This window comes from Spodoptera frugiperda, chromosome 9 (genome assembly GCF_023101765.2).
Source record: "Spodoptera frugiperda isolate SF20-4 chromosome 9, AGI-APGP_CSIRO_Sfru_2.0, whole genome shotgun sequence".
NCBI classification, from domain to species: Eukaryota; Metazoa; Arthropoda; class Insecta; order Lepidoptera; family Noctuidae; genus Spodoptera; species Spodoptera frugiperda.
In genome coordinates, this window is record NC_064220.1 from 4,640,067 (window position 1) to 4,701,014 (window position 60,948).

General features: G+C 41.3%; 2 protein-coding genes across 2 annotated transcripts in view; one reads left to right on the top strand and one right to left on the bottom strand.

The window, feature by feature from the left end:
- The window catches only part of LOC118271105 (lutropin-choriogonadotropic hormone receptor), a 34,752-nt gene extending 34,519 nt beyond the window's left edge, over positions 1-233 (bottom strand). Inside the window, 1 exon segment of the mRNA XM_050695700.1 lies at positions 1-233. This exon segment is cut by the window's left edge and continues 208 nt beyond it. The gene's annotated coding sequence lies outside the window, so the exon portion shown is untranslated.
- Positions 234-27,694: 27,461 nt separating this feature from the next.
- Positions 27,695-42,944, top strand: LOC126910597 (brain tumor protein). The gene is made up of 2 exons (XM_035587287.2): positions 27,695-27,757; positions 37,114-42,944. Exon 2 carries the CDS (start codon positions 37,133-37,135, stop codon positions 39,665-39,667), a length of 2,535 nt encoding a protein of 844 aa, XP_035443180.1. The 5' UTR covers positions 27,695-27,757; positions 37,114-37,132; the 3' UTR covers positions 39,668-42,944.
- The last annotated feature ends 18,004 nt before the right edge of the window (positions 42,945-60,948 follow it).

Consider the following 60,948-nt stretch of genomic DNA (forward strand, 5'->3'; position numbering starts at 1 on the left):
TGCTGCGCCACTGCACTGCACTGCACGCACACACACTACGCACTGCGTCCGCTATGTTTGCCTAATAAGCTCGTTCGAAGCTGGCCACTGATCACGATCGGAACCGGAGTCGTACACGTCGTGTGTCGCCGCGGAGAGTCGGCGCGTGGTCTCGCTGCGAGGGCGCGCGGCGTACTGCCGGAGTGTCGGAGTGACGTAAGGAGGGACGGCGCCCCGCACTCCGCCGCCGCGCGCCGCCGCCTTGTCTGCCGTGTGCGAGCACTGGATGGAGCTTACGAAAGTTCGCCACGGAGTCGCTCGGCCGCTGGTTGATAAATAACTCTCGAATAATTCCTGCGCCTATCTGCTATCTGGCCACTTCAGGATTAATAGCAGTCGGTCCGGGCGACGCGACGTCTTTATAGTCAGTGGTCCCCACGGGCGCCATGTGGGGCACTGTGGCGGTGAGCTCTTACATCCGACACTTTAACATTTAGAATATATTAGTTTTTGTGTCACAAGAAACCTCTATTTAGGTTTTACCTAATATTCATTGTTATTAGATACTGGTAAGAGACAACTCGAAAGATACAACATTAAGTACGGCTATGTGGAGTCAATGACGAGACCGCTCGACAAATTGTGGCGTCCGCGAGCAGCTGGGACCTAGTGTAACAGGAGGCCCTGGACGTAACGTGGTGCAGTCCGTGAGTACGTGTCCTGGAGCCGCCGCTACAAAGACAACGTGGGAACTACCAGCTTACAGTGGAAGGAACAGCGCACTCATCCTCAACTTAAAGATAATAATTCAGTTACAATAATGCGGAATTCCATTCTGTGGGGTTCAGACAGAATTCACAGTTGCATATATATGATGTCACAGTTGTATAACAGAACCCCTCGATTACAATATAGAAGCCTAAGAAATACAAACATTAAGTAAACATCATCCATTACAAAAGGAAATAACCCGTTCAAGGAACACACACACATCCACCAGTCGCACACATACACCGTAGTCATAGGAGCGTCCGCTATGGTAGCTACAAGTATGCACAAATATTGCACACAGGACTACAACGTTAACATCTACATCATGCAAACTCAGCCAGCACCAGGGTCGAAGGGTTATCCACACAAGCACGTCAAGTTTTGGGTAACACTACCTACGTAAATAGGGAACGCGGTCCTCCTCTCCCTTGAGGGCGAGGGACCTTAGGCCTTACATTTAGATACTGGCAAGTAAAATCTCTCTGAATAGGGCAGTAACATCGGCGGTAAATATGATTTTCCCATTCATTTATTCAGTTTGACATATTGTCATTTACAAGTATAAAAAGAGCTTTGAAAGCTCTTACTGACTAAAAACCACCCCGTTTCTACTCCTGCTCGTCGAGCCGGAGCCACGGTAAACCCACTAGGTAGTCCGCAGCTCTGGATTATTCACAATACCCTGGGTTATACAGTAGGAGCAGACTGAAAAATTTACTGTTTTTTTTTTTAATAAAACAAATCCATTTCATCCATCCATGCATTTAATAAAAATCTATTTATGCGTCTACGTGAGTCCATTATTATTATTTATTAATATACAGGGTGACAGGTTAAGTCGACCTAAATCCTTTAAGACGTGATAGTTTACATCATTCCTGACTGATTTGACCATAGGACCCCATATCCCAAACTTAACCGTTTTCAAATTATCGGCATTTTAACTTTTTTGATAAAATTTCCCATTTTTTTGGTTATTTCTCCCTTGTTTTGTCTTTGGTGGCTAAATTTTGTTTTGTTTTTGCTTTTTTGTGTAGTAGATTAGTTGCTTTATTATTTTAAACACTAAAACTGTAAATAACTGTACCAACTGAGTCGTAGCAGACGATCGAATGTTAAAAAAAAGAAATAAATTTGTGATAAGTTATTTTTCTTTGTAAGATATTTAAAAAAAGTCTATGACAACTGTGCTGCAAATGTGCGTAAAAATATCTACAATTCTTCAGCTTTCTGATGAGGTATAACATGATAGGGAATAATTTGAATTCTTTGCCAAAACATTGATGAAGTACTACAAGGTAGTAATATGAATATCGATATTTAAGTTTAAATGCCAGATCCTGCCCCACTTAATTTCATCAATGTACAAGAAATGTAAATTAATCAAAATTATGCAATGAAAATAAGACCATTGGTTACTTAATTATTATTCTGATAAAGTTGCGGATAAAAATTAGGAAATTAAAAGAATTTAAAAAACCCAAGGCCTATTTCCTGTATTTATCGCGACCATCTGCGTTTCTTAGTACGCTTGCACAAGGAACAAAACGAGTCATTCAATAAAAAAAAGATTTATTAATGTAATGTGTACGGATTTTAATATGAATTTGGTTTTAATACATACTATTAGTTAATTAATTTTTTTTATAATATATATTATAATGAATGCATATTCTAATTATTATTTCGTGTTTGAACGTTAGTGATTAAATGTAACGAAACGTCATTGGCGTGCGTGTGTCAGTTATGTCCAAAAAGTCATAATTTGACATTTGCTCTGTCTGTTCAGTTTACATTGTTGGTTCGTTATGACTATGAATTAAAAGTAGGATTACTAAAAGTGATATTGGTGATGACATTCCTGCCTTTCATAGCTAAACACCCTATGATAGCATTGTAATAATATAAAGCACTTAATTTAATTATTTCTACCATTATAACTGCAATTATCTAAACTGGTACCTAACCTAAATGTAATATTTTGTTCTTAGATTTATATAGAAACCGCAAGGTCTAAAGACTTTTAATCATGTTTTTAGTTATCACTAATAGAACAGCAATAGAATGTTACATTTGGCATGCCTGTACACTATATTTTTTGGTGGGGCAAAGCTCTATAGAGATTCTGGCATTGTCATTTAACTTGAGTCAGATAACAAAATAAAACAATCGAAATAGGTAACAAATGAGGTTTATTATTTATGTTTACAGTACATGTTCCACAAGTTCGCCCCTGTTTCGCACACATACACGCATTCTGTGTCGTTGGCCACTTTTTACCACACCAGTCGTTAAACCTCTTCTTATTTCATTAGCGGCTTCAATTATTTTTTGTCTCAAAACATCAATATTTTGTATTGGGTTCGGTTCATTATACACCAAACTTTCCATGTGCCCCCACACATAAAAATCCATAGGGGTCAGGTCTGGACTTCTAGCTGGCCACGGTACAGGTCCGCCTCTCCCGATCCACTTATTGGGATAATTAGTGTCCAGCCACTCCCTGACACTCCTTCTGAAGTGCGCGGGGCACCCGTCGTGTTGAAACCACATGTCTCGAATTAAGTTTAACGGTATGTCGTCAAGTAAATCAGGTAAATCTTCTCTCAAAAAAGCTAGAACTTATCACAAATTTATTTCTTTTTTTTTTAACATTCGATCGTCTTCTATGACTTAGTTGGTAGGTCAGGTCAGGTTAGGTCAGGTCAGGTCAGGTTAGGTCAGGTCAGGTCAGGTTGATTGATGGTGGTTTTGAGGACACGGCGCGGCATACACTCGAAGAATGTTCTGCATGGGCAGAGCCGCGCCGTGAACTCATTGCAGTACTCGGCGGGACAGACCTCTCACTGTCGACTGTTATACAAGCTATGGTCGACAGTGAGAGTGCATGGGACGGAGTCGCTTCCTTCTGTGAACAAGTCATGTTGGCAAAGGAAGCAGCTGAAAGGGAGAGGGAATCAAGATCTTTTCCCTCCCGCCGTAGACGCACTAATCGTCAGCGCCGTGAGGCGGCTGCCGATCTACGACCTCCATAGGAAAGGCCTGCGGGCGACTGACTAGGGGAGTCAGACGTCCGCTGTATAGGCGAGAGTAGGCGTTAGCGTAGTGTTCCACGTGCACTACTCGAGGAAGGGAAGCAGCCTCCCAGGGCCGCTAACGTGGCGGGACCTGCCGCAAACGTAGCGGTAGGTCGAAGCCTGCCGGGTGCGGTGAATCCGTGAGGGCAGCCCGGATCACGGCCACAGGCAGTGGAGGAACACCGCGGTGGTTTTAGCCGGTAAGAGTCCGGCACACCCCTCCGTCGTCCCCCCGGCGCGGGAAGTCCATGAGGATTTCCATCGCGATACAAAAAAAAAAAAAAAAATGGTTAGGTCAGGTCAGGTTAGGTCAGGTCAGGTCAGGTCAGGTCAGGTCAGGTCAGGTCAGGCCAGGTCAGGTCAGGTCAGGTCAGGTCAGGTCAGGTCAGGTCAGGTCAGGTCAGGTCAGGTCAGGTCAGGTCAGGTCAGGTCAGGTCAGGTCAGGTCAGGTCAGGTCAGGTCAGGTCAGGTCAGGTCATGTCAGGTCAGGTCAGGTCAGGTCAGGTCAGGTCAGGTCAGGTCAGGTCAGGTCAGGTCAGGTCAGGTCAGGTCAGGTCAGGTCAGGTCAGGTGAGGTCAGGTGAGGTCAGGTTAGGTCAGGTGAGGTCAGGTGTCCGCGGGACGAGTGTCATATGTTACGCGGATGACACTCTCCTCACTGCCCGCGGGGGCTTCACGACGGCGGCCAACCTGGCATCAGCGGGCGGCTCCCTGGTTGCCAACAGGATCCACCGCCTGGGGCTGACGGTGGCGCTGCACAAAACCGAGGCCGTGTTCTTCCACGGCCCGAGGCAGCGCCCCCTCCCGACGCCCACATCTATGTGGACGGCACCAGGGTCGCCGTAGAGGGCCAGATAAAATATCTGGGCCTCATTCTAGATAGCAGGTGGTGTTTCCGCCCGCACTTCGCCGAGCTGTCCAAGCGCCTACTAAGAACAGCGAATGCCCTCTCGTGGCTTATGCCAAATCTGGGGGGGGCCAGCGCGCGATGCCGGCGTTTGTACGCCGGCATTCTCAGGAGCATGGCCCTTTATGGGGCTCCGATTTGGGCGGACTCCCTACACAGAAGGGAGAATGCCACCGCCCTTCGTGTGCCCCAAAGGGCTATCGCTCAGCGGGTGGCGCGGGCCTACCGCACAGTGGGCTTCGCGGCGGCATGCGCACTGGCGGGCACACCTCCGTGGGAGCTGGAGGCGTGGGTGCTCGCCAGAGTCTATGATTGGACGGCAGAGCGGAGGGCGCGCGGAGAGCGCCCGGCTCATGAGGTGAGGGAGGCCGTGCGGCAGGAGGCCAAGGAGGCCATAGTCGTTCACTGGGCGGACGACCTTGCCGCTGCTGCCTTTGGCAGACGAACTCTGGACGCCATCGGGCCAGTCCTCCAGGCTTGGCTCGAGCGGCCGTCTGGTTTCCTCTCTTTCCGCCTGGTGCAGGTGATGACAGGCCATGGCTGTTTTGGCTCATACCTGCACCGCATCGGGCGGGAGGAGAGCCCGTCGTGCCACCACTGCGGTGCGATAGCGGACACGGTGCGGCACACTGTGGAAGAGTGTCCATCGTGGTCCGAGCCGCGCCAAGATCTGGTTGCGGCGGTCGGAGCAGACCTCTCACTCCCTTCTATTGTTCGTATTATGCTGGGGAGTGAGGAGGCATGGGCGGCGGTCGCCTCTTTCTGCGAGTGCGTAATATCGCAGAAGGAGGTGGCGGAGCGTGAGCGAGAGGAAGACGCTCTCGCTCCAGCGCTCCGACGAAGAAGAGTCGGCAGGAGAAGACGATAATACAACCGTCTTCTCCCTCCCGGGGTGAGTAGCGGGTGCTAGGCGCGGGGGCGCCTACACCTGCATTGCACTACTCACCTCTCGCGGGACGGGAGCGGTTAGCACACGACCGTTCCCGATGCCCCTTTCCCATGCTAGGGAGGGGCTTGTAATGGCCTGCCACCACAGGTGGGCTCCGCCGAGGGGGTACTGGTAGTAAAGGTTCAGCCGGTCTCCCAGACCCCCTCAATGGCGATGCGGGTGTGCTCCTGGGTTTTTTAGTGGGTATGCCGGCTTCGACCGGAGAGTCCCACATATCCCTCCCGTCCCCCGACGGGAGGACGATACATAAAGTATTTTTCCCAGGGTCAAAAAAAAAAAAAAAAAAAAAAGGTTAGGTCAGGTTAGGTCAGGTTAGGTCAGGTTTTTTTTTTTTTTTTTATTATACAGCAGGAGGGAAAATCCTCATGGAGACTCACACCTCCCCACTAGTAGAGAGGTGTGAGTACTGCCGGACTCTTACCGGCTAAAAACCCTCCTGCTGTTTCCGAAACCCCTGACATGGTCAAGGCCTGTGTTTACATAAATAACATTTTTAACATTTCTTTCTTTACAAAGTGCAGAGTAAGTAACAAAGTAGTTCTTTCTTAACAATTGATATTAAATTACTAGTGTTATTTGATTATATTATAATTATTTGTTATCACAATCAGAATCTTTCTTAAGTACATTTTTTGCTATGTTTTGTTTTTTGCAATTACTTGACTGATGACATGTTTACAGAAGTCAAGTACTACATTTCTCGTCTTGGCCTTCTTCATATGCTCGTGAATGTCTTGTGGACTAAACTTTTCTCCTTCCAGGCGCTGTTCGACCTCATGTCTGGCACGCGCGTACACCGGACACGCGAATATCACGTGCGGGACAGTCTCCTCCACGGCGGAGTCGCAGAGACACGATGGAGTTCCCCGAAGCTTGAAACGATACAAGTATTCGGAGAATCCACCGTGCCCGGTGAACAGCTGGGTGGTGATGCTGCTGGTCTCAATTTTCCTTACAGTGCTATACGCCGCGGCTGCACTGGGGAAGAATATCTTGGTGATTGAGGCGGTGTCACCGGATTTATACCTCGCGTCCCACTCGCTGATCGTGTCCATACGGATTCTCCCTCTGACGAATGAGACGGGGCATCGGTCATAATCCGGCCTCCTCTTCGATCGCAGCGCTGCTTCCTTCGCCAGGTAGTCGGCCCTTTCATTTCCCTCCAAACCTGCGTGGGCTTTTATCCAGAACAAGGAAACTCTCTTATTCTGGGAGGCGCAGTGGCGGAGAGCATTTCTTGTTTCCACTGCCAGAGGATGGGGGAGGTAGGGTTGGCGACAGTTTGCAGCGCCGCCATCGAGTCACTGAATATGCCGAACGTGGTTTTTTCGCTGTTGAGCGCCTCCCCGGCTGCTCTCTGTAGTGCCAACAGTTCTGCCTGGTACACGGTGCAGTAGGACGGCAGTACAAGTTTTTTCGACTTAATTTCGGTGGCACTATCCCACAAAGATAGCGCCGCGCCGACTTTGCCCTCGATCTTGCTGCCGTCCGTGAAGATTCTCACGTCGTAATTAAAGGCGTGGTTATTATATTGTTCCTCGTCTACCAGGCTACTGAACTCTACAGTTGTCTGTTCGGCTGGGTGGGGGAAGTCCATCGCACTTGTCATTGTTTCTATGTCCCGATCCCCTAATGCTGAATGGGGCAACCCCCTCTTTGCTTCGTACAGTGAAGCAGCTTCACGCACTCGAAGATCGAGGGGGAGTATCCCCGCCAGCAAGAGGGCCGAGTGCAGGGAGACCGTGCGATGGGCTCTGCAGAGCTTCTGAGCGAAGCCTCTTTGTACCACGTTCAGCTGTTTTCTTATCCCCAGTTTGTTCACGGCTGGCGCCCATACACTCGCGGCGTACAGCACTATAGGTTCGACGGCGGCGGTGTAGATCGAACGCACGACCTCTGGGTGCAGTCCCCAACTCACACGTGCAGATCTGGCAAGGTGCTTGTAAATAGCAATTGCTTTTTTACATGCGCCGGCAACGTGAGAGTTGAAGGTGAGGCCTGCGTCTATCGTCAGTCCCAGTATCTTCACTTCCTTCGACATGCCAATGTCGATCCCGCCCATGGTCAGGCGAGGAGTGTCATACTTTAGCTTGCGTGTAATCACCATGGCACTGGTTTTGTGTGGCGCAAATTTGAGCTTATTTTTGACACCCCACGCACGCACATGCTCGAGAGCGGCATTGGCCTGTTGCTCTATCTCCAAGGCTGTGCCACCGTCGAATAGCATCACCACATCGTCCGCGAAGGCTTGGCAGTAATCGCCTCTAGCCTCCAGCTGCTTCAAGAGCGGGTCCAGCAGAAGGTTCCACAGGATGGGACCACCAATCGAGCCTTGGACGCACCCTTTCGAGGTTTTGCGTCTATTCTCCGCTCCCGCATACCTGACTATTACCTCCCTGTCACTCAGGTAGCTATCTATTACTCGCCTCAAGTTGATCGGACACTTTTCCTCTGCCAAACGGACTTTGATCGCCGGCCACCATGCGCTGTCGAAGGCTCCCTCTATATCCAACGACACAAGAACGATAATTTTCTTACTCTCCAGCTTGGCGCGGATATTCTTCACTAAGGTGAAGAGGGAGTCCTCAGTGCTTCTTTGGGGCATGAATCCGTATTGGCGAGTACTAATCCTCGGCAATAGGTGGAACTTGAGACGAGCAACCAGCATCTTTTCAAATACTTTTCCCAAGACAGGCAGGAGCCCAATCGGCCTGTAAGACTTGGGTACGGTATACTTGTCTTTGCCTGGCTTTCTCAGCACAACCACCGTTGCCTCCTTCCAGGTTTTCGGGAAGTGGTGGTAGGCCAAGCATCGATTTATGAGTGACAAGAAGTAGCCAGGGTTGCAATTTATAGCCCGAGAGCAAATGTCTGCGGTGAAGCCGTCGGCTCCCGGTGCTTTCTTCGGGTTGAACGACGATATCGACCTCTGGAGCTCGCTTAAGGTAAACGGTGGGTCATGCTGCTCACCATCACCACACGCGTTTACTAATTTTGCCAGTTGTCGAGTTCGGCAATGGTCTGAGTCGTCGTCGTCCTCGCGATCCTCCGGGTAAAAAGTTTCGGCCAGTAGTTCCACCGAACCCCCGCATCCAGGACTCGATCTTCTTTGTGCAGGAGCACATCTTCTTCTCGTTTTTCTGTCATCCTCATTACCCGGTAGATTCCCTCCCAGACCCCCTCCCTGCTCTGCTTCCCGCAAAACTCCTTCCAGCTCTCCGTCTGTGCATTTTTGACCGCCTTCATATAATTTTCTTTTTGTTCCAGGTACAGGCTGACGACCAACGCTCTCCGCACCGGCGCTGCGTTCCTGATCCTGCGTCTGCTGGTGGCTACGCGCTTCTTCATCTCGGCGAGCTCCTCAGTCCACCACGGAATGGTGAGTCTCTTTTTCGTCTTCTTTATTGGCATGGTTTCCGAACATACTGAAGTGATGGCTTTTGTGTATTTATTTATTTCCTGATCTATTTCCTTAATGCTGTTTAAATTTTTAATATTTTCTTCATTTAATTGTTTTTCTGTCATCACTTGGGTCAGCTTTTCACGAAATTGGCTCCATTTTGCTTTTCGACTGTTGTAAATCCTGGTGGTTCTTTGTATGTCGGTGCCAGTCGACTTTTTCAGACTGATCTCAAACACCACGCCGTTGTGGTCGGAACTCGTGAGGTTCTCCCGCACGTGCCATCCGTTGACTAGGTTCAGCAGGTCAGTGGAGCAGGCCGTTACGTCCACGTGGCTGCTGTACCTGACTCCTCCCCTGATGGTATCGAAGGTCGGGCAGTCGCCCCGGTTGAGGATCTGCAAATCCAACTCGTCCAAGGTACTACTCCACTGCTCACCTCTCTTGTCTTCATTGGGGCTACCCCACCAGGTACTCTTGGCATTGGCATCTCCACCCACGATGAGGTTTCTGAAACTGGCATATTGTGTTACGCATTTTATATGCGCCAGGTATGGCTCCAAAGGCAGGTCGGGCTCGAAGTAGTATGAGACCAGCGTGATCCTCCAGGCTCTCGTATGAATTCCCACCACCACAATGTTGTGTGTGGTGAGTTGCGGGTACTGCACTACGTCCAGTGTCTGGTCAAAAACGATGATCGCGGCCTTGACGGTCCCTTCTTCAGTTTGAGATGCCTGGTAGACCCTTACGCCCTGGTAACATTTTACCCTTTTAGTCCCGCCGATGTAGGGTTCCTGCAGTAATGCGACGGCAGCGTTTTCTTTGCCAGCTTCAAGGAGGAGTTCGTGGGTTGCCAGTTGGCTTCGCTGGAGATTAGCCTGTATTATTTTATACCGGTGAGTGTTCTCCGAGGAGCCCTTAGCAATAGGCCGTGGAAGCTCTAGCCAACGCGTCCCATTTCCGGCGGATAGGGCAATCAGTGCTGAAGGCGTTGTGGGCGCAGGAGCTTGCTTTCGCTCTTATGCAATTGATGCAGGAAGGCCCCTCACCAAGCTGTTTATCCGGGCATTCCGCGCTGTGGTGCAGCCCACCACAATGGCTACAGAGGTCTGCTGGTTCTTTGCAAAACCTCTTGCTATGTCCGTAGCTCAGGCAGCGGGTACACTGCACCAAAGGGGATTGGTCTTCGACCCGTACTATTTGCAGGTCGACTCGGAGCCTTCCAGCCTCCATTGCCCTTCTCCAGACAGTCGGTGTGACGCTAAGTACAATGTGTCCGGTGTGTGGATTTCGAGCCTTTCTTCGATATTTCACGGACATCCTTGCTTCCTCGTCCTTGAGGCCACGGAAGACCTCCCGATTTTGGTTTCGGAGGGCCAAGAGGATCTCTGCGTCACTATGGACCTGGAGGACATCCCTCATAAGTATGAGCGGATCCTTGTTGGACACTTCCTCGACGACAAGAAGCCCACAGTCTGCAGTTTCTCCCTCAGCTTTGACCTCTCTTCCTTGCTACTGCATCCCATAATGATCTTCCGGTCCCTAGCTTTTCTTACTCTCTCCACTTTTACCCAACCTTCTTTTGCATCGACTGCCTTTCTAACTTTCTCCATTATTTCTTCACCTGTTTCTGTCTCTTCCGTGGACGAGACAACCACGGAATGCAACGTCGCGCGTTCCAGCAGGCGACTTCCTGCGTCGCGGTCGCGCGCCACCACACCCGCGTAGCTGTCCCGCTCTCGCGTGACCCGGTCGGCTTCGAGAACATCCTTCAGTCTGGCCATTTCATCAGCATTTCTATTAAGGTGTAATTTATGTTCTTCCAGACCGAGAGCCAATTCGTGGCATTTTGCAGCCAATGCGTCGATAGCCGCGGTGTTAGTGGTCGACGCCGGTTCAGGTGCTTGATACGGTGCGGGCTGGGGCGCAGTTTCAGTCTGCTGCTTTCGTGCCTTTTCCGCATCGCAGACCAGTCCGTAGAGTTTGGTTACTGCCTGGCCAATGCCGTTTTTCAGGTCAGTCCTTATATTTCTAGAGTCAGAAAGGCAGCTTTTGGCTCTTTGTAGCCATAGCTTCGCGTCTTTGACGCGGTCACAAGACTCCACAGTTGGATTTTGTGGGCTTGAGTCTCGGGGGTAGTCGGTTTTTTACCCACTATTTTAGTTTCCGATGGCGAAACCACCGTCCGAACCGGTCTGGGCAGAATCACCCGGCGCGGGGACGGCTTTCCAGAAGCTCCGTCTTTTCCCGTTTTAGGTTGAGAGGTGGGAAGCGGGTCACTACGTCCCGCCTCCCACTCCCCAACACTGCGCCTAACGTTTGTCGGGGCGGGGTCCACCCTTCCCGGACCAGACGGGGAACCATCTGTACTCTGGGACCTCGCCGTCTTGGCGGTTGGGGTCCTGACACTCACAAACATACTGGCTCAGGGGCTTCGTCGTCGCAATAAGATAAAAATGCAATCCCTGTAGACGGGGGATTGTATTGTCAAAAAACAAAAGGTCAATAAATTACCCAAAACATAAATGTGAAAAAGTTCGATAAAAATGCTTAAAAGAAGTGAGATCTAAATAAAAATACACAGACCTCAGTTAAAAATGATATAACAAGTTGGATCTTGTCAGGTGTCTATTAAAACTTGCCAAGGGTGAGGTATAGCATTCCAATATTATCGAACTTGGCAGCCTTTCACATTTAAGATTTCATTTATTTTTGTAAGGTTTATTTTCTTTTTTTCTTATTTTACTTTACTTTGACTAAATACAAACCTTCGTAACGAATTTTAGGTCGGTACGACCATTGGAAGATATAGAATTTTTTTGTTTTAGTTCCTTAGGGGTATGAATTTACACCTTCATTATTTTTAAAACCGACTCACCTTGGCCATTTTCAGATTTTTTCCTTTACCTTGACCTAAAGACCTTTGCCAAATTTCAAGTCAATACGACCATTGGAAGTGGTCTAGGGGTGAGTCAGTCAGTGAGTGTATAGTAAAAATAGCGATTTTCTGACGTCAATATCTCAAGACCTACAATAGGTACATTAATGAAATTTTGTATTTTAGATAAGTAAGTAGATCTCGACAGATACTAGAAATTTCATATGCGTAGATAAAATAGATTTTGAGTTATAGGTGGGTCGAAGTTGGCCCGAAATGGTTCGTGTAATTAACCCAAACTTGGCGGACACACTGCCGTGTGTCTAGATTATGAAGGTAAAAATAAAATTAAAACGTTTTTGGGTCAGGTTAGGTCAGGTTAGGTCAGGTTAGGTCAGGTTAGGTCAGGTTAGGTCAGGTTAGGTCAGGTTAGGTCAGGTTAGGTCAGGTTAGGTCAGGTTAGGTCAGGTTAGGTCAGGTTAGGTCAGGTTAGGTCAGGTTAGGTCAGGTTAGGTCAGGTTAGGTCAGGTTAGGTCAGGTTAGGTCAGGTTAGGTCAGGTTAGGTCAGGTTAGGTCAGGTTAGGTCAGGTTAGGTCAGGTTAGGTCAGGTTAGGTCAGGTTAGGTCAGGTTAGGTCAGGTTAGGTCAGGTTAGGTCAGGTTAGGTCAGGTTAGGTCAGGTTAGGTCAGGTTAGGTCAGGTTAGGTCAGGTTAGGTCAGGTTAGGTTAGGTCAGGTTAGGTCAGGTTAGGTCAGGTTAGGTCAGGTTAGGTCAGGTTAGGTCAGGTTAGGTCAGGTTAGGTCAGGTTAGGTCAGGTTAGGTCAGGTTAGGTCAGGTTAGGTCAGGTTAGGTCAGGTTAGGTCAGGTTAGGTCAGGTTAGGTCAGGTTAGGTCAGGTTAGGTCAGGTTAGGTCAGGTTAGGTCAGGTTAGGTCAGGTTAGGTCAGGTAGGTCAGGTTAGGTCAGGTTAGGTCAGGTTAGGTCAGGTTAGGTCAGGTTAGGTCAGGTTAGGTCAGGTTAGGTCAGGTTAGGTCAGGTTAGGTCAGGTTAGGTCAGGTTAGGTCAGGTTAGGTCAGGTTAGGTCAGGTTAGGTCAGGTTAGGTCAGGTTAGGTCAGGTTAGGTCAGGTTAGGTCAGGTTAGGTCAGGTTAGGTCAGGTTAGGTCAGGTTAGGTCAGGTTAGGTCAGGTTAGGTCAGGTTAGGTCAGGTTAGGTCAGGTTAGGTCAGGTTAGGTCAGGTTAGGTCAGGTTAGGTCAGGTTAGGTCAGGTTAGGTCAGGTTAGGTCAGGTTAGGTCAGGTTTAGGTTTAGGTTAGGTTAGGTTAGGTCAGGTTAGGTCAGGTTAGGTCAGGTTAGGTCAGGTTAGGTCAGGTTAGGTCAGGTTAGGTCAGGTTAGGTCAGGTTAGGTCAGGTTAGGTTAGGTTAGGTTAGGTTAGGTTAGGTTAGGTTAGGTTAGGTTGGGGATCCCCCCACAGTGCTGACTTCCACGTAGTGATCCCCGGGCAACGCCGTGTCTGACCACCGTAACGGAGTGGCAGACCGGCGGCTAACGAGCGCTGTGCTTTCGTACACTTTCCTTCATTGCGGTTGAGTACGAACAAGACTTTTCTTCGATGCCATCGAAGCCTTCGCGGGACGCCTCCGGGCGCTTCCAATCAAAACGCCCTTCTCAGGGCGAACCCAACGGCCCTTCTCAGGGCCAACCCAACGGCCCTTTTCAGGGCCAACCTGACGACATATCTGTGTCGGAAACTAGCCGCGCACCATCTGCGGCTAGTTTGTTTTGTCGGGCGGACGACTCGTCGGACTGCGAGTCCGTGACCGAGGCGGTCGCCAGTACCAGTCGGTACCTAAAGCGGGCCTACCTGAGGCAAGAATCCGACGATTCTTCGGAATCTGTAATTGGTAGGACTAAAAAGGCGAAGGCGAAATCAAGTTCCCACGATGTGGGACTTGATGAGGCTCAACGCCAGCTGAGGGCGTCTCTGGCGCAAGCAAAGCGGGTGGAGGTTCAAAAGGACCTAGAAGAAAAGGTCGCCGCCAAGGAGCGCGCAACCGGTGCTGCACGGTCCAGGGCCGGCTACGGGGCCTCCAACGTCCTGTACGCAGACCACTCAGTGGCCGAGCTAGCGCAAATGGCGCTGGAGGACAAGGAGGAGATTTTGGAGGTGGCCTCCAAGTCCTCCAACCTCAAGGGAACCTTTCAAAAGGCCCTTAAATGCCGTGCAGCCAGCTTGCACGGCATTATTGCGGAACTGGTGCAGCGCACGGCCACGGACGAGTCGCGGCAGCTGCAGGCGCGGGTGGATCGCCTGCAGGCTGAGGTAAGCCAGCTGCATAAAAAGCTGGCTGAAGCCACGGCTCCTGCCCCCAAAACCTCAGCAGCAACAGGCTCCTCCTCCGACCTTGAGGACATCATCCGCAAGGTCACTCAGGAGGAGAGAGCCTTCACCAGAGCCTGCCTTGCAGGTATAGAGGATCGGCTGTTGCCGGAAAAGCGCATCCGTCCTCCACTCGCGGCGGACAGAGCGCCAGTCGCGATGCCGGCACCGGCAACGGTCCCATCCACCAGCGGGCAACCCCAGGCCCCAAAGCCCTCTAAGGGCAAAGGGAAGGGAAAAAAGTCCCAGGCGGCAGCTCCACTTGCGCCCAGCACATGTGCAGATGCACAAGTCGAGCTTGGAACCGTCCAAGCAGCTCCTCTGAGCCAGCAGGACGACGCGGGGGAACCTTCCGCCACCCCTCCCACCGAGACGTGGACGGAGGTAGTGAAAAGAGGGAAAAAGAAGAAGACGGTCCCGAAAATCACCCCGGCTGCTCCTGCAGCCAATAGGGCTCCTGCCGCTCCCTTAAACAAGGGTGTGAAACTAGCGGCTCCCAGGTCGGCGGCGGTGACGGTGACCATCACTCCAGAGGCCGCCGAAAGGGGTGAAACATACGAGTCGGTGCTGACGCGGGCTCGTGGGTTCGCTGACCCCATTCAATTGGGCATCGGCCCCATCAAGTGTCGCCGTACCCAAACCGGCGCTCGATTATTCGAGTTCCCCGGGGCCGCGGGTTCGCAAAACGCGGATCTCTTCGCGGCTAAGCTGCGAGAGGGCATCGCGGACGTGGCAAAGGTCGCCAGACCAGTCAAGTCCGCGACACTGGAGGTTGTGGATCTCGATGATTCAGTTTCCGTGAATGAAGTGGTTGCGGCCATTGCAGCAGCAGGAGGCTGCTCCGTCGAGGCGGTGCATGGTCGGACCATCTGGACTGGCCGCCGCGGCCTGGGCATGACCCGTGTGGACTGCCCAGTCACCGCAGCCAAGGCCGTCCTGAACAGAACCAAAGGACGGCTGCTGATCGGGTTCAGCTCAGCTGTGGTCCGAGCACTTGAGGAGCAACCTCTGCGCTGCTTCAAGTGCTTCGGCACTGGCCACACCCGATACATGTGTCCGTCCAGCGCGGAGAGGGCAGACACCTGCTACCGTTGCGGCAAGTCGGGGCACTTGGCGGCGTCCTGTGACGCCACCACGCCGCACTGTGCTGTGTGCGCGGCCAGTGGTCGCCCAGCGAACCATTTCATGGCTGGGAGGAAGTGTACTCCTCCCACCAAGAAGGGCAAAATGCAGGCGCCAAAGCGTCCTGCCGCTGCCAATGCTACCGCCACCGCTACCCCGGTCACGGTCGCTGACGCGGGAGATGAGATGATTGAATAATGGGGCGCAATCATCTCATCCTACAGGCCAACACCAACCACTGCAGAGCGGCCCAGGACCTGCTGGTGCAGACCATGGCAGATTGGTTGGTGGACGTAGCGGTAGTTGCCGAGCCCTACCGGATTCCCGACCGTTGGCTGGGCGACAGGGATGGCCTAGTCGCGATTGCGGCACGGTCTTCCACAGACTCCCCTCCCCTCTCGCTTCTAGAGAGAGGATCGGGATACGTGGCCGCCGTGTGGGGGGACCTGGCCCTTGTGGGGGTCTACTTCTCCCCAAACCGCCCTCTCCAGGCCTTCGAGGATTTCCTCGAGGGACTTGCGGCCGTAGTCGGCAGGATGGCGCCGCGACAGGTTTCCGTACTGGGGGACTTGAACGCCAAGTCAGAGACGTGGGGCAACTCTGCCACCGACGCTCGTGGGCGGGCGCTTGAGGCGTGGGCAGCCTCCTCTGGTCTCTCCCTCTTGAACAGGGGGAGTGTTCAAACATGCGTGCGGCGGCAGGGTGGGTCCATAGTGGACGTTACCTTTGCCTCCCCAGTGCTGGCCGCACGTGTGGAGAACTGGCGGGTGGACATGGTGGAGACTCTGTCGGACCACAGATATATTCGATTCGAAATCTCCACCCAGAGCCGACGGGGGAACTCCACATCGTCGGGCCGATCCCCGTTTCCGCGTTGGGCTCTCACTCGCTTGGACCGGGAGGCTGCAAAGAGGCCGCGTTCCTGCAGGACTGGCTTTCGCCCCCTGCCGTCCTTGACCTGGACGTTGACGCCGCGGCGTCACAACTCAGAGGGTCTCTGACCGAAGTGTGTAACTCCAGCATGCCTCGGACTCGTCGTCCGCCTCCAAACCGTGCCGTGTATTGGTGGTCGGAGGAGCTGGCGCAGCTGCGGGCAGCGTGCATGGCCGCAAAGCGCCAGTTCACGCGGAGTCGTCGCCGGCGGCACCGAGACGAAGCAAACGAGGACCGTCTGTACGAAGCGTACAAGGCGGCAAAGGCGGCCCTCAAGTCAGCTATCGGCGCCGCCAAAGACGCAGCGAGAGCCGAGCTGCTGGAGACACTAGACGGCGATCCATTCGGGAGACCATACAGGGCGGCGCGTAACAAACTGCGCCCCTCAGGTCCCCCGGTGACCGAGACCCTTGAGCCTTCATTGCTGGATGAGGTGGTGCTGTCCCTGTTCCCGCGCAGGAACGCCGATTTCACCCCTCCAGCAATGAACTCCCCTCGGGATATGGAGGCGGAGGTACAGGTCCCTCCTGTCGCGGAAGGCGAGTTTCACACGGCGTTAGTCCGCCTCCGGGGAAAGAAAACTGCCCCCGGCCCAGACGGTATCCCCGCTAGGGTAGTGGCCATTGCCGCCTCCCAAATGGAGGAGCGGTTTCGGGACCTCTTCAGCGCGTGTCTCGCAACGGGGAGGTTCCCGAAACCCTGGAAGGAAGGGCAACTGTGCCTGCTGCGCAAGGACGGACGCCCGGCGGACTCCCCTCGGCATACCGGCCCATCGTTCTGCTCGATGAGGTCGGAAAAATGTTCGAGGGGATCATCGCTGCCCGCCTCAACCGCCATCTTGCCAACGTTGGACCGGATCTCTCCGACGCTCAGTTCGGTTTTCGAGCCCAGCGGTCGACAATAGATGCCCTGACCCGTCTCAAGGGCCAGGTCAAGGAGGCCGTGGAAGAAGGGGATGGACTGTTGGCTGTGTCGTTTGATATAGCCAACGCGTTCAACTCCATCCCCCATTCAACCATCATTGAGGCGCTCCGATTCCACGGGGTGCCTCAATACCTTCGGAGCCTACTGGCCGATTACTTGGCAGACAGGGCTGTCGTCCTTGTCGACAGAGACGGAGAGGTTCGGCGCTACGTCGTGGAGTCCGGCGTTCCGCAGGGGTCAGTGTTAGGACCCCTCCTATGGAACGTTGGTTTCGACTGGCTCCTGCGGGGAACGCTCCTCCGCGGGACGAGTGTCATATGTTACGCGGATGACACTCTCCTCACTGCCCGCGGGGGCTTCACGACGGCGGCCAACCTGGCATCAGCGGGCGGCTCCCTGGTTGCCAACAGGATCCACCGCCTGGGGCTGACGGTGGCGCTGCACAAAACCGAGGCCGTGTTCTTCCACGGCCCGAGGCAGCGCCCCCTCCCGACGCCCACATCTATGTGGACGGCACCAGGATCGCCGTAGAGGGCCAGATGAAATATCTGGGCCTCATACTAGATAGCAGGTGGCGCTTCGGCCCGCACTTCGCCGAGCTGTCCAAGCGCCTACTAAGAACAGCGAATGCCCTCTCGTGGCTTATGCCAAATCTGGGGGGGCCCAGCGCGCGATGCCGGCGTTTGTACGCCGGCATTCTCAGGAGCATGGCCCTTTATGGGGCTCCGATTTGGGCGGACTCCCTACACAGAAGGGAGAATGCCACCGCCCTTCGTGTGCCCCAAAGGGCTATCGCTCAGCGGGTGGCGCGGGCCTACCGCACAGTGGGCTTCGCGGCGGCATGCGCACTGGCGGGCACACCTCCGTGGGAGCTGGAGGCGTGGGTGCTCGCCAGAGTCTATGATTGGACGGCAGAGCGGAGGGCGCGCGGAGAGCACCCGGCTCATGAGGTGAGGGAGGCCGTGCGGCAGGAGGCCAAGGAGGCCATCGTCGTCCACTGGGCGGACGACCTTGCCGCTGCTGCCTTTGGCAGACGAACGCTGGACGCCATCGGGCCAGTCCTCCAGGCTTGGCTCGAGCGGCCGTTTGGTTTCCTCTCCTTCCGCCTGGTGCAGGTGATGACAGGCCATGGCTGCTTTGGCTCATACCTGCACCGCATCGGGCGGGAGGAGAGCCCGTCGTGCCACCACTGTGGCGCAACAGCGGACACGGTGCGGCATACTCTGGAGGAGTGCCCATCGTGGTCCGAGCCGCGGCAGAATTTGGTTGCGGCGGTCGGAGCAGACCTCTCGCTCCCTTCCATTGTTCGCGCTATGCTGGGGAGTGAGGAGGCATGGGCGGCGGTCGCCTCTTTCTGCGAGTGCGTAATATCGCAGAAGGAGGTGGCGGAGCGTGAGCGAGAGGAAGACGCCCTCGCTCCAGCGCTCCGACGAAGAAGAGTCGGCAGGAGAAGACGATAATACAACCGTCTTCTCCCTCCGGGGGTGAGTAGCGGGTGCTAGGCGCGGGGGCGCCTGCACCTGCATTGCACTACTCACCTCTCGCGGGACGGGAGCGGTTGGCACACGACCGTTCCCGATGCCCCTTTCCCATGCTAGGGAGGGGCTTGTAATGGCCTGCCACCACAGGTGGGCTCCGCCGAGGGGGTTCTGGTAGTAAAGGTTCAGCCGGTCTCCCAGACCCCCTAACTGGCGATGCGGGTGTGCTCCTGGGTTTTTTAGTGGGTATGCCGGCTTCGACCGGAGAGTCCCACATATCCCTCCCGTCCCCCGACGGGAGGACGATACATAAAGTATTTTTCCCAGGGTCAAAAAAAAAAAAAAAAAAAAAAAAAAAAAAAAAAAAAGGTTAGGTTAGGTTAGGTTAGGTTAGGTTAGGTTAGGTTAGGTTAGGTTAGGTTAGGTTAGGTTAGGTTAGGTTAGGTTAGGTTAGGTTAGGTTAGGTTAGGTTAGGTTAGGTTAGGTTAGGTTAGGTTAGGTTAGGTTAGGTTAGGTTAGGTTAGGTTAGGTTAGGTTAGGTTAGGTTAGGTTAGGTTAGGTTAGGTTAGGTTAGGTTAGGTTAGGTTAGGTTAGGTTAGGTTAGGTTAGGTTAGGTTAGGTTAGGTTAGGTTAGGTTAGGTTAGGTTAGGTTAGGTTAGGTTAGGTTAGGTTAGGTTAGGTTAGGTTAGGTTAGGTTAGGTTAGGTTAGGTTAGGTTAGGTTAGGTTAGGTTAGGTTAGGTTAGGTTAGGTTAGGTTAGGTTAGGTTAGGTTAGGTTAGGTTAGGTTAGGTTAGGTTAGGTTAGGTTAGGTTAGGTTAGGTTAGGTTAGGTTAGGTTAGGTTAGGTTAGGTTAGGTTAGGTTAGGTTAGGTTAGGTTAGGTTAGGTTAGGTTAGGTTAGGTTAGGTTAGGTTAGGTTAGGTTAGGTTAGGTTAGGTTAGGTTAGGTTAGGTTAGGTTAGGTTAGGTTAGGTTAGGTTAGGTTAGGTTAGGTTAGGTTAGGTTAGGTTAGGTTAGGTTAGGTTAGGTTAGGTTAGGTTAGGTTAGGTTAGGTTAGGTTAGGTTAGGTTAGGTTAGGTTAGGTTAGGTTAGGTTAGGTTAGGTTAGGTTAGGTTAGGTTAGGTTAGGTTAGGTTAGGTTAGGTTAGGTTAGGTTAGGTTAGGTTAGGTTAGGTTAGGTTAGGTTAGGTTAGGTTAGGTTAGGTTAGGTTAGGTTAGGTTAGGTTAGGTTAGGTTAGGTTAGGTTAGGTTAGGTTAGGTTAGGTTAGGTTAGGTTAGGTTAGGTTAGGTTAGGTTAGGTTAGGTTAGGTTAGGTTAGGTTAGGTTAGGTTAGGTTAGGTTAGGTTAGGTTAGGTTAGGTTAGGTTAGGTTAGGTTAGGTTAGGTTAGGTTAGGTTAGGTTAGGTTAGGTTAGGTTAGGTTAGGTTAGGTTAGGTTAGGTTAGGTTAGGTTAGGTTAGGTTAGGTTAGGTTAGGTTAGGTTAGGTTAGGTTAGGTTAGGTTAGGTTAGGTTAGGTTAGGTTAGGTTAGGTTAGGTTAGGTTAGGTTAGGTTAGGTTAGGTTAGGTTAGGTTAGGTTAGGTTAGGTTAGGTTAGGTTAGGTTAGGTTAGGTTAGGTTAGGTTAGGTTAGGTTAGGTTAGGTTAGGTTAGGTTAGGTTAGGTTAGGTTAGGTTAGGTTAGGTTAGGTTAGGTTAGGTTAGGTTAGGTTAGGTTAGGTTAGGTTAGGTTAGGTTAGGTTAGGTTAGGTTAGGTTAGGTTAGGTTAGGTTAGGTTAGGTTAGGTTAGGTTAGGTTAGGTTAGGTTAGGTTAGGTTAGGTTAGGTTAGGTTAGGTTAGGTTAGGTTAGGTTAGGTTAGGTTAGGTTAGGTTAGGTTAGGTTAGGTTAGGTTAGGTTAGGTTAGGTTAGGTTAGGTTAGGTTAGGTTAGGTTAGGTTAGGTTAGGTTAGGTTAGGTTAGGTTAGGTTAGGTTAGGTTAGGTTAGGTTAGGTTAGGTTAGGTTAGGTTAGGTTAGGTTAGGTTAGGTTAGGTTAGGTTAGGTTAGGTTAGGTTAGGTTAGGTTAGGTTAGGTTAGGTTAGGTTAGGTTAGGTTAGGTTAGGTTAGGTTAGGTTAGGTTAGGTTAGGTTAGGTTAGGTTAGGTTAGGTTAGGTTAGGTTAGGTTAGGTTAGGTTAGGTTAGGTTAGGTTAGGTTAGGTTAGGTTAGGTTAGGTTAGGTTAGGTTAGGTTAGGTTAGGTTAGGTTAGGTTAGGTTAGGTTAGGTTAGGTTAGGTTAGGTTAGGTTAGGTTAGGTTAGGTTAGGTTAGGTTAGGTTAGGTTAGGTTAGGTTAGGTTAGGTTAGGTTAGGTTAGGTTAGGTTAGGTTAGGTTAGGTTAGGTTAGGTTAGGTTAGGTTAGGTTAGGTTAGGTTAGGTTAGGTTAGGTTAGGTTAGGTTAGGTTAGGTTAGGTTAGGTTAGGTTAGGTTAGGTTAGGTTAGGTTAGGTTAGGTTAGGTTAGGTTAGGTTAGGTTAGGTTAGGTTAGGTTAGGTTAGGTTAGGTTAGGTTAGGTTAGGTTAGGTTAGGTTAGGTTAGGTTAGGTTAGGTTAGGTTAGGTTAGGTTAGGTTAGGTTAGGTTAGGTTAGGTTAGGTTAGGTTAGGTTAGGTTAGGTTAGGTTAGGTTAGGTTAGGTTAGGTTAGGTTAGGTTAGGTTAGGTTAGGTTAGGTTAGGTTAGGTTAGGTTAGGTTAGGTTAGGTTAGGTTAGGTTAGGTTAGGTTAGGTTAGGTTAGGTTAGGTTAGGTTAGGTTAGGTTAGGTTAGGTTAGGTTAGGTTAGGTTAGGTTAGGTTAGGTTAGGTTAGGTTAGGTTAGGTTAGGTTAGGTTAGGTTAGGTTAGGTTAGGTTAGGTTAGGTTAGGTTAGGTTAGGTTAGGTTAGGTTAGGTTAGGTTAGGTTAGGTTAGGTTAGGTTAGGTTAGGTTAGGTTAGGTTAGGTTAGGTTAGGTTAGGTTAGGTTAGGTTAGGTTAGGTTAGGTTAGGTTAGGTTAGGTTAGGTTAGGTTAGGTTAGGTTAGGTTAGGTTAGGTTAGGTTAGGTTAGGTTAGGTTAGGTTAGGTTAGGTTAGGTTAGGTTAGGTTAGGTTAGGTTAGGTTAGGTTAGGTTAGGTTAGGTTAGGTTAGGTTAGGTTAGGTTAGGTTAGGTTAGGTTAGGTTAGGTTAGGTTAGGTTAGGTTAGGTTAGGTTAGGTTAGGTTAGGTTAGGTTAGGTTAGGTTAGGTTAGGTTAGGTTAGGTTAGGTTAGGTTAGGTTAGGTTAGGTTAGGTTAGGTTAGGTTAGGTTAGGTTAGGTTAGGTTAGGTTAGGTTAGGTTAGGTTAGGTTAGGTTAGGTTAGGTTAGGTTAGGTTAGGTTAGGTTAGGTTAGTACAATGACATAATCAAAAAAATAGACACAAATGTCATATATCGCCGAATTATGTTAAAACGTGAGGCGTTTTTACGAACCGACATGACATAATCGGGGACCGGTAACTAAATAAAAAAAAAACGCTTCTCCGGAAACACGCCGAAGTCATAAATCTACTAAACCGGACCTATTAGGCGATTTTAAAATTTTATACGATACGACACGGTAACGATATGCATCATTTTCTTCCGTTAACAAGTTGTTTAACTTATTAAATAATATTTACAATTTTCGAGTTACTGTTGGTCGTATATGTGTTCGTTATTCTCCTAAACTGCTTGACCGATTTTGAGTTTTAAATAAAATTTGTACAGGATACTGTTATTGCGATCTCAAAAATTACTGATTTATGATAAAAATAAAATTAAATCATATAATATAAATGTCAGAATCACTGTCATTTACATTATTTGGTTCACATTGTGATGCACAGATGCCAGTCTTCAGTTCATGCAAAATTATTATTAGATAATCTGAATATTTAATAGGAACAACATGTAAATTAATTCATTATTCCCAAAAATTTGTTGTTTGTTAATAAACTTCGTAACTTCCGTCTCAAACTGTCCAAACTTTCCACTTTAAAATTAGTCCTTAAATTATAAGCACCTTGAGTATATTTTCGAAAGAAAACTGTCTGCCTTACTTGTCTTTATCCGACTTCATTAGTAGTAATTTTTTAAGTTACGTAGAAACATAACATTAAAATAAAATTAAGATTAAAATATGTACAACTTAAAATTTAAACTATCGGTTTATTTGACTGATTTAATTTGACTTAAAGAAAATATCTGCGTCATTAGTATGGATTAGTTTTTCAATGTTTTATTTTATTCTAAGAATATTTTGATTAAATACCTACAAAGTTTGTTTGCTTGTTTTATTATTACATAATGGCTGAGAGTACATCGTTAAGTTCAAGTAATTGTTAAGAAAACAATGTTAAAGTTTAAATACTCCGAATTTGTAACGAAAATTAACTTTTAACAGATAAATTGGGCCTCGCATTCTTGAAAATCGATGTCGAACTTTTGCTTGCTATCTTTAAATATATTTGTAAATTAGATTTTTTCTTCAGTCAAGTGTAAAATAAAGTTTTTTTAGAAACTTTATAGCTTTATATTGAGTTTACGTAAATTTCGTATCTTTATTTTCATATGTTCTATTTATTAATGTACACTGCAATAAAATTCAGCCAGCAAGCGCCATTAATATGTTAACGTCAAAATATGAGTCTGTACTAAAAAGGCTCGTTATTAAAAAACCTTTGCCGCTTACAAACTTTTTAAAATCTAAAACTGCAATAAAGCAGTTCCTTTTTTAATTTTAAAAATTCAAACGCCGCATTCGAATCGCGTGTGCGGCACGATGTTGCAATACTTTTGTTTCGACTCCATCACGCTACACAGTGAAAATTGTTTGCTTCGAACCCTGATAGTGTAATTTAAGTTTTGTTTGCAACTTTTTATTATTGAACTTAGTATTAGTATGGTAAATTACTTCATTATACCGCTCCTTGTCGCATGACGTTCATTATAAGTTTTGAATAAACTGCCTTTTTCTCATTAAACAGTTATTCACCTCGTTTGTATTTTAAATAGGTACGCCTCTAACCTATGTTCTACAAAATCCGCATGATGTCATGCAAAAGGTCGTTACTACACGTTCGATATTTAAAACTTCATTGCACGTTCATTGCCTCATTAAAGGGAGAAAAAAATTAAAAGCCGCGAAAGAGAGGATATGATGTGGGAAAGGGAGGGGGATAGTCTCTCTAACAGCCAATATCCGGTCGATCAGCTGTGCAACGGAAACAGCTGGCAACTTGAGTGAGCTAAAGCGTCATTCATTCTCAACGATTTTTTTTTCGAGTGACTAATGATTTTCCCTCTGTAACGTATTTGGGCCAGTTTTTTACGTGTGTGTGTGTATGTGTGTGGAAAAAATGGCCGTCAGCTGATAGTGTTGTCGTTACACAGATGTTTTTCGATTTGTTTGTGCGACACCCCGATATTGGCCCGTTTTCACCTGTTATTTGATGGATCGACTCCGACTGACTGAGCATTGGCGTATGACTCCAACAAACTACATTATTTTATTTATATCTTGCCGAAGTATTTTATGACTTACACGTCTTGTCATAGATCTTATTTTCCTTGGGTAGCTGTACAATTAAAGCGTTTAATGTTTCATAACATTCTTTCAGCTCGTCTATCTCACTGAGTTTTGCTTAAAACGTAATTCCATAGTCTCTATTACCGTCATCCCCTTATAAATATTTCGCTTAGAATGATGCAGTCGCGGGACACTCAAACAAATGTACTTATTAATTATTGAAACAGACACTTCCATGCAATTTGAATCTAAGACTCTAAGTAATAGAAGTCAATTTGTATCGCTCCTACTGTAATTAAAAGTTTGTAAACTACAAAGTCAAAAAGTCAAAATTATTTATTTCAATTAGACCAGGAAGGCACTTTTGAACGTCAAAGCAAATAAAATAATATTAATAATGTCAGTCTGTCGGTCAGTCCTCTAGTGAAGCTATTTGCTCGTTCCAAAGTATACATTCCCGCGTTCTGTAGAGAGTGGGAGACTTCCTGCTTCCATCGTCTGATTAATATGTTAATCTGCGACGTCATACTGTCTTAATGCAGTCTCTTAGTTTTGGTACATTCAGAGCAAGCACTGTATATAAATGACTTGCTTTGTGTTGTTGATTATGTGGCTCCATTGACGACAGACTAAGACCTGATGAAGCCTCCACGGAATAGTTAATGTAATTAGAAAACAATCTGCTCAACCACCCCAAGTTTCAGGTAGACAGCTGTTTTTAGTAAACTACTCCCATTTCATCTGTTTCGGGTCCGATTTTCGGCGATAATTCAAAACATACGAATCGATTTGTCCCAATCGAAACTGCTATCAACGTCTATTCCGGACATCTGTTGTTTGAAACAAAAGTAATCATACGAACGGGGGTCGTTATACACTGCTTCTAAACCGGCGCTTTGCGAATGACACGTCCCACGTTTAGAACGCTCACCATTTGAATAACGTTCCGACGACATGACAGTTGGGAATTGCGATGGGAATATCATTTTTTTCCCAATCGATTTATGCAAAAATATCATGAATATTTTTATATGACATCTACATTTATTTAGCTGTCAGTTTTAGCACACGCACCCAATATTCAACAAAGCGACCATTCGATTAGAAGCGTGTGTCGCCAGCGTATTTAGTGCAGAATTAGTCGCAAGAAGCAATCAGGATAGGTGATGTCGTTATATTTGATTGAGCCGTACCACATTTCTGTGTGCTAATTACCGGCCGGGTCGTAATTACGACTATTGTGGAACATTAATTACGTAACTTTGGCTATTACGCAAGACGTCTATATGGAACATCGATAGTAGAGTACCGATTAGGAATAATCGAAATATTATCTGTTTGCTGTCCTTACTTCTGTTTATTTACAATTTAAGTGTTTGTTTTACGAGTTAACTTTGGATTAATCGTTTAACTCGAGGCTCGTTTGAAGGTAGAAATTACGATCAATATCTTTGTTGACAATCATATTAGGAAAGAGACAGGTCAATGTTTTCCTTGTATTTACCAAGGAGAAGACCGACAAATTGCTACACCGACGTTTCTAATTTAATCCTTAACACCAAATAAAAGGTGTCAAAGAAATTGCAACGCAAACGTTCAGTAAACAAGCGCTGCAAAACCGATTCTAGAACTTGTATCAAAGAGAAAGAGTCGGTTTTAAAATGCATCTTGCCGTGCTGTCACATAACAAAGTTCGGTCGGAGTCTCATCGAATTCCCGCGCGAACCGACACGTCCGTAAACTAGTAACTCACATTAACGAGTATAGTCAAACTTGTACGATGCCGGGAATAGGTGTTATCCTGGGAAAAATATATCTCGTTGTTTTTCGCATCACTAGTGTGTGATTATAAAACTTTTCCCATAATGGGGCGCTGTGATGTTATCCCTACTTTCGCAACGTTGTTTATAATTGAACATAGAATTATTGGTTAATAAATAACGTTGTGTTTACGAGTCCTCCTGGAGCAATGAAAGTTACGTTTCATACCAAATCTGATCTTGAGCCAAGTTTGGTATTAATACGGTGGGTAATGCCGCTGTATGATAGATAGTACATCATTGTTTTAGAACTGCAAACTTGCTGAACATGCAACGTTAAATTCCTAGCTTTGGACAAAATAAAATGAATTATTGCAGTCGAGCGCAGTGTAAACAGACAAAAAACAATTATCTCTTGACATATTGGATCTTAAAGTACCAGGCGCGCATACTTTACAAGGAGGTAATAAACATCTGGCATTTCTTTCGTCGGTATATGTACATTGCTGACATTCTATCATCACAAAAAATAAAACATCGTAGACACATTCACACGCGAGGCATATTGATTTTCTCAAAGGTCCTGCTTTCCTGGTACTTCATCCTGATGTGGAGATATAAATACACATATGTCTGTTGTATGTATGTGTGATATATGTGTGTATATGTAGATATGTTATTCGCAACACGGTAACTCGCAGTCATTACTTAACTGGAGGTTGATTGAGCCATCATTAACATTTAATTTATGATCATTGCATTATTGTGAGTGATGACGGGACTTGTCGTGGTCATGCAATTGATTACTATTGATATTAGACATTCATAAATATCTATGTGTGGTTTTAAATGATATTTTGTAGGTATGTAAAATATTGCATTGCCAAAATGTTATTCGTTATTGTTACCTAAAACAGTTTCTGGGATCAAAATTAGACTTTGAATCGTGAATAACTGACTTTACTGTACTATATATAAAACTGAACCTTAAATAAACATTCATTGCTTGAATTTATATTGCGTTAAAATCAAAATATAATCGTGTATTTCAGGGCAGATTTGAAAAAAGAGCTCTAATTAGACTATTTAGCTTAATTACGCGATAATTTATTCGGAACACAGACGGAATTTAAATTTACCACACCACCAAATAATTATTTCTGTACTTATTATTTCTCATACGTTATTTAAGTTAGTTGGTATTTTTATAATTAAAGATTTCTAAATGTCTTCGGACTATCTGAATAATGTTTTTCTGACTTAACCGCCACGTCGGATACTGGTGATAGACGCTTAGCGGAGGATTTACCTTCAACAGATTTCTTTCGGCACACAATACTTTTAACACTTCTCAAGTTTTTTCTATGTACAAAAATATAATTACAATATAAATTTTCTAACGAGCGTCTCATAAAAAAATAATGTGTAGGTATAGGTACTTTCAGTTACCTACTTAATAAGGAACTTTTTATATTGTTCCTAAACACATTGTATTTTAATAGATGGTCATAAAATGTCATAAAGCTCTTAATAATAACATTATTTTTAGTGCTTTTGTTATACATATTAAGTTATACTAAATTTGTATTTTCTTTTTTTTTCAGGTAAGTTATCGAATCAATAATCTGCTGAACTACGATCGTGATATGTTTACTGCAGACCTACTTGCTGTAAGTTATAGACATAAATAAATAAATAATTATTTTAACGATTCATAAATTTTTAACATACTTAATTTTTATAATACTAAATTAACGCGTGACGTCGTCACGTCCGCGCACGCTGCACATGAGGAAGAGTCCCCCTGTAACTCGAAACTAGTAGAGCTTTTCTCTATATAGGTATTTGCGTGTTTAAACCGTTATTTTTAGTTAGTAACTAATTTGTTCTACGGCAAGTTTGTTTACCAAACATTTATTTAAATAAACGTTACTAAATTTAAATTGCGAGATATATTGTCAATTGTTTATTTTTGTATAGTCAGCCATTAGTGTTCTGTAACTATAAAGGGTAAAATATAAACGTCTGGAGTGACGGAGGAGAGACAAATATTTGCAATTAACCAATTAGAGATTGTTTGTATATTCTGAATCTGAATAGTGATACAAAGATATTTAAACCTCAATTCATACAAAGTAAACCTTTTGTGTTTCTCTTATATTATTATCTAGCTTCTGCGTGCGATTTCGCCCGTCCCGTGTGAAATAGTGTCTTAAGCATTTTGTAATGTAGGTAAATGCCTATAATACCCTGTTAAGAATTTTATCAAAATCCGTTTAGTAGTTTCAGCGTCATTGACGGAAAAACATCTAAACAAACAAACGTACAAACATTCACATCTATAATATTTTTGTAATATCTGATGACTATAGCCTCTTGTTTGTTGTCTTTAAGTTATCAAATTCGTTTTCTAAGAAGAACACATTATTATAATACTACGTACAAACGTACTCATCTACTCTAACAATCTGTTAAATTCTCACGAGATTTATAAAGCTTTATATCTTTGCTTTATTTGTTTTCAATTAAAACTATCAATTAATGGGTAACTATGATTTTAGTTTGAATAAACAAGTGTAGCGAAATTTACTAGTGGCATTAGTTATAGACAAAACACTTTTGTGCCTACATTGAGGTTAAAATCTGTTTACGTTACGGTACTGAAATAGATCTTTATGAACTTGCATCGCGAGTTGTTATACATTTTCGTCAATATAAATTGCTTATTAAAGTATTTCGAAAAACTCACGAAGAGAACTAAGCGTACAACATCATGATGTCGAATCAAAAAAGTCCTTAAATTGAGTAAACACTCAAGTATGTCAGTTGACTTCGAAACGTCTGCGTTGCGCAGTCTGCTTATGAATTAGAGCTCCGTTGTAACTCAAAACTGGTAGAGCTTCCCTCGATTTATTCACGTGGGTAATTTTAAAGTGCCTCACGAGTGTTCTTGTAGAAAAAACGTCCTTTGTATGTACAAGCCTTTATTCTAATCCGTATATTATACCTGATCTCCCTTCAACATAAGGAATAATATAGGTAGAAATCATCCCTTGAATCCGATATTTATTAGCAAGTGAGAAAGAGACAGAGACAAGTCATTACAATGTACTTCAAATTCAATTTAGAAGGAGCGTTTAGATTCATTACCAACAATTTCGTATTTTAGATCTCCGTTGAATTTTAATGGCGCCAATTTGGGATGGCGTGTGACGCTATCAAGACGATGTAATCGTCTTAGTCGCGAAGATTGTATTCAATTCATAATTAATATTACACTAGAATTCGTCGTCATCACGTGTCACATCACGGAATAGAGATGTGAACCGTGATATCGATGAAATTCAGATATTCGGATATGTTATGACATATTTCACAGCTCTATCGGATGTGTGGAAGACAGGTTGCTAATTAATTTGTGTACTATGTTATTCACTTAGCGCGCTAGTGTCTTGTAATTATCTTATTAACTAGGTGCTTTGTTTCCATTCTTGGGAGTAATTGTGATATTTTTGTCCGATAAATTAACTGTTGTGTTAAAACAACTATGTAGTCTGGTATCTTGATAAAAACAAAACAAGAATATGATTATAGAAAATGGTACGATGCTAGTGGTTTTTCAAGTGAATTCCAGTTTTGTTTTTGTTTTGTTATGGTTGTGTTGTAAGCGTAAAAATATTCATAAGCAATTCCATTTACATGCACAACAGAAACGTCGCATCGTCGTGCAAAAAAGCATGGGAAAATGACACAAAACTCGCGAAATTTGTAAAAAAAAATATGCCATCCAACATAAAAAGCCGTCAATAAACTCCGAATAACTCGAGCTGGAATTATTCAAATTCGCGAAATCTAATCGAAAATTTATTCGTAATAGCGAACATAGGGCCTAAAGTGGGAATGTGGGGATTCGCGCCGAGTGGTTAGATTGCCGGCATTAGCATTACGCGTCCCGTTTCGTTCCGTACATACGTGTAGGTGACGGATTACTGAATAACATGACAGTTGCGTAGGTCGGGTACTAAATATACGTCTTTAGCAGCGCTTGTCAATAAATAGAAGCGAGATTGAATATGCTATATAGAAAGGAGAAACAGAATATATTAGGTGTGTTAGTGAAAAGTTATATCAAATTCACTACAAGAGCATAAACCTAACCAGCGATCCCTCAAAAGTTTAATTTTAAAGTCGGTAGTACCCTTAGTATGAGTTCGAACGCGCTCTCATTTCAATTACTTTAAACGTAAAACAAACTCGTACTAAGGGTACAGAACATTTTGTAACGATTAAATTGCTTAAATCGCTCCGTGTTACACTGTCACCCTTCCCTAATGTATGTTTGCCCGCGGTTTCACGGCATGACCATTGATTGACAAGGGATTGCCCTGTTCTCACTGATTCCTGTTACCATGACCATGGTTAGCATTGATGATTCTCTTTTGAATTTGAGATAGAAAATTTCGAAATAAGATTAAGATGAAAACATTCGAAAGTTCCTATATACATAGAAACTCAAATGAAATGTATAAATAACCTGTCATCGTAAAAAATGGCAGTAGAAGTTGTAATCTTTTTTGGCAGTAACATTTCCTTCACTGCACATTAAGGCGTCAATGTCGTGTTACTTAAATTCTATTTGAACCCGTAAACTTTACGTTACGACTGTCAAAACTGTCATACAAAGTCATCTCTCCCTTTAACACACTCGATAAAAACTCGATAGTTTTTACAACTGTTTCCCAGCACTAGTTCTTAGCATCCACACGGTTCGTCACTTTTACGAAGCAACTTGATTGCTCCCGTAAATAATAAACATCGGTGTCACTTTTATCTTTCGACGTGCTTCGAAGCTTCATACATTATTTATTTACAAAGGACAAGGGATTTGCATTTCTCTAGGGTATATTGAACAAGTTTTATGTGTCGCCATTCAATATTAAAGATTAGGCAGCGCTTCCAAAACATTTTCAGTCTACACCAAAATTATGGCCGACTTATGAATAGAAGTTTTCTTCAAATATTGTGTCGTGGAACATTTTTGAAGATATTAAAAGCTGGGATGGGTAAGAGCTATGTAAATAACCTCGCTGGCTGATGTGAAAGTTGAACTTATATTGCTTAATTTTTGCACAAGCTAGCTCGGCACAGCGGCCATCACTTGCGGTGTGCAATCTTAGTACATGTTGAGTCATTCCCTTATTTCGCATCGGAATAGCAAAGAGTTTTGTACAAACATACGAACAGCAATATCTCGCGATAAGACATTATTTCGGTTATAATTCACAAAATAATCCAATCGTAACTTTTTTGATAAAATCCACGCTTCTTATTAACATAAAAAACTTTACCCGCTACATTAACGTAGTACGTGATATCATAAAAGTAGGGCTGTCGCCTTCCATGAAATATATGCTCACTGTCCCTGCACGGTCCTCATGAATTTTAACTTTTACAAGCAGCAGGGTGTTTTGAATAATGCGCGTGTAGCAGCCCTGGGAACTGACGAACTATTTTTAACGCCCGTTTGATCGTATCGAGTGGATGATAATGGCTTGCTTTTTAAAATTCATAGTGAAAACTGATAATAGTTCCGCAGTTTTTAATAAGCGCACAATTGTGTCACGTCAAAAGTTCTAATAGAAATTCACATTGGAAATTCGTGTTCGTTTTTCAAAGTAGCAAAATCCAATTTGTGTGCGATAAATGGAGTAGTTATATTTTTATTTATATTTTAACTCCATCGCCTTTCAGCTTATAAATTTTAAAAAATAAACCGCGTTCCCGCAACAAAAGGTGAAGCAATAAAGAAAGATGGCGTTCCCGACAGCGTGGTGCGCTCCATTAATAAAATAAACCCACATAACTCGCGGCGGGTAAAGAAACTCGTATCTTTTTTTCCATACCTACTCCTGGGCAGTCCTGGGTAGGGGATAAATGTGGTCTATTCTGGGTACACCACACTAAATTTGTCTACGCAGAATGGTAATTTTGGGTTTGAAGGTAGCAGCGAAGGGTTAATTAGGTATGTTTTCGTTGTAATACCCCGTAGTCCGTACATAGGTACGTCCATTTTAAATTTTGGCTTGCTTTGAGTCGTGTTAACATGAAACATAATTAACCTGAATACTACGGGCACTTATATATACTTTTACATTAAAATTTTAGTAAACACAGGTCAGGTGACTATTCTACAATACATTTAGCTGAGAAAAACATACATTACATAAAAACTCACATTGGTACTTCGCCGTTGGTTGGTTTCAAACCCGCACCCTCATGCATGAGAAGCGAGCTCTAAACCTCCGGGCCACCACGACATTTATAACTAACTAACTTTAATCAAAACTAGTTATACAATACACAACATTAATGGCACAATGTAAGCCAATATGTGCACAATATAATTACCAAAACTAAAACTTACTTAAATTAATTCAGCTAGTCTGAATCTGATATCAAAAACTTTACTCTTGAAAGGGCCAACGAAATGATTTTCACCAATCTGTTCCAAGTAATCTCAGTAAGTAATAAAAGTTTGATTAGTTATCATAATCTCTGTTCTCTACGTGTTTTGCATATTAATTTTGGATTTCTCTAGATTATCATATTTCACGCAAATATTATAAATGTGAAAGTTTATTTGTTTGTTTAGATGTTTGTCCGTCAATCACTCTAAAACTACTGAATGGATTTTATTGAAATTTCGTATACACAATGACTTTTTATCTCATGGAAACACGGACGAAGCCGCTGGCAGAAGCTATTTATAAATAAATATTACCACAAACAATATTGTTTATCTAATTTAAAGTCAATGTCAGACGATTCCTGGAACATCGGTAGGACTTTGCGCTTCTTTAGCGCCATCTAGTGAGCAACAAACTGTAGTTATTGCTATGTATGCTACAATAGTGATAGGCGCAATACATTTACCGAACAATGTTAATAAATATAATCCTACGACCTCTCACTATCGCCTACGTATTTCTTAACAATGGCCCCAAATTAGTACATGTTACCCTAAAATAATAGTCTGCTTCACCTTGCTTCCACCGTCCAACTAGACCCGCCTTAACATTTCAATTGTCACTGTACATCACACACGAATACCTACCCTACAGACTGGGTGTTTAAGTCCATTTTTGTATCGAACAAATTGTGATTTACGATAGTTCGAGAAGCCTTTTGGGGCTCAGTAATCTGCTTCGGCCCAATCGCAATTAATGGCGGACCGAGTGGCAATGGGCTCGTGAAGATGGGTTGCAGCTGGAAGTGTCAGTGGCCTTTCTTAACCACAAGTAATTTATAGCATTAACCCTTCTTAAAATTTCGATAAAAAGAACCGCTGTTGAGCCTGTGGTTAGATAAAAACTGACCAGAATATATTGTGCAGTTTTTTTTTACATTTTTCGGGATATAAGTAAAAAGTAGTTTTGTTATGTGCCTTGTCTCATGTCATAGTTTCCGCGGTATCTTATTAATCCTATAAACAGTAGTATATAGAGACCAAGAGAATATAAGAAACTTTATCTATGCGCTATCTAAATGTATAATATATTTCCTTTCCCATATAAAGTATTAAAAACACAAACAGAATCATGCAAGCAAAGTATCTCCGCACTACTTTTCACACTGCAGAAACGAGAGCCCTTTGCTGCACCAACAATATTATTTGAAAGAAGGAAAACACACAAAGGCTTTCCCATTCAACCCTCACATTTACCTGCAACACAATATAACCTTTCCAGCTTTTCTAGACCTAAGTGAAAGAAGCCACAGAGCTCCACAGGCTACACAATTTTCAACTATTGTGCCGAGCATACAGTATTCTGATACAAATCTTAACTTCAAATTGAGTTCAACAAATTCGATATTTATGAAGGTGCGAACTTATTTCATAGATACAGGAGGCAAGGGTTGGCTGTAATAGAAACACTCTTATCTCGGCAACTTGTGTACATTGCGGCACATTGTTTGGAAGATTTGTAGATGATATTATTTCGTGGCTTTAGATAACGTTACTGAAGTTTTGTCTTGAAATTATTACACTATTGCCAAGTTTGAAAAGCCCAGAAAATTAACAAAATTTATAATAACAGCAAAACTGTAGAATGAGCTGTCGTCGGCGGTATTTCCGAACCGAAAAGAGCGTATTCCTTCTTAAAAGGCCGACAACGCACCTGTGACTCTTCTGGTGTTGCGGGTGTCCATGGGCGGCGCTGATCGCTTACTATCAGGTGAACAACCTGCTCATTTCCCCAGTTAGTCAAAAAGAGACTGCTGTACTTTATTATACTTTGCAAAAGCAAACCTCAGTACCAAACCTAATTAACTCCACCAAATCATCAACGTTTCCATTACAATGTACTAATGAATCCTAATAATCACAATCAAACATCACATGGCAATACTACCAATAATTACCGCATTACATAACTACATATATTTGTGCCCAACCTGTCATTAGTCCAATTAAATTATACACCACCTTTGTACGTTAATTACTACAACTTGTCCCAAAACCGCTGACTTGGATATCGATGCAATAATTACGAGTGATGCACACCGCAATACGCTTGCACGGCAACACGTCACAACATGCTGACTAAGCTGCACTGTAGCCAACGGCTGCGGTAGACTGCTGCGATATTGAAATTAGATGCAGTTTGCATTAAGACTAAATTATTATGTACATTTTGCTGAATAACTTTGGAATATTATGCATGAATATTACTTTTCATTTCAATACTTATACGGCAAAAAATGTACTGTACAATTTACATCTCCACAAAAATCCACAATACTACAACAGAAATGAATATCATATAACAAAAAGTTTTATTAAAAGAATATCCCGTTACGCTTTTTTAAACTATTGTGAACGTATAAATCGGATTGGAACATACGAAGGATGATTTTTCGAGGAACATTGTGTATGTGTACAGGTGATTTCAGGTGAATGCTACCGTCTCCGTTCGTCTGTTATAATCCTCTGAACAATAACTGCGACCTCCTCAGATTCACAAGGAAAAGGGGTTCTTTACCTTTGTATGAGAATAATTTCTCAACATTTTCGTATGTAGTTTTGTCGTAAGCTTTTGCTGGCCAGTGATGTTGTGATCTTATGAATTGTGTTGTGAAAGCAACTATCTTTATTTTATGAACATAGATTATGTAATATACCTGCTCTAACTAATTCTCCTTCCAAACAATAAAACCTAAATATGAATTACTACCCTAAATATTGCAGTTTATTTAGACCAAGGTCTCAATTTAATGGAAGTAATCTAAATGGCTTCTACGTAATTTCCCTTTATTGGTCAATATGGCCGAAGAAATTGGTACTATTATTCTTCTAGAAAGACTTATTGGAGTCATAAAAGTGAACCTAGTTTCGAAATTGAAACTGTTTTGGGTCCAATAAAGCATAAGAAGCCGAAATAAAACTGGATTGGAGAAATATAAGACATGAGAGAGAAAGAATCATAAACTGCTATTGAAGTACTGCAATGCAATCTAACTAATCGATGCCTCTAAATGTCTGTACACTTCCAAACTCAATTCCAACCAATCACATTACATACCAAAGTACGGAACGTACCTAATTTGTCGCCAAAACCGGCACAAATTCGCCGCTGTCTTCATTGGTCCCTGTTCGGCCATTTTGTATGCAGCATCGGCAATGCAATCGAGCCGCCCGTCACTCGGGACTAAACTGCTCCCGTAATGTATTGCGGCCGTTTCCATCTATCACGCAAATACCTGTACGTTAGATTGTCCAGATATTCAGGAGATGGACATCGTATGGACGGAAATGTTACATCATTAGGCACACGTTAAAATGACTTCGTTTCTCTATTGCTTTTAGGATCACACTACTACTATTGCTTTTAGTAAAACTATCAAATGAACGTGTAAAAAAATTTGTGGTTTTAAATAGGTGATACAAAACGACCAGTTCAATGTCGTAGTGTTCTAGAACATTACTCATAATACGTTTTTATACATACTTAGTCAAATCTACATCGAAGTTACACGTACGTCCCAAATTGCTCGTCCGAGCTGGTATCCCTATTATAGTGGACCAAGCCTGGTACGACATATCAGGAATTAGACAGGTCGGCTTCCCGTGATGTATTGTAAACGGTCTACGTGTGCTGAATCTTTGATGCACCACCACATGTGTAGGTATCACATATACTTGTGTGTGATCAACTGCTCTTACTGATATTTACTTTTTAGTTAGTAAGTAGTGTTCTTGTTCGAAGTGAAATATTGATGTGGATAAATAATAAAAAAAAAAATTAAATACTTTCAAATTTTGTAGCTGTAAATGAGATTGTACTTAATAAAGTATTTTTTATCGCCAAGGAACTTTAATTAAAGTCACTACAAAGGTCATATTTCATAAAGTTTCGCACCGCAAGCCGGATTAGCGTCATTACAATTTAAATTTGCAACTGAATTGCAACTCTAAAAATAGACATTAGAGCCGTTAAACCAACTCGCTGCCAGGGCCATTCACCTCAAACATCTCCCCTAAGGTAAAAAGAGGGAGTCGAAATATTCCACCCTCTAATTTGAGAACGGATCCCCTTACCGTCGTCACCCTACACGTTGCCATGGTAACCCCGCCCTTGGGAAGTGCATCAGATGTAAACATTCCTGGCTCCCTGCATTTTCGACACCGTTATTGATGTTTTCGCTACTCCACACGGCTCCTTCCGGTGTATCGCTCGGCGGCTCGTAAATTCCCAGAAAATATTGCTTAAAGCTTCTCTATTTATCAAGTTTATAGCATCGGCTTCCCCTGTATCTAAGGTCACGGCTCCGACGGCAAATGCATTTACGTAATACTACTATTCATAAGAGTATTTCGAAATCGAGTGTCATAAAAGGATGTTTGAAAATTATTTATTAAACTTAGTAACAGATATCGCTGTTGGTGTAGGTCATGGTTAGTTTATACGTACTCTTAACTTAATTGTTTAAACTCAATTTTAATGTATGATTTTTCTTGTTTCAGGGATGCCGGTTTCCTGAAGATGGCCTCACGCACCCCGTCCCTTGAGTCGCTGCCCGGTGCCAACTCAATAGGTTCGCTGGAGCGTGGCTCCTTATCGCCCCTGACTCTCAGTGGATCCTCGCCCCCAGCGAGTGACTCCGCCGTATGCGACCTCCGTGAATTCGACGGTCTCGACACCACTTGCGCAATCTGCCGAGAAACATTTGTCGACCCCAAAGTACTCAATTGCTTCCACACCTTCTGCCGGGCTTGCCTGGAGAGGGAACAAACGCACCCTGACAAAGTGACCTGCGTCACTTGCCGCGTAGACAGCCAACTACCAACTGCCGGCGTTCCCGGGCTTCTCACAAACCTTGTGATAGCCGCCGCCGTCGAGCAGGACGCCGACCTCCTGCCCACTGCCCGTCAAACCAGCTCCCCTTCAGCCCGCTGCACCGGCTGCAAATCCAAGGAATCTGACGCCGTAGCACGTTGCGTCGACTGCGTAAACTTCCTGTGCCCGAACTGCGTTATGGCGCACCAATTCATGCATTGCTTTGAGGGCCACCGTGTTCTATCATTCACGGACCTGAAAGATGACAAGGGCCTACTGGGATCTACAATCATCGCGAGCGGTGACAAAACCGCATTTTGCCCAAGACATAAAAATGATATCCTTAAATACTTCTGCCGCACCTGCTCAGTGCCGGTTTGTAAAGAGTGCACGATAATTGAACACCCGGCTGCTCTGCACGACTGTGAGCACTTATCCGACGCTGGCCCAAAGCAATTGGAGTTGATGCAGACTGCGGTTAATGAAGCTAAGACACGAGCCACTGAAATAAGACACGTTATTAAAACGGTTGAACACGCTGCAGGCAAATTACAAGTCCAGTACCACAAAGCTCAAAATGAAATAAACGATACGTTCCAATTCTACCGTTCTATGCTCGAGGAACGTAAGCAAGAATTGCTCAAAGAGCTCGAAAGTGTATTTTCCACAAAACAAATTGCCCTCACTGTAGTCGGCCAAAAAGCTCAAGAGACTGTTGATAAGATTTACCAAACGTGCGACTTTGTCGATCGATTGACAAAATGCGCCAATATTGCGGAAATACTAATGTTCAGGAAATTATTAGACACAAAATTGCAAACTTTATTGAGTTCGAACCCAGAACAGTCAGTACAGACAGCTTGCGAGCTTGAATTTGTCTCTAACTACCAAGCTATCCAAGTTGGCGTAAGAAACACGTTTGGATATGTGCGCTCTAGCTCAGAAGCGAATGTTGGGCCCACTAAACAGCCACCTATTGCCCGCCCTACTAACGGTAATCTCTTGAATGGTGGATCATCATCTAGTAGCAGCAGCGTAAATGGAAGTTCTGGTAGTCTGAACGGTGGAATCCACCTACCAACAGGTTTGAACGGCGTACTGGACCGTCCTTATACCAATGGGCTCTTAGGACCCACCAGCCAGTCCACGTCACCCTTTGAATCAAACATTATCTCGAAACGATTCAATAGCGTCAACAGTCTGGGTCCCTTCTCGTCTGCTATTGACATTAACTTGAACGGCATCAATCCTTATGAGAAATGGTCGAACGGAGGTTGTGATTCACTGTTTCCGCCGACGACGACTGACCCCTACTCGCTTACATCGGCCACACACAACGACCCTATTTTAGACTTGACAAGCAAACTAATCTCAACTGCCATATTCCCGCCGAAATCTCAAATTAAGCGACAAAAGATGATCTATCATTGCAAATTCGGAGAATTTGGCGTAATGGAAGGTCAATTCACGGAGCCAAGTGGAGTAGCTGTGAATGCTCAAAACGATATTATAGTCGCTGACACTAATAACCACCGCATCCAGATATTTGACAAAGAAGGCCGCTTCAAGTTCCAATTTGGTGAATGTGGCAAACGTGACGGTCAACTACTGTACCCAAATAGAGTAGCCGTAGTGCGCACATCTGGTGATATTATTGTGACAGAAAGATCACCAACACACCAGATTCAAATTTACAACCAATACGGCCAATTCGTACGTAAATTCGGCGCTAACATCCTTCAACATCCTCGTGGCGTTACTGTTGACAACAAGGGCCGCATTGTCGTAGTCGAATGCAAAGTAATGCGTGTCATAATCTTTGATCAGATCGGCAACGTGCTGCAAAAGTTCGGTTGCTCAAAACACCTGGAGTTCCCCAACGGAGTCGTAGTGAACGACAAGCAGGAGATCTTTATCAGTGACAATCGCGCGCACTGCGTCAAGGTGTTCAACTATGAAGGTATTTACTTGCGTCAGATCGGTGGTGAAGGCGTCACCAACTACCCAATTGGTGTCGGCATCAACGCAGCCGGTGAGATACTGATTGCCGATAACCATAACAACTTCAATCTGACCATATTCACGCAAGACGGACAACTCGTATCTGCACTGGAGAGCAAAGTGAAGCACGCTCAATGCTTCGACGTGGCGCTTATGGACGACGGTTCAGTGGTTCTTGCAAGCAAGGACTACAGGCTCTACATCTATCGCTACGTGCAAGTGCCGCCAATAGGCATGTGAGTAGCACGCCCCAATCACAGGAGATCCGAATGACCGATGAACTATAGACCAAAAATCGACACCCTGCGACGACGTAAATATTATTAATCGAAATATGGACTTACTGTTTTGGCGACGCGTGTCAATTTTTGTAGTTCAAGTGATGATAAGTGAACGGAACTTGGTAAAAGTGTGCAAGTGGTGCAACCCTGTGGCTGTCTCGATGTGATCATACCGGCTTACGATGGGTATCCTCTACATTATTCGGCATGAGATCTCTTTATGAATTATTTCTAAACGAAACTGTAATGAGATTAGTTATAGTATTGACATTGTTATTCGAGTACCTATTGATTGATGGTTAGAGATTAAATTCCGTTGGAACGATTCGAAATTTCGCGCGAACGGTGTTCTCGAATCCTTATCATTTTTTGATCTATTGAATAATATTTTTTCATATCCCACATCGTTAAATTAGGGATGAATATTAAGGGCATTTGTATTATTTAGCCCATTTGTTGGACCAATATTTTAACTATTATTACTTAACAAATTGTTAGGCGTTAAGCGTGTGATTTTATCTTAAATAAGAGAGCATCGAGCGGTATTGTTGTTAGTTTTAAGATTATTTCTACGGCACAATAGCACTTCCTGTTTTTAATTAGCACTTATTCTGTGTCGATGGAAACTATGGATTATTAAAAAAAAACTAAGTAAGGAGTTGTTACATTATTAATTAGGTAAGTGTTAAATTGATTGAGCTGAAATGGACAATCTTTGGTTACTACCCCACTAAACGTAGTTACAAAATTTTAGGGAAATAATGATGTTAGGGGTTTTATCAATGACAAAGTTGACTGCGGCGCGGCATTTGGACATTAAGTAAAGCAATGACTATGAACCTCTATTGAATATATTATACTATTTCTTTTATACGTAATAGTAACATCACAAAGTGGCGATAAGAATGTTTTATAGTCCTCAATTCGTTCCAAAACTTATGCATTCGAAACTAGTGATGCCCTCAGTTGAGAATTTATAAAGCATTTTTAGATAGTAAAAGATTGTAAGTTTTCTCTCGTCCTATTTCGGAGGGCAGTACTTCAGCATGTTATCGATACCGCCTAGTCGCTGAGAGCCCACGGACTTAAGTCTTCTGATGTTGTTTTACTGACATTTGTTTGATACTGTTCGTTTTTTGCATTGATTGTATGTTATAAGCATTGGACACGGTAGTAACTAGTAGAGCACTTAGGAAATGGTCGTTTCGCTAGCATCTTTTTTTTAATTTTTTGAGATTTTTAGCAGATTTAAAATGGCGCGCAAGCGTCTACTTACTGGGAGTATTATAAACAGCTCGGTATACAAAATAATTATACAATTTGTTATTCTGGTAAGATATATTTTTTTATATGGAAACAACTTTATTTTTGTAGTGTTTAGTATTACGGTGCATGTGTAACGTATACTTTTCTTTTGTATTTTATGAATATTGCGCTATTATTATTATTATTTTTTACTTCATTACCGTGTGTTTGAGTGTGTTAGCAGAATTATTTTAGTTTGATTTTTTTTTTCATTAGAACTTTTTTTGGTTTTTAGTAAATAATGGTTTTTAGTATTTTTTTTCTCGCTGAATCTATGACAATAGGGAGATCTGATCCGGCTATGGGTCGGTATCCTGAAGATCTGCTAGTATTAGGTTACGCGTTTCCATTTTGGTGATATTTCTTAAATAAATTAAATGTGTTTGAAGATGCGTCGGCTAGCGTCGCGTGCGCACCGTGGCGACCTGTATATCGTGTGCCATAAGATCATGTTGTGATTTAATAAGTGATATTTAGTATTGTTTGTAAATATGTACCATACTTTCATATAAATCTAATCGTAAGGGTATCTGATCGAATTACTTATGATTGTTTCATCTTAATACTTGTAGTGCAAGTTATCGTAATTGTTATACTGGGAAATTTACAAGTTTTTATTTAATATGTAATTTAAAGTTATAATAATATTTATTTACCACCGATAAACTACCTTATTGTTGTAAGTTTTGGCAATCTATATACGATATAATTTTAATGAATGACTGCTCAATATAAAATAGTAATGAACCAAGCAAACTGCCAAATGTTTAATGGAAACATACGACTGAGTGTTCAACGGCAACAATACTAGTGTGGGATCTGCTAACTTGGATAGGATTACCATACTTGCACTAAAAGTTGAACGTTTCGAGAACAACTGATTTCCTTTCGCATTGTTTTCTGTAATTTGCCTACCACCGTGCACGCGCTATCGTTGCCTAGACGCATCTTCGATCAAATAGTTAATGAACACTGGATTAGATGAAACCACGTCCCACGTCTTGGTGTCCAAATTTCAGTGATTATTCACCAATGATTTTATTATATAGACTGCTCTGTTCCTATATCCTAAGACGGGGGGATCGATGTATTTCATCTAATCCACTGGTAACTGAGCATTGATTGTAAGTCGACATTTGACCGTTAATCTGCAGAACCTCAGTTTATTCTGACAAATTGACAACTCCCATCAAGTTTATACTTTAATGATTTTTTACTAATTCGTCGGAATATACTGTGGTCACGCAAGAGACTGGGAGGACCGTTATTTTAGACTTTAATGTCTGGATTTCTTTATGAAAATTATTCCAGAAAATTTTTAGAACACCAGACTGGCTCTGTGTGCATTTTCGTTGTAATTATCATAAAAGAAATCCGTTTTTGGTAACAATATACGCTTCTACTTAATTGAGATCATTTCATCGTATTATATTTATATTAAGTATAGTATAGTGTATCGAAATTTTAATGAATAAGATTTGCAAATTATGACAACTTCACTATTACGCCTAGTAAAACAGTGTAACCCCTGATTTTATTTTTTAGTTTTTTTGTCGACCGATAGTTACTCTTTTATTTTTTTAACCTGAAAATGGTAATTTAAGTTTCAATTATAATTATTATTACAAACTTAATTCCCATTCAATTATTGATTTTGTGTTTTTGCATAATAATGTTAGTGAAAAAAACGAAATGTATTTTCTTTACGAAAAACATTTTCATTCTTAAAAATTGCATTTCTAAAGCTCGAGGACTGAATTGAAACCTGTTTTGTCTTTAAATATATTTTGTCGATGTTTGTTGTTATAATTATTATATTTTTTTAATTATTTGTATAAACAATTGTTCTTTAAATTAATGTACATCGTTTTGTTTTGAATTATTTTTGTTGTAATTGCTTTTTTATAATAATACCAGTTCATTGCAGTTTTGATGTGTGTTTTATTTTTATTTTCGTTTTTTTTCCAAAGTAGAGCTTTGTAGTTTGATCTGCGGAGTTGCATGTTTGTGCTAATGAATCTTATCTGCTTATGACGTACATTCCGAAAGTGCCACACGATTTAGGATAACATTCTCCAATTTATCAGTAGTTGTAAATATTTTGACGATAGTTCCACTTTAAATTCCACGCAATATTAAGTACACTTTAAATGCAATCTTGTAACAATATACCAAAGAAATTCACGCAATAGCTAATTCTAGAGGTATCCGAATTACAGTTAGTACAGTTGTTTAAATAAAAATAAGTATGAATAGAATATACCTTAAATCTTAGGTCTTCCACACATTGATTACAAGAGGCACAATTTTAAATAACTTTTTAACTTCAATTCACTGACACAGTACCTGAAGCTTTACACCTTGAACTATGATGATGATGTTCCTGCAATAAAAGCATGATTAGCAACCACCACTTTGACACGTACTCAGGATAAAATTAGAGAGATTTTTGCAATATTCTTTACAAGAAGTAAATCAAAACTTAACAAATTCAAACGTTTTGAAAGCAAATGGACATTAGGACTTATTTTAGCCGACAAACTGTCTCAGTATCATGGCTTGTCTACATAAAAAGGAACCTCATAGTTTGATGGTGTGAGCTTCGAAAAACCACATAGATTCTTTAGCACAAATGTCCGGTGGTAGATCCTGTGTGGCCCCGTGTGTGCATTTTGACCAAAAACAGTTGGTGTAGGGAACAAATGGCATGAGTATCGTAAGTATTCGCTTTTATAGTGTTTAAGTATCACAACATCACTAAAGGGTTACACTAATTCACTGTTTCCAATATGGCGTCCTGTCAAAATTTGAAATTAACGGCTTAACCTTTCGTGTGCCCGTATATAAGACAACAATAGAAAACACATTGTGTCTCGCGTGGATCCACGTTCTAAACATACGAAGGGTTAAACGGAATATTTATTATTTTTGAAATAAAAATAATTAAATATTCGTGTTGATTTAATTGTTCTCTGTCAATGGCAAATTGAGAAATAGCGTAACCCTAAATACTTAGTAGATCATGTTTTTACACACAGTTTGAATTGGGATCAACAGTTTTAAACAAAATCATGTTTACACATTCCTAGTAAAATAACAGTAATAATAGTTCAGTTAAATAACATTACAAGTAACTAAAAACAACACTACAGTAAAAATATCCGAATGTCTCTACTACGATCCTAATCCAATAAAAAAAACAAACCAGTCGGTTGCACAAAAATTGTATACGATTTAAAAAAAGAAACAAAATATAAAATTTTATACCTTCCTTCAATGATACTTCTCAGCTTAACGCAACGACACAGCTAAACGAAAATATAAGTCCAAAAAAACTTGTAACAAAAACAAAACTGCAATTTTTGTCAAAGCGACTGGGTATTCAAGCACAACACTGCTTCATCAGAAGACAACATTTCAGTGCTTCTCAGTGCGTTAGGCGGTACATCTCCCCTGCACTCAAATCTACTAAAAATATTCTTATGAATGTAGGCTATGGATCTTCGTGTGTAAGTACTATTTGTATTCTAATGTAAGAACTTGATATCCCAACTAAGCTTTACTTTTCTACGAAAACGTAGCTATTAATCCGTTTTAGGAATCCTCGTATTCAGTTCCCGTCAGCAGCACAGCTTCTAAAGAGCGCTCCCAAACAACAAATATTTCAAAGTCAATTACTCTAGGGAACATTTTACTACTAACTTAGCACCTACTAGTTACGTAAGCGCAAGCTAGGCTTACAAAATCGTTTATAATTTTATACTCAGCAGTTTTCTTAAGATATAAAATTAAGATCGAGTAAATTATTTCATTCCCTCGTTTATTTACACTTACATCAACTTTTTCAAAGAATTCTCTCATTCGATTCGCCATTAGCCATTGAGGATAAGAATTTCGATTGCTGCTGCTCCTTTCAACCGTCAAATCATTAATTCAAGCATGTCATTGTTAGAATTGAGGTGAAGAAGACTTGATCATTGATGAAATTTCAAGCTTTCAGCCACTCATCGTTCCCTTATTTGATTTAATTGCCGTTGTAACACCATTATCGCCAGGAAGTGTGTCGAGCAAAAATGTAAATAGATTTAGAATAATGATGTTGGTAGTATTACTAACTAGATGTAAGGCAGCTGGGATCGGTATAGGATGGTGAGACGTCACGACGTGGGATTATAGAGAGGGTACGTAGTGTGAGAATATTTTTATAAAACGAAATTAAGAATCAAAATATTTGTAGCGTGTTATTTAGGTATGACGTTTGTTGAGAAAGTCGGGCGAGTCGAGGCAGGTAGCACATTGTTGAAGGAAATAATTGAACGATATCCGAATTGTCAGGATATAATAAGGGTTTTACAGTAACCATATCGATAGTGTATTCTACTCTTAATGATTGTTTGAGATCGAATAATTTTGTGTCAGTTAAGATTCACCTGTTAATGTATTCATCAAGGTAGATTAATGTATCGATGTTAGCTTATCATATATGTGGTTAACGATTTGGTCACTTATTAACATTTACTTGGTAGTATGTCGTTGAATTTGCAGATCTGCAAATGCAATAGCCGCTTTTGCGTTTGGTCCGAACTGGATGATACGACCTACCACGCAATTGATTGCTCAGGAATTGTATTCGTTTTCATAAAGGATGGGAGGTACTCCGTAACGAGAACAGCTTCAGTACACGACTCCATCATTCTACGAAGGTGTTAAATTTTCCCATCTTGTGTTTTTTTGAACGTACGACGTATTGAATTACGTATCAAATTAAATAGGTAACGGCTTTCTTGAAAATCGTTTTGATGAATATTTTCAGAGAAACGTACCTACGCGAAAATATTAACGCTGAATTTTTTATCTTCATGTACTGAAGCCTACACCGAGGTATCTCCCGTCCTTTATAAAAAGTTACGTTCAAAATGTTTTATTCTATTGTCGCTTCTATGTATTTAAGCGATGTTGTCATTGTTGGGAATAAACTGATTGAAAGTATAATTTTAGTGAATTGCACAGAACGTTGGTGTTTCACTTATTTTTGATGTATTTTTTCTTGAAAGAGTATTGTATTGTATTCAATGATTTACTGTATTCATGACTGATGTTGAGTTTGATGATGAATGTAAAATTCGTTGATGTGTTTTGACGGAAGGTTGAGGTTCAAGTTTGTGAAGTGATGTTATATGAGTCGCTGTTATTAGAACGGGTTCTCTAGAAAAGTGTCCGTCAGAACACGTTGTCTCAAAAATTGTGATTGTAAGTTAAGGTTAACAAAGCACATTATTAGCACAAACCATCCATCCTCGAAAAATTACGCTGTATGTTTTTAAAATTAACTCACGTTTGAATTTATGATACATTTTATTGTAAAAATTAAATGCAAGATATTTTACTATCGCTTAAGTTAGTTGAGACGTTTGATTATGATAGCGTTTATTTTCACAATGGTGACGGTTTTTTTAAAGACAACGTTATGGATTTGTGGAAATGTTTTATATTATGATATTACGATATTGACACGTAGGTTAATGTGATTGTGTATCGTCGTGCCCGTTACTTTCCTCCTTGTGTACCATAGCGATCGGTGTTGCTACTTTGATTAGAGAGCGTCATGATATATATCTTCATCTCGCTCTAGCTTACACGTCTCCCTGTCGTTAGACAAAGATGAAGCAGATACAGTAAGGATTTCATTTTCTTAATCACTTATAGGTAGTGTTTTAATGTAAGGTGTGTGATTTTTAGTTATAAATATTTTTACAAAGTGGAAAGATTCCAAATGTTAGGAAAATGTTGGTAGCAATTGACATATCAAGTAATGTTTTAATTATATGAGTGGATGCGCGGGAGTCGAGACGGTTAGTGATGGTAGAATGCGATGTTTATATATTGGCACTGTTTCTAAATTGACAATACTGACGGATTATGTATTCGAATGTTGATCAAATGATATATTTAATAGGGAAATGTTGATGGAACGCGACATATCGTCCACAAAGTGGTGACGTAGTTCAATTTGATAGACCAATGAACAAATGATTAATGATTGTCGCTGGTTAGTTAAAATGTTTAGGTTGGAACGAAGTAAAGTAAAATTTGGAATCTTTCTTAACGATGCTAGTCGCCAAATAATTGCTTTTAGATGATTAATGTTATCATAATATGTGTACGCACGTAAGTTTATGAACCTATATTAATTATACGAAGCTTGAATTGTCCACACAACAATCGATTTTACACACTAAATGCCATCCTGCCAGTTGTAAGGAGAACACAATGCTTATGATGAACTAAAATTAAATTATATCCTATATAGCGTATGAGTAGTGTTGTATTTTTAGATATCGCATTGTCTATGTTAGTTTAGTGGGTAAGTCACATCGTGAGCTTTGAATCATTGTAAGTCTGTCACTTATATTTTTTACGATACGAGAAGTAGTGATGTAAAATGTAATGTTTCAAGCCGTGCTTTCCTCGGTTAGTATACCACTCGTAGACTTAGACTTGTGACGCTTGTCACGCTCCCTACCGCCGCTTGAGCGACTCACTGCACCCTTTCGTTTGGTCTTCGACACGCTACAGCTTCCGACACGACCACCGTCGAGCAATACCGACGTGCACGGGTGTATAATAAGGCCGTATTTAGATATGAAACGTCATCATTAAAACATAAATGTAACTCAGTAATCTAACTTTAATCTACTGAAACACCATAATGCGCTGTGGCCTTAAATTTGATGGAATGTGTTGAAACCTTTGATAAAATTAAAAATAAAAAAAAAACATTTGGGAAATTTTGTACAGACTATGATCCTCTGTGTTTCACATGTTCAGTCATTTATCATGAACGTTTATTAACATAAGTGCTATGATATAACTTATTGACGTTTATGGTAACCCTATAGGTTAGATATTAAACTGTAGACACTACGTAGGAACGCTTTACTTCGTCCTAATGTGAAACGATTGATTGTTGATTTCGAAATTTTCATTCTTGCATATCCACGTTGTAAATGAGATTAGTAATTGTTACCTACGCATTAGTTATTTTGAGACTGTTCAAATTGTACTATCGAGAATTTTTCACTAAGGGAAAGGGATGTTCTAGCAGATATTTTTGATACTTTGAGGATGATCGACGGGAAACGTTGGTAGTGTAGGGTTTGGGAGGGCGTGGGGCGAGGTAGCGAGGGCTCGACCCTCTGAGGGACCTCTCACGGCCACGCCATGAGAATCTTATTAACTCCCGCATCTTCGTGATCGCGAATATTAAATGTTACTGTAAACGAAAAAAAAAAACAATGTTGTTCTTATATGAAAACGCGATGGTTTTCGCTGATAACTTGTTGTTTTTCATATATTCAATAATATTTCCTTTATTTTTTGTACTCTTTAGTATTAAGAATTAATATTAAAATAAACTATTCAATGTTGATTACTCTAAAATACCAATAACTTATTGAATAAGGTATGTGTGAAATAGTTTCCCCGAGAGCCTTACTAGATGAGACACCTTTTCCTTAGACGTGTACCTTCAAACTGTTCCTTGCGACTGTTGGTGAAACGACGTGATTGGCACTTGTTAACATCTCCTAATGTAACTCGTCTGCTACCCGTACTTTTGTATCCTCTATTCTAACTTCCATTAAGCTACAGTATAAGAAACTATCACCGCAAAATTCCGATGTTAGATCAGGCCTAGGAACTTAAATATAAGAGTTCATCAATCTTAGTTAGATGGTACGACTCAATTTTAAGACTGATGACAGAAAAAACAAAAAAACTAAAAAAAAAATGATTAAAAATCCTGGATAACTGTTTCTTATTTTAGGTAGACCTTTATAATTTGCTTCTCAATGGCGTTAGCTGGCGAAACTGTAGGATAGTGCAATGAACTTTGATAGCCAAATTTTAGTAAAGGAATGGTGTAACACGTTTCGCCAGCTGAAGCCAGTGATGTCACATTATCGATCGATATTCATCTTCTGTCGATACTTTTCTATGTCTTCTATCTTTAAAGACGATGATAAAATCGATAAATGATCGGGTTCGATAATAACAATGGTAATGTTAACTTCAATAAATGTTGACGTTACATTTGAAATTTGATGGAAAAAGTAAAGAAAAAAAATTGAAAATAATATTTGTTGCCAAAGTGTTGTTAGGAATAAACATGTAGTTATAAAAATCGGTTGTCAACTGCATAAAATTAAGTTGTTCTTGGGTGGTTTGAAATTAAGGAGAGAAGTTGAAAAATATTTCCAATGATATATTTTTTCATAATGAACTTGAATGCTAATCGATACTTAAGGTTTATATCTGTGTAGGAATTTAAACTTAACGTGTGGTAATAAAAATGTATCGTTACCATGATTTGTACTGTGTTTTGTAGGGGACATCAATTATATTCAATTATCCGTATACTGTACTAAGTTAGTATTGATGATTTGAGGTTATGGTGATATTATGTCGGGATGACTCGATGACTCGATAGTCAAGGCGTTAGTCGATACACAGTGAAATCATGGCAATTGATTTAGTTGTTTAGTATTCATGTTACATTAGATTGTATTCGACAGTTCTGATCTTTAAATCGGTACACCTGTTTCCGCCTTCGTAGCACATCCATTTATCGATATCGACCCACTATTTATTTTACTGCACTATGGTTATTGCACAAAAATGTTAAGGATTTTGGCGATGCATTTATGAACGGTTGGTTTATGGAAAACATCTGATATCTTCCCTAACAAAGTAATTATTTGCTTTGTTGCATCAAGTTGACTATCGCAGATTTCTTCAGCCTTTGTTAAAATAATTAAGAGTACATATCTTGTTCTTTAATAAAAACCAACCGTTGCATAGGCATTAGCCATGAATAGTTACAGATATGCAGAGATGATTTATAATTAAATATACTTTTGAAGAGGATATTCACACCATCATTAAATTAGTCTTGAAAGTATATTCAAGTCACTGAAATGTGTTACATATGTATTTGTGATGTATAGTACACCCGCCTATCGATTTCCTTGGTATACCATATATTATAATATTACCAAGTGAACGAAGATAGGGGTGTACTATATGTGCTAATTTTACTACAGAACTCAAATCTACGAGAGATTGAACTTCAGTATATATTAAAAGAATTCAATCTCTTCAGTGTTAAAAATTAAACATGTAATTATAAAGAATTGTTTTAAATTGATTCTTGATATTGGACACCCTTGTAGGGACATTGTTTTTGGCTATATTCATCTCTACATCTCTGTAACACGTATTGTTTTGACATTGAACCTATCAAAGGCTAAATGATCACGACTCCGGATACCAACTTATCTAATCAAAGTTTAGAGACAACTTGATCCGTAAACTCTCGAGAAACAATAGATAAACAATAGAGCCGCCCAACTTTGTATTGAAGGATTAAACGTGATTACATGCAAAAGTTAATTAAACACCGGTTAAAATTTCCAAAATGGTTGCCTATAGATATAAAATATCTTGTGGATTCATTTAAAGTTGATATTGATTCTCTTTTTTAGTATATCGAACGTTTTTATTGAGAGACTGATTAGCAGTTTCTTCATTTATATCCTATAGTTGATGACTAGCCGCTTGTCACGTATATATAGTAGTGACGGAGGGCGGTGCGTCTCAGCTACAAAATCTACGCATCCTTGATTATTAAAGAGTATACTTGTATGCGATAAATTAATCACTATTATACAATGTATTCGATACATAAATAATGTTAAATTTCGCTCAAACGAAGAGCTACTTTTGAGTAAGCTATGTAATGTTTTCCATCCACTTTTTTGGACATATCACCTCTGATTGGTTCTGTCAAAACTAAATCTCTCTCGTCTGCCGAAATTGATTTTGTTTGTTGAAAATTATTGATAATTTATATGTAATTTATTATCGTGTGTCGCCGACGCTAGTCATCTACCTTTCGATTAGGTTAGACTCTAAGTTTTCTCGCTAGTACGCGTGTTAAGTTATAAGAAACTTTTTGTACTTAACCTACTAATGATAGTATTCTTTAATTTGATCCCCTCGGGAGTTCCATTAACTATTTATTTCTCTAGTCACGACACTGCTAATGTTACTGGGTGTCTGTCGGGATAATTCTGAACATGAAAGCTTACAAGATTTACGGAGCGGTTTTCTCAACGAATAATTATTCTTCTAATTTGACAGGCAAATGAAGAATATTGAGATTTAGTGCGAGCTGCATGCATATTAGTGTCTACTTGATTTTTCATGTTCATTATTACTTACCTGTGTTTTCCCTTAGCTTGTAACTTTCCTTCGCTGTGACTGTCTTAAGCGACCCTTTCAATATTTATAATAATATATGGAAAATTAGATTCCCTGTTAGATAATCGTTGTCGAAATAATACTGACTGTGTACCTCTTGTTTTATTTAAAAATGATAAAAGTATATTGTAAAGTATATTTTGCAGTTGGAATTAATGTTACAGTCATTTGTCTTTGAGATAAAAGGAGTTTCGGGTTTTGTTTTTCTTACGCGCCATTTTGTTACGTCATTTGTCGCGCGATGTCGTTTTTTCGCGCGCTCTAAGTCTGCGATGATAAAAAATTGCTTATCTCTAAAAGCATAAAAATGTACACATTCTTTTTCCTCGGTAAGCTTACGTGAGGATTAAGCATAATCACCGAAAAAGACATAACTTTTAATAAAATTCTTTAATATTATCGTGGACGCCATCTTGGAAACTATACTGTCAAGACAATAAACGTCAAATGACGTCACAAACATGGCGACTATAAAAAGTTAAGGCATTCATCTTCCATGTTTAAGTTATTGTGTGAACTTGTGCGTTTTTGTGTTTTCTTTTTTTATCAGCAAAGCATTTTTATACAGGCTTTTATTGGAATTGATACTTTTAATAATGAACATTCCATTGTCGGTTTTTTTGAGAAAAAAAAGTTTGTTAATTTGTTTATTTATCTGTGAATTAATTATGTGTGGGTTGAGCATTTATCTCCCGTATGTTTTTCGGTACATATCGATACCATTTCGATGTATCGGTATATCGATATGAATACTCATACATACATACTTACTTGTTATTCAAGTCTTAGTTAAGGTAGATCTTAAGAATTGATAAAATAATATCTGATGATAAATTTACTTGTATGTTGTATTAAAATGATGAACATGAAATAAAGAAACTGGTTTGAAAATAGTAGTGTTTTATTTGCAACATAATATTATGTCCTATTCTAAATACTGATTTGCTTACTGACTAAAGTCAAGGCATATGTAATCAATTGTGTTTATCAACTAAATATTTATCAAGAGTTACAAACAACATAACGCCACGCTTCGTAATGCCTGAGAGGGTAGGCAAAAGTAATAAAGTTGTGTTATATGTATATTCCAAATAATACAAAATGAGACTTTTACCATATTATACCAGAAATAAATTCAGACTGCGTTCTATAATTGAGAATCGAAAAACCAAAAATACTGCCAAAATAGGGAACTCCTTCCATGTAATGGATGACACTATTACTATATTTATACTGAACATGAATCCACACTGCGTTCTATAACTGAGAATTTTTCGAAAATGCAAAAATACTGCCAATATAAGGAACTCCTTGCCCGAGTTTATGTTTCCAGAAGAGTACAACCAAGGTCTTCAAATCTTAAGTGAATAGGTTGCTTATACGTAGACATACTCCATCGACGGCTGTATCATCGCTTGCTACCAGACCAGGTGGACAAACTCTGACTTATAAGTATAATAAAAATAATCCCGATACCTTAACCTGACACCTCTTATTCGGTAGTCGTATGCACAAGACAAATATTTAAGCCTTTAACTGCCATTAGAAAACTATTGAAGATAAATCCTCCACAAACGTAGGTTACCTACAACACCACAATGTAACATAATCATTATAAAACAATATAAAATACTTCACTAACTTCCCAACATGTTTATTTTTACAAGCCATTTTAACTGAAAAGTAGGTTAACTCACTCTGGGCAAGTCTAAAGTCAATTTAGCTAACTAAATGATGACGTGACGTGACGTCGACGTCGGGCGACGTCAGACGACGTCAGGGTAACGAATCGCAGCGCTAACCAGCAACGTAAGTAAGACAAATCGAAGGATTTATTCCGGACTTTTAGATATACAGGGACCGTAAGTATATAGCTGTTGGTAAATAATATACTACTGATAATGATAGTCGTTTGGTGTTGGTAGACTAAGATGAGGGTGCGGGTTCGAAACCTGGCAAATACTATTGTGACTTTTTGCAAGTTATACGTACGTTCCAAGATTATTTAACGACTAAAATTAGTTGACGAGGTGGCGGGGTAACCAACCAGGCTGTCACGCAACGTATAGCGGGTTCGATTCCCGCACGGAGCATTTGCTATGTGTACGTAAAATTGTATGTTTGTAAACGCTCCCGCGACACTGGAGAAAATCCTAGTGTAGGGCAACGTTTTTTTAAACATAAAAAAATACTATGTAGGGAAGGTTCATAGTCGGTTGATGATGAAGTGTCTCACAATAAAGTATAGTGTCTACGTAAAAAGTTATTTCTAAACGTCTACATCTTATTCAGCCTCTATCAGCTGTCTCATAAGAACTTACTTCACAATCCACGTGGACTAAATCGGGGATAAAAAAAGCAAAATATAATAGAAAATGTTTGTTTACATACCTTCGTCAAGATGCCATGTGTCTGACAAGACCAGTTGGTCCAGTGACGTCACAATCCAGTACATTTCTTGAAAGAATCTTACATAACAACATTGATAAATTATAAAACGTTACGAAATATTGCTCATGTAATGTAATATCTGGTGTATTTTTCCTTAATGTATAGACGAGGAAGGAATCTCCAGTTGTGTGTTCACTTACGTAATGTTATAGGAATGTAACAATATTATCTTTTTTGTACCCTTAGTATGAGTTTGCTTTACGTTGAACGAAATCGAAATGAGAGCGCGTTCGGCGTTCTGATTGGTTGGTTCTCTCGTACTTACTGTCTACTCGTACTTAAGATACAAACTCGTACTAAGGACACTGATCGATTCGAATACTTGTCCTCTAGTCTCGAGTGAATAGGTTGCTTAAGGGAAGGCAGGCAGGCATTATACCTTACCATCAGGCGAGATAGTGACCAAACGTACAATATTTAGTGGTGTACATAATGTGTAAATAAATAATTTTCGTATTTGTATTTGTGAAATTATTCTATATTTTTGAGAGTAGCCTACTCTTTATAAACAAACTTCTAAAACCCTGATTATATGTAAACATTACTAAATTATTTGCTGGTTAACCTTCAGTAGGGTCACTAGAAAATGATTTTTACTGGAAAAATAAAGCTAATAGACTAGAGCTGTGGCTTCATCCGAAAATAACTGTACCGATATAGAAAATGAAAGTATGAATTAAAACAAAGTCCGTATAAGAGGAGGCTTTGCTCAGCAGTGAGCACTTATAGGCTGTTGGTGATTTTTATTATGGTAAACGAGCAGACCGATCACCTGATGGTAAGCAATCGCCGCCGCCCATGGGCCCCCAAAACTCCAGAGGCGTTCCCAGTGCGTTGCCGGCCTTTTGGAGGTTAGGAATGTAAGGGTTGTTGGAGAATCGAGAATTGAAAAGGGGCCTCCGGTAACCTCACTCACACAACGCAAGCTTTGTTTCATGTCAGTTTTCTATAAGGCCGTGGTATCACTCCGGTCGAGCCGACCGATTCGTGCCGCGACATGGCTCTCCAACTCCAAAGATGAGAGATGATGTCGATAATGTTTCTCAGGCCTGACAAAGTATTACTGAAACTTTCAATCCCAACATTTTCAACGTCTTGCGACATAATAAAGTTAGACGTAAGCACAGGAGTTACGAAACAATATCCACCAGCTATGTTACCAGCCACATTTCCATTGTATAAGGATGCCAACTAAACTAGAAGGACTGTTACAAAATCATGTTATTTTCAAAGTATTGTTGTAACACTCCATTGGGCAACGTCTGAACAGAATGACGTATTTCATCACGTGACACAGTCAGCACGTGTCGGAGTACCACGTGCAAGCTATGTCAAGCTGGACATGTCTGACATAAGGGGGTTTTTCCACAAGAGATGTTTTATGTAGCTATACTGCGAGGCTGTAATAGCTATGCTGTGGAACTATTTGACTGTTTCCATTGATACTAAGCTATGTAGGGGTGCGAGTAAGATGTGCTGCCGTAAAGTAGCTGCTGGAAGATGCACAGCTCGAATATGCGATGAATTATTAGTTGGAAAACCATACATAGCACATAATATCCATAGCTCGCATCTATAGCACGCATCCATAGCACGTATCTATAGCACGCATCCATAGCACACAGACATAGCACGCATATTTCCAAAAAAATTGTCTTAGTTGAAACCGTTTCTACCAGTGCTAAGCTATCTGTGTCAATGAATATGATTGAAGGAAGCCAAACGCATTCACAGCAACGTAGCATAGCACATCTCTGGTGGGAAAGCACCCTAATAAAAATATCGTTGCGTTGCACAGTCATAATTTAAAAGACCCGAACGTTGCAAAACATGTTGGCTTTCTATGTTGTTTTGAAGTTTTGGAAAGACTGTTACATGGTAGCATTTATTATTGAGACGGAGTAAACAGAAGTGCACAAGCACACTTTCACCTGATTTCAAAAAAAGAAGGAGGTTCTCTGTTTTTCTGTATGTATATGTGCGCGCGATGAACTCAGGATTGGCCGAACCGATTCATAATAAATTGAATCAGTCTGTTTGTCAGCCCGATCAATGTAAAATGGACGATAGAAATACAAAAGTAAAAATAATTGGTTTTATTGATTTCTATAATGTGCTTAAAGTTGATAGAAAACTGAGCACCTTCAATGGTTTCAAAACATTAAACTTGCAAAACTATGTATTTCTTAGCATGTGAACATTTCAAATTATAGAATTTATACTACTATACTTATTCCACTACAAAATTCAAGATCGTAGAAGGTTTCTCATTTATAAATAAACAAAATCCTTTTAAGTAAAGATGTACTAAACAACAGACCACCAAAACCCAAACCCTTAGGGTACATTTAGGCTAGGACAGAAACTGACATAGTCTAAATATACGGTACCTCCCTTTAGCGACGTTTGTATAAATTGCAATCGAAATACGAAATTTCTGAACAGAGGAAACCACTACGTGACTACGGGCTACGGCGTAGCATCTCGTAGTAGCCGCGTAGCCGCGTAGCAGTACACCGTCCAAAATTCATGACTCCTCCGTTTGAAGTGTTAACTTAGCTATGTGAAAAGGAATATATATTCAGCTGAAAATGTTTCAGGCACTTTCTATTTAAATGGCTTGAGTTTCGTGTTTTTGAAATGTGCACTTGTGTAAGTTTTGCGCACTTTTCTTGAGTTTTATTGTCTGTGAGTTTATTCACTTCAACCAATTTACATCGAGTGCGTTTACACCAACTTTTCTTAAATTTTAAAGAACCCTAAGCTGAGATAGGTGTCATTAACGACATTTTGGTTTTCGTCTACCTATAAGTGACTCCTAACAGTACAGGTAAGGGGTTAGTTTAGGTGCTCCCCTTATGCTAAGTAACTCTTAGTAAAGAGATGGTTTAGGCGTGGTTGGTGAAAACGGTTATGAGTCTACCTTAATATACATGCAGCATGCCTTACATTACCACCTATTCACACTCACACATCGATTACCATTTCAAGACGCTGCCATAGTCGGTCGTCTTGTGTTTATTTACATATACATATATGTATAGTTATGTACTATCAATGCATCTTATGTATTCACACATTGTATGATGCTGTTTGATATCATGAACACAAAGTTAGCATCAAACTTGAACACAACGACATCTGTTGATAAATGTTTGAACTAACCAAGAGGAGCGTCAGATGTATGTATGCAACATTAAGCCTGTGTTTGACTTATGGGATAGGCAGAGATGCTTATATTTAATATACAATATAAGACTTGCATTTTAGCAGTTTTGTTATGAGTCCCATGTAACAAAGGATGACCCGTTGCCATGATCACGGCATCATCATTATCACCAGGCACAACAATTTCAAACTCCGTGATATTACTGACACATTTTTGATAAACCGAAAACACCCAATAATAATTTGCGCGACTCAGAATGAAATGAAACATTATTTATTGAGAGCTTTCTTTAAACTAGTGGTCGCCTAGTGGTTGAAATTCAACCATATACGATTTAATTTACAATACCACTCAACATACGTTCAAGGATAATTTTTATTTAACTCAAACTCAAACAAACTCTTTTATAAAACTCTATTCATATGAGACGTCAATATCATCGCAATGTCTATCGATTTTGACGTTTTGTCAAATACGATCAGATACTATGCATGTGTGTGTAATGTTTTATTTATTAATTTAATGTACTTTATAAGCATTATTTTTGAAAAATATTAGCGTCCTGCACTTTTCCTACACATAAACTATAAGTGTACCAAATTTTATGCTCCTACGTCCGCGCAATTTTCGTAAAAAGCAGTCCAAAGTTTTTGCATCACGTATTAATATATAGATTCAAAGTTTTGTTTTTGTTTTAAAAAAATCTTTAATAATATACATATACTATACTTCATATAATAACACTTTTACAGATTTATGAATGCACGGTCGACGCGGTGGCTGGGTAACTGTCTTCCGCGCACGTGTAGCAGGTTCGATTCCCGCACGGAACAACTTTTTGTGTGATCCACAAGTTGTTGTTTCGGGTCTGGGTGTCATGTGTATGTAAACTTGTATGTTTGTAAACGCACCCACGACACAGGAGAAAATCCTTATATGGAGCAATGTTTTCTTTTTTTTTAAATTACTATGTAGGTCTTTTTAAGTTCTAAAACAATCAAAAATTGATACTAGTTAGATAAATTCAAATTCAAAGTAAACTATTTCTAAACAAGGGACCATTTCGAATGATATTCTCAAGATCATAAACTACAATGACCCTACTTGAAAAGGTCTAGAATTAAAAGCCTTTAATAGTCCCCAGCTTCAAATAGATGAATGAGGCTAATTCAATTAACAATTATTTCTTAATTATCCTTCCAATTATTTTAAAATACTGTGATTGTTTCATTAACCAATTAAATTGTTTTAAAATAATTATAATATCTCATTATATAGATTAATTTTATAAATGTTTTCTGTGCTGATTAAATCAATCCTACAATAATATTAATATAAATGCGAAAGTTTGTATGTTTGTTTGTTTGTTACTTCTTCACATCAAAACGGCTGTTGGAATCGAGATGAAATTTGGATTAGGGGTAGATTATGGTATGCAATAACATATAGGCCATTTCATATCACGAGAATATGGGAAAAAGTAATTAAATCTCATATATAACCTGACATATTAGCACACAGCTCTGCACACTGCAGACTAGAACATATTTTGTCAACATACCTACTCATTCCTCGAGTGTCCTAAGTTGCCACACAATAGCATTTTCACATACACATGACACCAAGACCCAAAACAACAAGTAAATGATCACACAAAGAGTTGTTTCATGGAGGAATCGAACAACTTACGCAGCCACCGCGTGAACCGTGCAGTCATAAGGTAATGCATCGATTTTAGACAGAAACTACATAAAACGAATGTTAAAAATCGATCCATATCTACAGATCTTGGCTTGGCATCTACAGTGCCTACACATTTAACAGAGACCGGGCAGCAAACCTACGCTTTTTAAACATTTGTATAATCGTTTTTACCTCACATTTGCACTTTTTGTTATTGTCATTTACATCCATACTACTGTGCGCTCTAAATTGCTTTTATGTAAAACACTGTTTCTCAGTAAGCGAATTATGTATTTGATTCTTATGAGAAATAAAGATTATATAAACCTTTTATTTTTATTCCACCATTCATCAAATTTCAAATATCGCAAAACTTTGACACTACGATAACATAAACCCTAGTCAATATTCCAAGCATTACGTAATGAGTCACTCTGTACATACATTTTAACCTTGAAACACCCTATAGTCCCTAGAGGAGTGCACATCGAGTGTAGCGTACCATGATATTAATTACATGGGGTTCCCTCTGGCTGGGGTATCGATCGGTACCACTCCATCCACATTTCAATGTTACGTAGCTCAAAATATTATTGTAAACCGACTTCAAAAAAGAAGGTTCTTAGTTTGACCTGTATGTATAGTATGTATGTTTGTTTGTCTGTCTGCGATTATCTTGCGATTTCTTGAACCAATTTCGATGCAGTTTTTGGGACAGTATTTATTACATTAAGGAGTACGATTTAGTATATTAACCGACTTAAAACGGTGATTTTCTATACTTTTATGAAACTGGCTTCTAAATGATAAACCTGAACCTGTTCACCCGCAATATGATTTTTGAAGATAATGTGTGTGTGTAAAAATAATGTTAGTTTGTAAGTTACAAGAAACAGTTGGGGCGTAAGGCATCCACGATAGGTATCTACGAAATACTTAGGTAAAAGTATTCTTCCCTTGAAAAACTAGATTTTACCGATCATTATAATTATATAGTACCTATGCATTATTTATCTATTAGTGTTTCCCTAAATATGTATAATTTAACATTTTTATGTGTGGGTAAATGATATTTAATCGGGAATAAAAACATACAAAACACAAAAGCAAATCCTTTCTTTGTTCGATAAAACTGTGACGTGAGATACTATCACAATAAAACAGCTGCCATTCCCATCAAATTACACATCGCTTCTCATTAATGGAGTAAGACAAAATAGCTCTTATTCATTCATTTTGAATCCCAAACAGCACCCCATAGCAATCGTAATTACGTTGTAGAACCCTCCAACGCAACATCTGTCGCATCATGCACGTGATTATCGATGCTATTACACAGTATTTTAGCACCAAAATCGCGTACAAAATATTGATAGATGACCACTCATTTATTTGTCATAGTCGGATTACCCTGCAAGGGGTTCGTGGGTGCGGTATGACCAACCATAGGTTAATGGCAACTGTTCGAAAATAGCTTTTAATGCTTACGAAATAAGGTGGGTATTGTGATTAAAAATTTCAGAATTATTATTGTGTAGGCGATTGATTTTTGTGTCGAATTGGTATTTTTATTATTTATAGTCTGGGACTGTCTAGACTGTTTAGTCTAGAGTTCCTTTTTAAGTGTTCCCTGCTTTCTTAAGTGTACCTTAACGTACTATACAACAAGCAATACAAACCATAACCTGACTTATTTTTTTTGAGGGGGGAACATCATCTAATGTTTCCTCCCACCTTGAGCGAAGTACTACTACTTACCATCATGTGGGATTGTATTTTTATTATGTCAAGCATTAGTCTTTATCGAATAAAAAAAAAAGTGGAAGAGTAAGTGGCAGACTCTTACTGACTAAAAACCATAAAAACCATGGGACTGAAAGCTAGTAAGAAATTAATGAAAGAGAATATTTGAAAACCTGCTCCTAAGTGTAACAAACAGATTTCTGAAAACCATATCAAAATTCGTTCAGCTAATCGTGAGACAATCGCACACAAACATACATATACATACATACATACAGGTCAAACAGAGAACCTCCTTCTTTTTTGAAGTCGGTTAATAAATAAATCTTCATTGCTGAATTGTAAAAGAAAATATCTCGTAACACAATTTCCAATAAGTTAGCAAAGAAAGTAGGAATTAAAATGGAATCTTCAATAAGAAGACATCTGCTGCAAATTAATTAATACTAAGATCAAATGAGACAATCTGATAAGTCGGGAAAAAATGCAAAAAGTTTTTAACTATAGATTAGTGTCTCTTGATTTTCTTAAGAGAAGCATTTTGCTGTTGTATTTTTATTCTTTGACTG

Bases quoted from the DNA above. Each gene is read 5' to 3' on its own strand.
- LOC126910597 (XM_035587287.2), top strand. From the start codon at position 37,133: ATGGCCTCACGCACCCCGTCCCTTGAGTCGCTGCCCGGTGCCAACTCA.